This window comes from Gadus morhua, chromosome 8, assembly GCF_902167405.1.
Source record: "Gadus morhua chromosome 8, gadMor3.0, whole genome shotgun sequence".
Lineage (NCBI taxonomy): Eukaryota > Metazoa > Chordata > Actinopteri > Gadiformes > Gadidae > Gadus > Gadus morhua.
In genome coordinates, this window is record NC_044055.1 from 28,016,420 (window position 1) to 28,078,790 (window position 62,371).

General features: G+C 42.9%; 1 protein-coding gene, 3 long non-coding RNA genes and 3 other non-coding genes across 7 annotated transcripts; 2 read left to right on the forward strand and 5 right to left on the reverse strand.

Annotated features, from left to right (window-relative positions):
• Positions 1–6,044: 6,044 nt before the first annotated feature.
• LOC115548641 (uncharacterized) lies at positions 6,045–6,654 on the reverse strand. The gene is made up of 3 exons (XR_003977621.1): positions 6,534–6,654; positions 6,295–6,402; positions 6,045–6,122 (listed from the first exon to the last, which is right to left on the reverse strand). It is a non-coding gene; the product is annotated as an uncharacterized LOC115548641 (long non-coding RNA).
• Positions 6,655–28,772: 22,118 nt separating this feature from the next.
• Positions 28,773–29,453, reverse strand: LOC115549138 (leucine-rich repeat extensin-like protein 6). The gene is made up of 2 exons (XM_030364156.1): positions 29,281–29,453; positions 28,773–29,162 (listed from the first exon to the last, which is right to left on the reverse strand). Exons 1-2 carry the CDS (start codon positions 29,287–29,289, stop codon positions 28,854–28,856), a joined length of 318 nt encoding a protein of 105 aa, XP_030220016.1. The 5' UTR covers positions 29,290–29,453; the 3' UTR covers positions 28,773–28,853.
• Positions 29,454–38,612: 9,159 nt separating this feature from the next.
• On the forward strand, positions 38,613–41,846 carry LOC115549396 (uncharacterized). The gene is made up of 2 exons (XR_003977764.1): positions 38,613–40,158; positions 40,528–41,846. It is a non-coding gene; the product is annotated as an uncharacterized LOC115549396 (long non-coding RNA).
• Positions 41,847–46,883: 5,037 nt separating this feature from the next.
• Positions 46,884–46,956, reverse strand: trnav-aac (transfer RNA valine (anticodon AAC)). The gene has a single exon. It is a non-coding gene; the product is annotated as a tRNA-Val (tRNA).
• An 894-nt stretch (positions 46,957–47,850) lies between these two features.
• On the reverse strand, positions 47,851–47,923 carry trnaa-agc (transfer RNA alanine (anticodon AGC)). Its single transcript has one exon. It is a non-coding gene; the product is annotated as a tRNA-Ala (tRNA).
• Positions 47,924–48,160: 237 nt separating this feature from the next.
• On the reverse strand, positions 48,161–48,233 carry trnav-gac (transfer RNA valine (anticodon GAC)). The gene has a single exon. It is a non-coding gene; the product is annotated as a tRNA-Val (tRNA).
• Positions 48,234–51,024: 2,791 nt separating this feature from the next.
• Positions 51,025–51,480, forward strand: LOC115549648 (uncharacterized). Its single transcript, XR_003977800.1, has 3 exons — positions 51,025–51,074; positions 51,152–51,247; positions 51,371–51,480. It is a non-coding gene; the product is annotated as an uncharacterized LOC115549648 (long non-coding RNA).
• The last annotated feature ends 10,891 nt before the right edge of the window (positions 51,481–62,371 follow it).

Consider the following 62,371-nt stretch of genomic DNA (forward strand, 5'->3'; position numbering starts at 1 on the left):
TGGATGATATTACGCTTTGAATGATATTAAGTATAATAAAAATCCACGTAACACATATTATGTAAATCATTATGACAAATTGAACTACTGTTGTACTCAATTAAGAATGCCATGTTTTATGGCTGTCAAGTAATTTCTTCTCAGAAGCCACAAGATTCTCATAAGTAATACCTTCAGTATATTAAGACAGCCTGGAGATGAAGTTTCTTTAAACCGGGCACGGGTATCCGATTTTTTTACAAACATTTTTACAATGCATGATTCTAGTTAGTTTCTAAAACTCTATGCCCCGTGTGAGGCTCGAACTCACAACCTTCAGATTATGAGACTGACGCGCTACCTACTGCGCCAAAACTGGGGAACAATAGTCTTTTAAGGGGGGGGAAGAAGGAGGAAAAAGGGGAAGAAGGGGGGAAGAAGAAAAGGTAGAAAAAAAGAGAGGAAAAAAGGAGAAAAAGGGGAAAGGGAAGGGAATGAGAGAAATTTAGGCTTCTTTTCAATTTCCCACCTATTCAGTTGTTTTTATTCATTAGAATGAATTTAAAAACCTTAAAAAACCTTTTGCTGACCAGTTTTGAGGAGAGGAGGAGAGGCTCAGAAGGTCACCAGTTCAAGTCCCACCAGTGGCAAACAAAATACTTTCTTTTTGGTGGTTTTATGGATGTATTTAGGATCTCTTGCGTAAATATAATTATCCTTGTGCCATATTTCCTGCGTGTGAAATGTGTCGGCTCAATTTAGTTTCAGCTTTCACCTTAGAAACTTATCTATAAAATATTTTGTATTTTGCATGTTATATTGCATGCATTATCATTAGTTGACTTTTGATCTTTGATATTATGCATTTACATGTCCGAAATAAATCCAAACTAACCTATAGTTGTTTGTTAAACCACTAAAGTTGTATAGAAATAGTTATAGTTGCAGAAAAAAAGACAGAAAAAGACTTTCTTAAAAAGAAATATATGTTTATTTACTCTTCCGCATTCCCTCCAACCACTGCTCCTTTGTCACCTGCTCAATTGAGGGGCAGTAAATGGTCCCCCTGAACTGGCTGTGTCCAGTAAATGCAGTCCGGGGCTCCCCACACTTTCGGCATTTGTTTGCTGCCCCAGTCCTGTTATATGTCTTTTTTTTTCGGGGGGGGGGGGCATATGGAGGCACTGCTGAGGGGACAGCAAACACAAAGGGGGGTGCACTGGGGTGGGATTAAGCTTGGGGGAGGGCAGGAGTGCCAAAGAAGGCAGGGGCTTGGGTCATGAAGAAGGCAGGGGCTTGGGTGAGGCCTGGGTGGGCAAAGCCAACCGGAGCAGGGGCACGGCTGAGGGCAGGGGTGCTGCTGCAGACAGGGGCAGGGGCTCCAAACTGAGGAGGACGGGGATACAGCTGCCTCTCTGTGGCCATCCGGGGCCTTACAGCTGCCTCTCTGTGGCCATCCGGGGCCTTACAGCTGGTACTGCGGTGGCTGTAGCGGTGGCCTTCCTCTTCTTGGTTTTTGCCCGCCCCGCTGTGCTCTCTGGAAGATGGTACTTGTGCTCAACACCAGGCTGTTGAGGAGCAATAGCGGGGCGGACAATAGCCGCTGGTAAGGCCTCGGTGGCCACTGGGATGGGGGCAGGTAGGTCAACCCCCTGGCACAACAATGATACATCCTGCCTGGCCACCCTCTTGTTGTGCCACTGTATGAGGGTGGTCTGGTTGACCTCCACCAGCTGCAGGGAGGTGCTGGTCATCACGGCCCCATTGGCCAGGATCAGCTGCCTTATCCTGCGGTAGTCCTGCAGGATCAGAGTCCATCTCGTCAGGCGCTTGTCCGTCTTCCCCTTTTTGGACGGACACTTGTGGATGTTGCAGAGCCTGACGAAGATGGACTCTAGGACACGGCAGCAGTCTGGCCACTGTGCAGGAGATGCAGTGGATGCTATGGTGCACCTCCTGACACTCTCCACACCAGGCGTGAACTCAGCCTTTTTTTTGGGCGACCTGAATCGCCCAGTGAGCAGCCTGTCCTGGTGCCGTGCAGAAAAGACCACCTTCTGCTGGTCGTAGGGCAGCAGGTCCTCCCACATGCCCACGATGCTGCTGACGTCCTGGTTACTCAGGGCCAGGCTGGTCTAGTTCCTCAGCCCCACCAGATACTCCGCCAGGCGGTCCACCCTGTCCAGGCCCGGGATGTTGTTTACATCCACTGCCTGAAAAAGAACACCGATATAACATTGATTCTGGACAAATAGGAAATAAATATAAATGTTGTTATGTTTTGCTATTTCTAAAATGTACTTACCGCCTGCTCTACAGGAACCTGTGGGGCAGCACCCGGAGCGGTGACAGCAGATGACTGGGCAGGTGGTGGTGGTGGTGGCGGCGGAGAAGGAGGAGGTGGAAGAGAGGACCAGGAACCACTGGTGGAGGGCTGAGCAGGTGGTGGTGGTGGCGGCGGAAGAGAGGACCACCAGGAACCACTGGAGGAGAATTGGGCAGGTGGTGCAGTGGCGATGAAGGCAGACATGACCTCCAGACTCGTCACTGTGGGGTCAATGACGTCCTCCTGGAAGCCCTCATCCTCTGCCTCGTCGCCCAGGGCCAAGTCCTCCAGCAGCTGCTCTGTGCCCTCAAACTCAGGATCCATGTCCTGCATGCTGTTCCCCGTCTGCCTGTAGAGGTAGTCGACACCTATCAACTCTCCTGGGAATGAAAACAATAATGGAATTAGTATAACAAGTATATCGACGATGTGTGGAACCCATATCTTGGGTCTGATTATAGATAGAAAATGTGCACCCCACATTCATGTCATTATTTTATCATAGTACTTTCTTGTTATGACTTATATGAAATATGTTAACATATTTATTATTTGATGACATGATCACCTGCAACAGTATATATATTATATATACTGCAATATTAGAATTTGCAAACATGCAAATACGTGATCTAATCTGTCTTGCCGAATTAAAGACATTTTATTTCCAACGTACACATGCCTTGTGGTCATTTCATGTCCAAGTGTGAAACACAAGAACACAAAATAAAACAACATATGTTGAGTATTGCAAGTAATCCCTATTCAGTGTAACTTACCAGTGTACTTGGCGGGGGGGCGGAAGGAGGGGACATACTTCCGTCCAAACACCTTGGAGCCGTGTGTGTTGACACACTGCACCAGGTCCCCCGAGTAGCTGAGGAGGGCTGATCTACTCTCAGTCACAGCAGCAGCAGCCCGGTCCTGGTTCCACCTGGTGAGCCCATCCAGCAGGTACAGCTGGAAGTTGAGGTCATTGGCCTGGGTCCCTGAAAGTAGATAAGAATGCACTCATGATTGAGAGGTTTATTTTTATTGTGCAAACATCTATATAAACAATAAAGGTAAATGGTCTTCATTGTAATTAAATAATGGTGATGCAATTAAAACTCACCTGGAATAAACCGGTTCAGATGGCAGTGAAAGGACTCCAGGGACGTTGAACCTCGCGCACACCTGTACTTTGTCAGGAGGACGCCCTCCTTGGTGGTGGTGGTGCCGGTCTCTGTGTAGAGAGACACACCTGGCAGGTCCTGGATGCACTTGACGTGCCTCTTCTGAACCCGCCAGATGTGCTCCATCCTCACCCGGTCCAGGAGTGGAACACCAAGCAGGTCCCTGCCTCTGTCCCCCATCAGCTCCTGCAGCAGGCTCTCAACGAGGTGGATGGTGGCCTCCTCTCCGCGGGTCCTCCGCCTGCAGTACTGCGCCAACTGAGCCTTGGTGATTCTGCTGTCCACCACAGAATCGGAGATGACGGGCACACCCTCCTTCCGAAGCTGCTCCCTCTTGGCCTGGCGCAAAAGGGCCACATCTGCAGGGTCCCACTCAAACAGGCAGGCGGAGAGGCTGGCCATGAAGACGGGGTACAGGGAGTGGGCGTCGGTCGTGCATCCAGCCGCGAGCCGCCGAAGAAAGTGCCAGATGTCCAGCCGGACGACGAGGTCCGGCCACCCGCTGAACCTGGCCTTCAGCTTGGTCTCCCCGTCCGTCTCCCTGCAGCAGCCACAGTCCACATAGAGGAGCAGAGGGGGAGCTACGCCCGCCTGGCTGTAGCGCCGGATGAGGTCCGACACCATCCGGTCCAAACCAGGCCCCTCCTGGGCCGTCAGCACGCTGATCAGGACCTGCCCCACCTCATTGCTGACGGAGGACATCCACAGCGCGGTCCCCTTGGCTGCTCCAGCCAGCTTTTTGGTCACCTGGAATTATTCAGAATAAACAAATTCAGAGTGCTTTCAAAATAAAAAAAGCATTCGAGTATGAATAAATAGAAGCAAAATATATACACGAAAATACATTAGGAATAGCCATTTACAAACACAAAAATGCACATCAAATAAACATGAACACATTTGTAACTATAAGTTAAATGGCTCACATGCTGGGATGTGGTGTTATAAGAAAACACATTTCATCAATAATCATAACAACAAAAATTGATGTAAATGTCCTTTTTACCTTCTTTGTGGAATCCATTTTTAAAATGGCGCCAAAGGTAGAGGTGATGCTGGCCTTGATGTGGTCCATACGGCTCATCAAGTCCTTCCCGTACACGGTCAGGAGCCACCTGTTGGTCGGGACAGCCACAGGCTCGGGGGGCTCCTGACAGACCACAGGGAAGAGACTCGGCTGGTCCACAAAGTCGGCACACACCTCCAGGTAGCGGGCCACACGCTGCAGCCACTCCTCGCCGTGGTTCTCCCGCAGCTGTTTGGCTAGGCGGGTAGAGCTGTTGCCGAGGGTCCTCTCCCGTAGCATCCTGATGACGCGGATGTCACACGCATACCTTTGTGGACAAGGGGTATGTTTGTATCAATTTTTTTTTTTTTGTCGTCAAAATGGAAATGTTGTTTTTTATTTTATATATATATATATAGTATATCTCATATAGATATTCTATAGAATATTTTGCAGGAGAGTGTAAAAAGCGAATATTGCTATTTGCTACATTACTGGCAGAATGAATTGCGCTACATAAAAAAGGGTATTTGCTTTCATGTGTTGATTAGAACTCACTTGCGTGTCAGGATGAGGCGGAACTCCCCACGGAGAGGCAGGCTCAGCTGGTCCAGGACGGTCTGGCTCGTGGACAGGTAATGGTGACGCAACCGAGGGCGTTGCACCTGAGGGTCTCCGTCACCATCAGGTAGTACCTGTCCACGTCCAGGACCTGCCGTGCCCTCTTGTGCATGCCGGCCCCGGTGAGCTGCTTCCCACACTTTGGGCAGGACAGCCTCACCTTCCAAAGGTGGTAGGGCATCCACACCAGGAGCCGGTGCGTAAAAAAACGATCTGGTGACGGGACCTGATTGTAGATCAGGCCTGGCACCGGTGGCTCATACCAGAGCTGTAGGTCTGGGCGCAGCCGCTGGTTCCTCCACAGCGTGGATGCAATCCAGCGCTGGTCTTGCTGGGGAATGGTCTTCTTCATTTCTGCTGGTAGCCAGAACTGTTGTGGAGCCGGACCCAGAAATGAAGAAGTACAAGGAGGGGTAGGGACGGGACCAGGGGGAGCAGGGAGGGGACCAGGGGGAGCAGGGACGGGACCAGGCGGAGCAGGGACGGGACCAGGCGGAGCAGGGACGGGACCAGGCGGAGCAGGGACAGGACCAGGGGGAGCAAGACTCCTATCTGATGCAACCTACATAAAGAAAACGAAACCGACAATAAAACATCTATCCGCTACACGCTACAGTATGTAAGACCAGCATGGAGGTTATTACAGTTGCACTAACCAGAGGGAACGAGCCGGTCCTCACAGAGGACATTACAGGGCTGGATGGGGGCAGAGAGAAAGGGGAGACGGGCCTAATGTATCTCGGACTGGAAGGGGGCGTCGCTGGAGGTGGGGTAGCGGAGGGAGTGCTTCTCCCAGCTGGGGTAGTGGCAGGGCTGGGGGGACGCTGTGAGAGAGGGGGAAGCGTACCTGATGAAGTCAGTTTACAAAACAAGGATAGTGTATGGCTTAATGGCTGTATTCTTAGGCATCAGGCACAGCTAAAGGTACATGTATTACCTCGACATGCTTCCTGGTCACGTTGACATTAGGCCTGGCTGCCGCAGACAAAGTCCCGCCGAACCGCGCTTTATCAAACTGAGAATCAAACAACAATAGTCTTAATGAAACGGTGTTAAAAAGAACATAATACACACCAATACCACTCAATGATATGACATGAAAGATATGTAAACACACAGATCACAGATGAGTTGATCATGGTAAACCAGGTGAATGACATGGTAATTAATGTGATGGAAATATTCACCATTGACAGCGTCAATGCAGGCCTCCCAGGGCTCTGTACAGGCGCCGCTGAGGCAGCTGAAGTGGAGGCTGAGGTAGCTGGCCTGGATGCTGCAGGACTACTCACAGACTGAGAAAGATCAACCCATGAAAGAAGCATTAATAGTACTAATCCATATTATTCATTATGGGATTTTGTCCACATAGTAAGTATTGTATATCCTACAAAATGCATTTATTTCACCAGGCTCTCAATATTACCTGCCGAGGGTGAAAGCCACAGGAACATGTCTGCGCTACCCTCAAGATTGAGGTCTGCCCACGCAGCATCATGGGACACTTCTCAATCTGTAATGAATTAAAATGCATGATTTACTTACGGACACAATCGGTTCACTTTGGAGTTTTGGTTGACTGTTGGGGCAAAGGTTACCTTCTGGTAGAGGTTGTGCCACTTGCCCCGTTCAGGAGATGGCCTGTTCCCTGCACCGGAGGGCCAAGTGCCAGAACAGGCAAATGCCTTCAGGCACGCCACCCACTCCTCAGACCCCATGGCTCGATGCTTCTTTGTAGTAGACATCTGAAGACAAGGGGAAGAATGGCTAAGTTACCACACATTGTCATAGACATATGCTATATCAATATCTTTCATAGATACACACTTTTATTTGAGACACACATTTGACATTCAATCAATGAAATCATAAGTTACTATCATCATATTCCCAAATCATTTGTTCTGAATTGATTACCTTACAATAATGTAATAGTCGTTTGTAGATGACAATTAACTATTCCAAATCATACATACGAAACAAATAATCGCTAGTCAATCAATCATATCCGATTAAACAGGCCGTCGGACTTTTGAATGAATTACGCCGGCCATTTGTAAATGTAAATCATGTCTCGAAATGTAAATCAAATAGTTCGACCCATATATCGCATTTTAACTCGGACTTTTGAATGAATTACGCCGGCCGATTTACAATCTCACTCATTTCAACAATATCATTTCATCTGTGAATGTAAATCATGTCTCGAAATGTAAATCAAATAGTTTGACCCCTATATCGCATTTTAACGCCGGCCGATTTACAATCTCACTCATTTCACGGCCGATTTACAATCTCACTCATTTCAACAATATCATTTCATCTGTAAATGTAAATCATGTCTCAAAATGTAAATCAAATAGTTTGACCCCTATATCGCATTTTAACTCAGACTTTTGAATGAATTACGCCGGCCGATTTACAATCTCACTCATTTCACGGCCGATTTACAATCTCACTCATTTCAACAATATCATTTCATCTGTAAATGTAAATCATGTCTCGAAATGTAAATCAAATAGTTACCTTGTCGTGTAGTTCTCCAAAGTATTGCTTCTACAAATACGCTCGTGAACACCGCTACTTGCTTACTTGACCGTTAGGAAAAGGAACGGGACGATGTGATTGGTCGGTCAACATATGGAGAAGAAATGGAAGGGGAAGATTTCATTGGTCAACATATGGACAAGAAATGGAAGGGGGAAGATTTCATTGGTCAACATATGGACAAGAAATGGAAGGGGAAGATTTCATTGGTCAACATATGGACAAGAAATGGAAATTGGAAGATTTCATTGGACAGTTTAAACTCGAGGAAAGCAGACTTTCGAGAGTGAGGTAGCGCCAACGAGGCAACGAGAGAACATCTATTCAGGCTCATTCCAATATTTGCGCTAAGATCGATACAAAGTATATAAAAATCCACGTAACACCTCATCCTCATCCTCATCCTCATCGTCATCCGCTTATCCGGGGTCGGGTCGCGGGGGGAGCAGCTCAAGCAAGGGGCCCCAGACTTCCCTTTCCCGGGCCACATTGACCAGCTCTGACGGGGGGATCCCGAGGCGTTCCCAGGCCAGTGTTGAGATATAATCTCTCCACCTAGTCCTGGGTCTTCCCCGAGGTCTCCTCCCCACTGGACGTGCCTGAAACACCTCCCAAGGAAGGCGCCCAGTGGGCATCCTTACCAGATGCCCGAACCACCTCAGCTGACTCCTTTCTAAGTAAAGAAGCAGCGGCTCTAATCCGAGTTCCTCACGGATGGCTGAGCTTCTCACCCTATCCCTAAGGGAGACGCCAGCCACCCTTCTGAGAAAACTCATCTCGGCCGCTTGTACCCGCGATCTCGTCCTTTCGGTCATCACCCAGCCCTCATGACCATAGGTGAGGATAGGAACGAAGATCGACCGGTAGATCGAGAGCTTTGCCTTGCGGCTCAGCTCTCTTTTCGTTACAACGGTGCGGTAAAGCGAACGCAATACCGCCCCCGCTGCTCCGATTCTCCGGCCAATCTCACGCTCCATAGTACCCTCACTCGCGAACAAGACCCCGAGGTACTTGAACTCCTTCACCTGGGCTAAGGACTCATTTCCTACCCGGAGTAAGCAATCCACCGGTTTCCTGCTAAGAGTCATGGCCTCAGATTTAGCGGTGCTGATCCTCATCCCAGCCACTTCACACTCGGCCGCCAGCCGATCCAGTGAGTGCTGAAGGTCACAGGCCGATGATCCAATGAGGACCACATCATCTGCAAAAAGCAGTGACGAGATCCTCAGACCACCGAACTGCAACCCCTCCCCACCACGACTACGCCTCGATATCCTGTCCATGTATATCACAAACAGGATTGGTGACAAGGCGCAGCCCTGGCGGAGACCAGCACCCACTGAGAACGAAACTGACTGGCTGCCGAGAACACGAACACAGCTCTCGCTTTGGGAGTACAAAGATTGGATGGCCCTGAGGATAGACCCCCTTACCCCATACTCCCGCAGCACCTCCCACAGTTTCTCCCGGGGGACCCGGTCATACGCCTTCTCCAGATCCACAAAACACATGTAGACCGGATGGGCATACTCCCAGGCCCCCTCCAGGATCCTTGCGAGAGTGAAGAGCTGGTCCGTACACATATTATGTTAAATCATTATGACAAACTGAACTACTGTTGTACACAATTAGGAATGCCATGTTTTATGGCTGTCAAGTAATTTCTTCTCAGAAGCCACAAGATTCTCATAAGTAATACCTTCAGTATATTAACTCATTGGCTGCCAATGACGTCTATAGACGTCAATTTAAATACAACCGTTGACTGCCAATGACGTATAGACGTCAATTATGTTTTTCAACAGGGCGGGCTGGGGAGCGATCTGGAGCACCTTGTCACAAAAAATCAGGCTTGTAAACAGAGAATGTACTACTGAACTGAGCCGCCGGGTGGGCGGGGGCGTTGTGCCAAATTGGATCAGAGATGAGGAAACAGTAGCCTAATGGGTTAAGTAAGAGCATGGCGTCCGCGAAATGTAAGCGAAATTTCAGACAGCTAACACTCGAACAGTGTCTCAGTGTCGCGGTTGGTTGCGATAAAGCCTCTGACGAAAAACCCGGGCCAAGTAGAGAGAGTAGGCCTACACGGCGTATTTCAGCAGACACCTCCGAATCATCAGGTAATGAATTCAGCGAACCTGACCCGGATTCGTCAGATGAGTGGTTGCCGTCAACCGGGAACAGCAGAGCCTCATCCCCTGACGCGTCTCCAGGAAGACGGAGTACTCCGAGAGCACCATATAACACTGACCCAGAGAGCAGGCTAGACGGAGGGCTAAGAAGACACAAACTCAGACACCTGATGCCCACCAGCAAGAAGGGGAGACCAGCAAGGAGGTGTAGGGTCTGTGCTCGCAGGGGTCTGCGCAGCGAGACAAAAATGTGGTGTCAGTCCTGTCGTGTCCCCTTGCACGCAGGGGAGTGTTTAATGGCGCGTTTCCACTGCAGGGTGCGGAACGGATAGGATCGCAAAGGTGCGGGTCGGGTCGCGTTTCCACCGCCAAAAGTTGGCGTGAACCGGACTTTGCCGTACCCGTTCCGGCCCCATTCTCGGGACTCCTCCGTTGCGGTACCCAAAACGAGACCAGACGCCTGAAAGGGTCCCGTGAAATTCTAGCTACACCCCCCCTCCGTTGATTGGTCGACAGAATCGTCACTTCCGGGTGACGCAGGGATAAAAACAAACAAACAGTAGCCTCGAGGTATTATTCTTTAGAATTAACATGTCGCGTAAAAAGCTTGCTTGGGCGAACAAGGAGGTGAAGACGTTTGTCTGCATTCTTGGGGAGGAAGACGTTTTTTACGATGTTTACGTAGCTGCCGCGGCGATCGACATCCGGCCTACCACCAAGGGTACTGTCGGCAGTGGAAACGCGACCTCGGAACTGAGCTGGGCTATACCGCCCCCTCCCTACCGCACCTTTGCGATCCGATCCGTTCCGCACCCTGCAGTGGAAACGCGGCATTACAGCTTACCACACTAAGCTGAACTATTTTGTGTAGGGGTGGACACGGACACACACACACACACACACACACTGTGGCAACCCGGCCCAGGCCAATTAAGGATATTGAGAGCACCTGAGGAACAAGTGGAGAAGCAGGGCTTAAATAGCCCGCTTCTCTACTCATTCGGGGCTCTCCCAGCCCTGGAGCTCCAGCACGGAGAGACCGGTCCTCGTGGGTGACGGGATTCCACCCACGAAGGAGGGGACCGTTGATTCCTCCCAGGTCATACGTTTTTGTGTTTGGAGAGACTTTTATGTTTTTAAAATAAACATGCCTTTTTTGGCTTTTCGCAACGAAATGGTGTCCTGTTTGGGAGGAGTTGGGTCGCTCAATGTGGTGGGTTGCCACATATGGTGGAGGATGCGGGCAACTCGACCGAGCTACGGGCCATTTTGGGTGGGAGCGCCCACCTCAAGCCACCCCCAAACCAGACCAGCACGCAGCCGGAGCCAACGCAGCCGGAGCCGACGCAGCAGAGACGACGCCGCCAGAGACGACACGCCGCCCGAGATGAGGCCGCGGGAGACGAGGTCGCGGGAGACGAGGCCGCGAAACGAGCCACGCCGGCAGCAGAAGCAGCCATGCTGCGCGCCGGACCGCCGCCCCTCCGAAAGGCCACCCGAGGCTTCAGCAAAGGGTGGAGGAGTGTGGCAACCCGGCCCAGGCCAATTAAGGATATTGAGAGCACCTGAGGAACAAGTGGAGAAGCAGGGCTTAAATAGCCCGCTTCTCCACTCATTCGGGGCTCTCCCAGCCCTGGAGCTCCAGCACGGAGAGACCGGTCCTCGTGGGTGACGGGATTCCACCCACGAAGGAGGGGACTGTTGATTCCTCCCAGGTCGTACGTTTTTGTGTTTGGAGAGACTTTTATGTTTTTGAAAAAAACATGCCTTTTTTGGCTTTTCGCAACGAAATGGTGTCCTGTTTGGGAGGAGTTGGGTCGCTCAACGTGGCGGGTTGCCACAACACACACACACACACACACACACACACACACACACAGGATTCGATATAGCTGCGACAACATACAGAAATACATACCTGGAAAGAATTGTACAACTGACATTTTGAAGAATTTAATTGTTTTTATATTTATATTATATATTGGTTATATATTTGCAAATAAATTATTATTGTCCTGTCAAAATACCTGTCTCAGTGTTGTTATGGTGTTTCATGGAGGGAAACCACTTTTCAGGTGTTGAAGGGGTCACTAAAGCAAAAAAAGTTTATTTTCACAAGCTTGTTTTCTCCATTTTTGGTCGAAAACAGGTGTTTTTGGTGAAACCAACGTATGTTTTACTGCCGATTACTAAAGAACGGAAAAAGGTAGAAACAAACGGTTTGTTCCTGATGAAAGAAGAGAGTCTACTCTGTCTTTTGGTGGTTTCAGTGTTTTACATAGTCATAGAACTCACTGTTCCGTGGGTCTTTGGAAATCAGTGAAAATGCTGTAAAACGCTTGGCAGTATGGGGCTGAAAATGGCTGGCAGCCAATGAGTTAAGATAGCCTGGAAATCAAGAATCTTTAAACCGGGCACTGGTATCCGATTTCTTTACAAGGGTCATTCTACGAGACGGGTGCCTTTTCCACTTTGTAATTTTCATTTTTTTTTTCCAAGGATAGCACGGAGAGACCGGTCCTCGTGGGTGACGGGATTCCACCCACGAAGGAGGGGACTGTTGATTCCTCCCAGGTCGTACGTTTTTGTGTTTGGAGAGACTTTTATGTTTTTGAAATAAACATGCCTTTTTTGGCTTTTCGCAACGAAATGGTGTCCTGTTTGGGAGGAGTTGGGTCGCTCAACGTGGCGGGTTGCCACAACACACACACACACACACACACACACACACACACACACACACACACACACACACACACACAGGATTCAATATAGCTGCGACAACATACAGAAATACATACCTGGAAAGAATTGTACAACTGACATTTTGAAGAATTTAATTGTTTTTATATTTATATTATATATTGGTTATATATTTGCAAATAAATTATTATTGTCCTGTCAAAATACCTGTCTCAGTGTTGTTTTTGCTGTTTTATGGAGGGAAACCACTTTTCAGGTGTTGAAGGGGTCAATAAAGCAAAAAAAGTTTATTTTCACAAGCTTGTTTTCTCCATTTTTGGTCAAAAACAGGTGTTTTTGGTGAAACCAACGTATGTTTTACTGCCGATTACTAAAGAACGGAAAAAGGTAGAAACAAACGGTTTGTTCCTGATGAAAGAAGAGAGTCTACTCTGTCTTTTGGTGGTTTCAGTGTTTTACATAGTCATAGAACTCACTGTTCTGTGAGTCTTTGGAAATCAGTGAAAATGCTGTAAAACGCTTGGCAGTATGGGGCTGAAAATGGCTGGCAGCCAATGAGTTAAGATAGCCTGGAAATCAAGAATCTTTAAACCAGGCACTGGTATCCGATTTCTTTACAAGGGTCATTCTACGAGACGGGTGCCTTTTCCACTTTGTAATTTTCATTTTTTTTTTTCAAGGAAAAACTGAAAAAGACACGTTTTTTAGACACTCACATTATGAAAGACAAAGTAGACCTTCTAAAAAACATGTTTGCCCATCTCAGGTATTAAATCCCTACAAATTTTATCTATTTATTACATCCCGGCAGTTGTTTCTTTACCACCCCGTAACGGACAAGATACACACCATTTAAAACATAAATCATGAAACAATTTTCAAAAATGTCATATTTTCCTATCAGAATAATGTCCTTTTTTTGATACTGAAAGATAAAGGCTTGTTGTCTTATTGTAGTTTTTCATGATTTAGATTATTTCCCTTGAGATATGAATTTCGCCAATCAATGGCTTACATTTTTGAACAATATATGCTATTTTACTTCCCATAGTCAAATAAAAGTAGCATGTATTAATTGATCCACATAAAGACATCATTATCCCACATTTATTTATAAGGCATTTCATTGCCTTTCAATGTTTTTTTAAATAAAAAGACACCGTTATGGGGTGGTAAGTCATGGTACGGGGTGGTTGACTTTGACTATTCCTATGTAATTTATTGTGTTTTTACCAACAACATTATTAATTTGGAGTATAGATGTGAACATGGGATGACTTAATAATGCAATATCCAAGTTACATATAAAGGTATTTATTAAAAGACATAAAAGTGCAAATATGCTAGTCAACAGGACTGTAGGGATATATTAAAGCATTCAACAATCAATTCGTCAAGACAATCTCATAGTCATTAGTACATCAACAGTTGATGACCAAACTGGAACATTAATTAAAATAATCAAGTGATAAAGTAAACATTTAATAACTCAGAACTCATCTTTTCTCAATAGAAGTCATCAGAAGTAAATTAAAGAGAAACTTACATACAAATTTGGTCCGATCCATCAGTTAATTAGAAAACAGTATTTCTCAATCAATTTAATTACCACAAAATTATCACAAAATGTATTATCAAAAAATGTATCATTGCACGAGAATCTCGTTAAGTGCATTGGATCACTGCAGTGTTGCGGAGAGCCGCTTCCATACCTCCTTCTCGATTCCAACATGACGGGATGTCACAGGCTGTGGTGGTTGAATCAGTTCCTGTACATCATCAAACAAGTACCACAGGATATCATCAATTAAAGGCGAGAAGAATTTGTTATTTCGGTAACACTTTATATTAAGGTACACCTATTCACCATTAATTAGTTGCTTATTAGCATGCAAATTAGTAACATATTGGCTCTTAATTAGTCATTATTAAGTACTTATTAATGCCTTATTCTGCATGGCCTTATTATGCAACCAGTAAGCCATTAACTAAGAGTTTTCCCTCAATAACCTCAGAATTATTGCTTATTAGCAGTAAGTAAGGAAGTTGTTGCATATGAATTATGATCTTGATATGCTTTGCTTAGTAAGGACTTTATAAGGTGGTAGTACCACAAGAATAGTTATTCTCCCTTAATAACACTTAATGAATATGGTTTTCTTACATAAAAAATACACAAAACTACAAGTGTTAATAGTGTCCAATAACTCTAAATTAAGTCTTTGTTACTTAGAATATGTTCCCCATACTAAAGTGACATCTTGATCATTACTAATTCACTAGTAATTGAACACTTATTAACCAACACATGTTCCCTAATCTAAAGTTGCCTCCTTTTTACACTTAGTTAATATATTATAGCACATAACTACTGCAATGAACAAGCGATGGGTTACACCTTTGAAAAAAATGGATCTATCTATAGGTTCCCTCTCATTCAGTGGTAGAATAACAAAGACAGCACAAGTACAAATACCTCATTTATTAAACCACTGGTTCAGGTTTTCCCAAGGCTGACAACAAATACTGCCTGAAAATTCAAACACTGACAAGTATCAATGTTTATAAACATGTCATACAATATGGTATCAAATGTATAAGCAGGTCATACTGTACAGGTACTCTATTGTTGAACATCTGTGTGATCCTTTAACCAAAATCTGCCTGCTTAAAAAAAACACAATATAAAATACTGCACAATATTAAGTACAAAAATACAATAAATTGCACAATCTAAAAAATATAAAACCTGCACAGCTCAACATGAACTTGCTCTTCATCAGCTAATTTACACTTGTCAAAGCTTAGAACAAATGTACTGAACTGTACAAACATTGCACTTTCACAGCCTAAACTTGCTCTATAATTACTGCATCAGGTTGATTTATTTCCCCTGTGCACAAATATTTCACTTTTCCAATACAATATAACAGAATTTTAACTGAACAAAGAAGCTCACTTGCATTTTAATACTTTAACAAGGGAAGGAGTTGGCCTTTGGCCTTCATGTCCATGATAATAGTATTTTTCTCAGAGGTAACAGTACATTTAGTGTGTCGAAACTTTTGACTGGTAGTATAAATATCAACTTGATATCTGCATCTACATTTCAGACAGGTTTCATACTGGATATTTTTTCCTAATGTCATGCAAAAGCATTCCAAGTGTTCCGTTATTGTGATGTTTTCCACGCCAATAAGTCCACTCAATTACATCTAAGTGATCCCTCAACAGTTTTTGTGTGCGGTTCCCTCTTTGTCTCCAGATAGTTGACTTGCAAATACCCCAAAATCTCTCCAGGTTGTGTGTATGTGCACCTGTAACAGGGTCGACAAAAAAATCTTGATGGTTGACAGTCAGGTGATTGTACCCTTCATCCTGAAGACGGCGGTAAGACCTCCACCCATCTGAAATGACAGAGCTTCCACGACGAACATGCTTCTTTATTAGAGGCAAGAGATGCCTGACTGAACGGTGATGCACAATCTTAAGAATGGGTCTCCTCCTGTCATTCTTAATCCCTAGCATTCCGAACACCCAGGAACTCCTGTTGCTTGCCCGTCCTCTGTTGTACTGAAATTCACAAGAGCAAATATTTCAAAATGAGGACAATGGCACTCACAATACAATGATTCTGCAATGATGGTGGGAAATGGGAGAGAATAAATCATAAGTCAAAAATTCAAAAGTTCTCTCTAGCTTTGGAGTAGTGGTGCATGTTTACAAATATTGAACTGTTCTGGGGTGTAGGAATAATGTGGTTTCTTAAAACTGACATTCCCCTCTATTGCATCAATGAACTACAATGCATCTTATTTCATAATGCAGTAGTTACTTCTCGAGATACAGCAGATACACCTCCAAGCACCTCAGGCAAAAACAGGTTTTAAATGTATGTATTGTCTCTACTTTCAGTAGCTGAGTTTAGCTCAGACTTAACCAACATCAAATACATGTTTTTAGACACAAAATCATGTATTTGGCATCAAAGTAATACTCATAAGTGTTTAAGTAACTTTCATACCTTTCTTTTATGGCCAAATTTGCTTTCATCTATCATAACAATCTCTGCTCTTTGTCCAACAGTCAGCTTGCCTCTTCTTCTCATTCTTTTCATTCCTGATTTGCAAACTCTCCGCAGCTTGTCTGCAAGTTTACTCAGAGTTGCAGAACTCCGAGTAATTCCTTCCTGCAGCATGTCCACTTGTCTCAGTCGAAGGCCTTGGGCGAATCTGTAATAGATCAACCAGATAAATATTTCAATGACACAATTTAGAAGTGGGGGGTTAAAACCAATTTCTTAAGTTGTCATAATTATAACCATAATTTCTCATTTGCAGTCCCATTTGCAGACACAGCAGATACTCATAGCCTGAATACAAGAGTGTATTTAACCGGAAACAACAAATCTCAAAAGCAAAGTAGGGTGAAGAACATTCCCTGTATGAGGGGAGGAATGGAATAAAATCCCAAAACAAATTAAAGCTGCTGTATCTTTGAAGAGTTTTAAGAAACAACCGAAAAAATGGATACTGAGTAAATTAGCACAGTGAAGTGTCTGTTTAGAAAAGTTAAGTTATTTTGAACTTGTGTGGGTTTTTTTCTCGCCAATGAATTAAGTTATTTTGAGACAATTTCCGGGAACCACCTAAAACCTAAAAATCCACAAGACCTTTGTACTACATTGGACTCTTCGCAACCCAGTACTTATACAATTACACATACTTGATAAATTCGACCAATGTTCAGAATTCTTCCCATATAATGTATAAACTCATGTCTCGTAAGCATTGGCTCTTATAGGACCCATCCCAACCAACAGTATAGTGAGAACATTCAAAGAAAACATTATGGTCCGAGTTAAGAGTTTGTCTTTGATGGCTTTTGTTATTATACAATGTAAAACCACGCACCTGTAGATGTAATGCATCCACGTATGCAGTCGAATGTGAGAATTCTCAAACATTGAGCCACTTCGGATGGACCTCGACACCGTTTTCCCTTTGTGACAGGAATCTCGGCATGTCCTGATGATTAAATCCAAAGGTTAATGTAACAAAATAAAAACCTATGATACTGTGCTGATTTCACTTAATAAAAATGTAACATAAATGAAGATGGAGAGGGGGACATAGATGTTTATGTATAAGTGTTGAAACAGCTAAGATTGGGATTGAACAAGGTAGTAGTCCTTGTGATTCCCTCCCCCCATGCAATCTCAAAGCACAACAGAACAGTCCCATTTCTAGGCCTACTTGACAAGTAATATCTACAACTGTTACACCTTAAATTGGGTTAGACATTTGAGTAAATTTAGCTGTGTCTACTCTACTCGTCACCACTTGTGCTTCCGTGCCACGCAGCATGAAAAGGGTGATATCAATCAATTAATCCCTGTGCATGTACAAGTTTAAAGTCAAGCTGATTGGTGGCATGTATTGTTAAATAGGTGAACAATATGACCAGGAATGTGATCTAAAATTGGTAAAAAGGCATTTTTCATTTCAGATTTTGTACACATATAGAACTTTGTGGAAACATTAACACCCCTATCTCTACCAAATAAACAGTAGCTTACTTAAAAAATAAAATTTGCAGCTGTGTGTGTGATTTGTATTGTGACTGTCTAGATGTGACTTAGCATATTTTGTGTGTACACCACTCATAACTTCTGTATTAAAAAAATTGTCGTAAAATATAGGATTTGCCACTGAATTCTAGCAGATATAATTGGATGGCTGCATGCTGCACACTCCCCTATGCTTACACACAAAGAAAGAATTAATAAATAAGGCACATGTCTAGTTGTTCTACTCACCATGCTGCCTCCTTTTTGCCGTAGGACCGTTTCAACTTCATAACATGAGAGCAAGAGGGGCATTTCATCCATTTTCGAAGTAGGCCTTCTTTCATTAACCATCTGGTGAACTTGTAGTTTTCCTTGGGGCACCGTCTAAAATGTATTCGACTCAAAAACTCGCAACCCAACAACATATTTGTTAAACCTATACCTATGGAATAATATTAGATTGAAAGCTCATAATATTGCCCCGCGCACCCGTCTTCTTTGATGTCTAAATGTGTAAACAGTCTCGCAGTCCTGCATCAAAGAATGGCGCGATGTGCCATTACAGTAATTGACATAACAATCTACCAATCCGTAGCCGTGTTCCTCCGATATGTTGCTCTCATCCAATCATTGACTGTTACTATGCTGTCATGTGACATCCTCATCCAATCATCCAAAGGGAGCCACCAGTCACGTCAAAGATTCGGAGAAGGTGGGTATTTGCCGTTTCGTTCACAGTTTGGAGAGTGAAGAGGGAAATTCGTGTAACAAAAATGGTAAGTTAAGCGCTAGCCTGTTAATTGAAACTCCCCCTGAGTTTTGTAAGCACATCATAACGCCCGTCCTCGGGCCGTTTACATAGTTATAGACAGGCGCGTCGTTAGACCTGGGCATTCGGGGCTATAGCCCCGGATCTTTTGGGATCAGCCCCGGATCTCTGCCGTAAAAAAAAAAAAGAAAGTGTGTATATATATATATATATATATATATATATATATATAGCTGCTTTCATACACGTAAGTACTGGCTGCTCTTCTGAATATATGCTGCATCGTTGCAGCAACATTGAAGACGATCGCGTTGACTTCTGCGGTCTGTTCTGCCTCCATGCTGTCTGCGTCAAACCAAAACAAACCTGAGTGACAGCGGCCACACTTATCCCGCCTCCTGCAAATGTACGTAATATCCCTCCCCTTGCAATGCCGGCGCTGGCACTGGCCGCGGGAGCAAGATGTTATTCAAACAAAAATGCATCAATCATTGTTTTATTCTTTCATTACACAATTTCTTTCATTCTTATAAATAAAAAAATAATATAAATACATATATAAATCTAGCCAACTTGTCAATCAAAATTAGTCTTGTCTTGTCCCTCTGGTTGTTCATTCTAAAACACTACAATCTTTTGAAAAGCAAATGGTTGCAGCCTCTATAGGCGCTGATGTGAGTACTGTATGCATGCAATACTACTACTCATAGTAATAATCGGAGAGGGTTGAGAAACAGTGGGTTGACAATCCATTCTGGTACCTCATTTTGAAAATCCCCAAAAAAGAAACTTCACGTAGGACTGTCTTTCGATTTTTAATACATTGCTTTGGAGGTTTTCAATCTAACATCCCACTGGTTTGATTTTACCTAAGAGAATTTTTTTTATTTTTTAAAGCATCCACAGCAGCCATAATAATGAGATTATGAGACAATGAGAATGAAGCGGCAACAGTGTGACTGTGCAGAGTGAGAGAGATGGCTTCAATGGATGACCAGGGATTGGTGGTGGCGTTACCCAGGAAGGGCGGCTGTAGTTAACTGCAAGCAACAGAACATGAATAGTGAAGTGGAGGAAGGAGTCGAAATGAGACTTCATTAACAGATTCATGTACAGCTCAGATGTATATGGAGATAAGCTTCTTAAACAACTTGCATACAGCATAAGCAAGTAACAGAAAGTAACATATTATTTTTTCATTATTTAAATCTACATCCTGGTTACACGTCGCGCGATAGCGCATATCATTTCATGCAAGCGAGTGTTTACTTCCTGGTTACAGGTCGCGCGATAGCACATATCATCTCATGCGATCTTAAAGAGAACTTGACGTGAACAGTTTAGGAATGCATATTCCGGGAAAACATTAGAACTCTGAAATTCTGACTAAATATAAAGCATGTTTTTATCTGTAACATTAAACCTACACTGAAAATAAGTAATAACTTAAAAATGAAACATAAAAGCAGACCACTACTTACTTGCCGTTGCCTGGCTGGGGGAGAAAGGTCCGTCGGAGCAGCGATGGCTTCTTGACATCGGGTAGGTGCACGCAGGCTATATAGGCTATTCTAATGTCTTATTTTTGCCCTGGCACTCGGCATAGGCGACCTATGTGTTGGGGGCGCCCTTAATTAATTAATCGATACATTAATTGATTAATTAATTATTTAATTAATTAAGATACTGTAGCACGCAGGAGTCAGGACGGTGCTCCTGACATCCGGGGCTAAAGCCCCGGATGTTTTCAATTGCTAACGACGCGCCTGGTTATAGAGTAGTAAACCCTCCTATTTATCTGCAGTGTGTAGGCTAATTAGCTAATGTAACGTTAAGCTAGCTGAGTGCGTGAGTGTGCACGTGAGCTGGGTGAATAGTAGGAAAGAAACTGTAACATTAACATAAAATGTGAATGTAGGTGCATATGTAATGCTTTAGTATGAACCATATTTTGTAATGAAAAATAAATTATGCACTATGCAGTCATTCGAACAAGAAGAGCTTTTGAATCTTGTGTAGATTATTTAAGTTACATTTTGCCGGTTATAGTGACATGAATTTATTTATATTTTTACAGCCTAAGGCCAAGAAGAAAATGTCCCTAAAAGTCCCTAAAAATGACTCGATGACAGAGGTGACCAAAAATGATTTGGATGGTAAATTTTTCTTTGTCAACTTTCAAGTAACTTTAATGCCTAAATAATTAGCTTGTCCAAATGTGTTTAAACATTGAAAGTCCTCTATTCATATGTTGATTTTGTTGTACCTATGCCATACTGTAGGTCCTGAAGTTGAAGGAAGCTCTGCTCCAAATCGCAGCAGCATAAGCAGCTTTGGATCAGGTAATGATTTCTCATTTTCTAGCAGTGTATCTTAGCAGAGTTTCATTTTTCGCTAGGGATTTTTCCTGCCTGAGATTAAAGTTGTTGGCAGATTTTGTCAGTATACATGTGCTTACAAATCAAGTTGAGGCAGCCGCACACACCATATCTGGTCCACTACCTTTGTTACATGCATGTCATTCTCTCTTTCTCTCTCACTCACTCACTCAATACTGTCAAATCATAATATTTTTTGTATCCTGCTCTCATTTTTGTTTTTAAGGATCAATCTCCAAAGTGGAGTTCCTAGAAGCAAGGATCCAATGGCAAGAAAAAACAATAAAGGATCTTGAGCAAGAGCGCAATTTCTTGCGTGAGCAAATCATGGGAAAGAAGAAATCATGTGAGTGATTTGGGAGCAACTTGTATCTGCAAAATGTAATGTAATTGTAATGAAAGGTGTGATATGTCTTCATAACAATCTGATCTTTGTCTCATCTATCCTACTATTTGATCAAAGCTCAACCAAAAGTATTTACTTTGGAGGACGACGACGAGGATGACGATGGTAACATGGATGAAGATTACGTCATTCCCCCATCTTTTCCAAACATCAGTGAGTCCTCGACAGTGATGTTGTCATCCAAAGACGGAAGAAACGTTGGACACAGCCACCTGCATCTGCAACTGTGGCTGTGCTTGGAAAAGCTCATGTGAGAGGTAAGAATGGCATAACTTGAACCACCTGCCCTGTTAGCAACAAGTGGTCATGAAAAGTAATTATTAATAAAAGCATTGGAAGAGCTGTTAAAAATATATGTTCTGAAGTAATTATGAGGCAAAAATACAGATCTTCAGTTCTAGAGTCTGAATATACTAGGAATTTGATGATAAATAAAAATTAAATGTCTAAAGTAAAAAATGTGGCTTTCATCAAGAATAAAGCTCCATTTTATTTTGCAGCATTCACACTAATTATTATTCAACATCAAATGTATTGCTAGAAAGATTTGTCTCTCAGAAGTAAACATAATTCTGAACCGTAAGACTTACCAACTAAACAGATCTTAGAGTATCATTTTTGTATTGAATTCTGAACCACATATTGTGCATGTAATCATATCAGTAGATGAGCAGATTGTCCCATTCCTAGAATATGCTTCATACTTTTATCAAAAGAGAAGTGACCGGTTTGAGCAATTTCAGCTGACCTTAAGCCGTTGTTTGTGCTCATTTCTCGTGTTCTTTTGTTTTTGTTTTATATATTTTTCAGCAAAAGGACCAGCTGAGGTTATCAGCAGATATAAAAAAGTCTTGAAAAGCTTAAGCAAAGTCCGCACCATGACTGAAGCCTTCAGAATCAATGGCGTGGACCGGGGAACCATCAAGATGACTGCTGCAATTGCAGAGCTCAGCATTGTGGATCCTGAAACCTTCAAGACCCTGAAGTATGATCCTGCAACTGAGACCCTGCAGTCCTTTGCTAAGAGGTGTGCAACCCACATTACCCCTGAGAAGAAGAGCATTATAGAGGATATGAAGGCCAAAGGCCAACTCCTCCCCTTGTTGATGAAATATTAAAGACTTAAGTGATCTGCTTTGTTCAGTTAAAGATCGGTTGTATTGTATTGGAAACGTCAAATATTAACCTGTGCAGATTTAGTTATATCCTTGTTAGTGCACAGGGGAAATAAATCACCTGATGCAGTAATTATAGAGCAAGTTTAGGCTGTGAAAGTGCAATGTTTGTACAGTTCAGTACATTTGTTCTAAGCTTTGACAAGTGTAGTTTAGCTGATGAAGAGCAAGTTCATGTTGAGCTGTGCAGGTTTTATATTTTTTAGATTTTGCAATTTATTGTATTTTTGTACTTAAAATTGTGCAGTATTTTATATTGTTTTTTTTAAGCAGGCAGATTTTGGTTAAAGGATCACATAGATGTTCAACAATAGAGTACCTGTATTATCATACAGTATGACCTGCTTATACATTTGATACCATATTGTATGACATGTTTATAAACATTGATACTTGTCAGTGTTTGAATTTTCAGGCAGTATTTGTTGTCAGCCTTGGGAAAACCTGAACCAGTGGTTTAATAAATGAGGTATTTGTACTTGTGCTGTCTTTGTTATTCTACCACTGAATGAGAGGGAACCTATAGATAGATCCATTTTTTTCAAAGGTGTAACCCATCGCTTGTTCATTGCAGTAGTTATGTGCTATAATATATTAACTAAGTGTAAAAAGGAGGCAACTTTAGATTAGGGAACATGTGTTGGTTAATAAGTGTTCAATTACTAGTGAATTAGTAATGATCAAGATGTCACTTTAGTATGGGGAACATATTCTAAGTAACAAAGACTTAATTTAGAGTTATTTGGACACTATTAACACTTGTAGTTTTGTGTATTTTTTTATGTAAGAACAGACCATATTCATTAAGAGTTATTAAGGGAGAATAACTATTCTTGTGGTACTACCACCTTATAAAGTCCATACTAAGCAAAGCATATTAAGATCATAATTCATATGCAACAACTTCCTTACTTACTGCTAATAAGCAATAATTCTGAAGTTATTGAGGGAAAACTCTTAGTTAATGGCTTACTGGTTGTATAATAAGGCCATGCAGAATAAGGCATTAATAAGTACTTAATAATGACTAATTAAGAGCCAATATGTTACTAATTTGCATGCTAATAAGCAACTAATTAATGGTGAATAGGTGTACCTTAATATAAAGTGTTACCGTTATTTCCTCCTTTGTGCAGGCATTTCACCTGTGCATGCGTCTCATCAGTATTTAAGATGATGCCTGGATACAGGTCACTGTCATACTTGATCACGCACCAGCTCCCAATGACATTTTCACTCTCCCAATCGATGCCTTCTCTCTCCACCTCTCTCTCCACTGGCACAATTGGGGCTTTTGGGGCTTTTGGGGCAGGCTTGTGAAAACTGAAATGCAAGGTGTTAAAGCACTGACAGTTTAGCTGCTTCTTGGTGGAGCACATGCAGCTCACCTCTCGATAGAGGACCTCACCTGGAATATATGTCACAACTTGGTGACACTTCATTATAGATGGCACTGGGGGAATCTGATTTTGCATCTGCTGCACTGCATGATCCACAGCTTCCGCCGGAATAAAGAACAACTTAATGCTTGTGGTTGTGTTTGAGAGGGCCAAGAATAATGTGTGTGCATCAGGGATGTCACTGCCAGTGTTGACCAACTGGTCTGCCGTTCTTTTCAAGGCTCCTCCCACGCCATCAGGAGCCCCCTTCCCATGACTGGCTTCAAAAAAGTTCCACGTACCACCTTTCAGCCCTCTTCTTGCAAGCTCAGTACTGAAAAGGTACAGATTCCTTTTCTGTTTATATTGAGTGCATGGCCCATCACTAAGAAAGTGAAGGACAGACACCAGAGGGTAATTCGTTTGCACATGATCCAGCACTGGAGCCATGTGCTCCCATATAGCCGGAGGACCCTTTTTGTTTCGAGGGTGACACAGAGCAAAAGGGCACGACCTCTTTGTCTCCACCTAGATAGAGCACACCAGTGTGTAGCGTGGTCTGATTTTGTGAGGCGCCAAAGCGAACAGACTGGATCTCTGAGCTGTATTTGCAAGAGTAATTCTCAGAAAAGTCAATATGAATTATTGCCTCTTATTTTGTCAGGTTCTCTTTTAACTTTCTGCAGTAAGAGTACTGCTGAATTATGTTAAAAGTGTGCCTCTTGAATTTGTGTAGAAAGGTATGGAACAAATCCACCAGATTTCCTTGGGAATCTTCCACCAGCTTCTTCAATGTGTACCTAACAGTGGTTCCATCCTTCATGTCCTCTCTTTCTTTCTGAGCTGTGGCCCACTGAGGGAAGGTAACTGTCTTCACAGCATCAAACTGAGGGAGCTGGATAATTTTGTTTTTGGATTCCACACACTCATCGTACATGCAGCACTTGTTAGAGAAATCACATGTAATCATCTTGGTTAAACTCTCAAGATTGGTTGTCTCAATTAGTTTCAAGTGATACATCTTCATGACCACAAATTCAAGATTCTCATAAATCTTGCACAAACAGGTTTCACGATCTGACAGAGTGGGATGTACAACCCAAAATGGACGCAGTCTACAGAAAAGGGAGTAGGAAATGAAGTGCTCCTGTTCTGCAACAAATTTTCTGTGCAGGTTCTTCATTGTATCCATTAGAAACCTCTTGTTTTTTCACCTTGCCTCGGGTGATGGTTTGCTTGCGTCCAGTAGTTATCCGGCTGACATCGTCTCTTCTGTAAAAGGAATGCACCTCTGCTTTCAAGCCAGGACGAAGTCTACTAGTGGGTTTTCTTGTGGTGCTGCTGATGGTTTCACCTTGGAGAAAGCGGCGCTTTTTTGAAAATCCTAGTAGCTTTTCTGCAAATGTTTGGAGTTGGTATCTCTTCACAATCCCTCCAACAGTTACCTTTGCGATAAGCTGTTTTTCGCGTTCTTTTCTTGCTGTCTTGTACTTGTTTTTGATATCTTCTATTAAAGCTTCATGGTAGAGGAGTTTTTTCCTGATTGTTGGTGTTAATCTTCCACTTTTTGTCAATTGTTGCACTTTTGAGCGTGGAGACTCACTTTTATTTGATCGTTTGTATTTTTTTCTGTATTTATCTGAACGCTTCCTCTCCTTCTCCAGCAATTTTGTTAATTTCTCTACTTCTTTCTTGAGGCGATCTTTATTCTTTCTCCACAGCCGCTTCCCTGCTTCATGTTGCCTAAAAAATAGCAAATTCAGTATGTCAGTCAATATACATGGTGGCTTTTTATCTAGGCTACTCTCCACTTATATTCCCTATAACTGAATACTACCTTGAAGGTCCTGCCTGATGCCTGTCTGCAGATCCTGGCTGTACATTCTCTTGGCTTTCAGGAGGGGTATGGAAAGCCCCCAACATTGCCTTTTTCTGCTTTCTCCTTCCATTCTGTTCCCTCCACTTCTTTCTTAGCTGTCTCTGGTCTCTTTCATTTAAGTTTTTAACTAACTTCTTCTGCCCTCCTTCTACATCTCGTCTCCATCTCTGCTGCTCACTCTCTAGGTACATCTGCCTCCTCTCTTGATCTGCGTCCCGGCGGGCACGGAATCGTCTTTGTCTTTCTGCATTACTTAGTGGTGCCATGATAATCTGCAAATTATGGAATGTTATTATTCTTTATAATATATTATTATAATATATAATATGATATAAATGATATAAACAATGAATTTCATATTTAAATGGCAAAAATAACCCCTCTACAACTCCCTTTACCACCCCGTAACAATATACAGTGTTACGGGGTGGTATGTTACGGGGTGGTAAATTTCACCTTAAAATGGCTGCCGCTTACCATGTGGTCAACTAGCTGAGCTAGCAACTACACTAATCAGACTTAAATATCATTTTCTAAACATTACAACTGGATTTAAAAAAAAATTAAAACAGTTTCCCTATCTATTATGCGTTACGGGGCTGTAAGACTAAGCTTGACGGACCCTGTCTAACACACAAAAACAGCAAATAAACAATTTAAAATAATGTGGGAACTTGCCTGCTCTTGAGCTTGACTCCTGCAAGGGTTCGAATGATGTCACTTCCTCTCTCTGATATCATTTAAAGCAACAGTGCATTCTTAATAGGCAGAAACTGTAAGTGTTACGGGGTTGTAAGACAAAATGGGGGAAATGCGCAAATAATGACCTTTTTTGCATATAATAATGTTTTATTTTGAATAAATCTATTGTATAGTGTCAGGGGCATAACTTTAATCCTTAGTATAATAAAGGTTTTGTTTAGAAATAATATTTTTTAGTTAAAAAGGTTAATGCAAATTCCATGTTGGTCATTGCGGACATGGCAAAACCAGCCATATCCTTACTAATAATGTCTAAAAAGTGTTTGTTTTAATTTTGCAATGTTATTTAAACATTAATCATGTAATTAAAAACAATACCATTTACAACCTTGAACTTTTGGAATACATTTTGACAATGTTTTACATCCTTTGAAGATCATGAAATGCTGTGGACTCAAATGGCACCCGTTTCGTAGAATGACCCACAAACATTTTTACAATGCATGATACAATTTAGTTTCTAAAACTCTGTGCCCTGTGTGAGGCTCGAACTCACGACCTTCACATTATGAGAATGAAGTGCTGCCTACTGCACGATCAAGGGAACCATTGAACAGCAAGAGTCAGGCTTACAGCAATATTTGCTCTAAGATTGATATTAAGTATAATAAAAATCCATGTTACACATATTATGTTAAATCAATATGATAAATTAAACTACTGTTGTACTCAATTAAGAATGCCATGTTTTATGGCTGTCAAGTAATTTCTTCTCAGAAGCCACAAGATTCTCACAAGTCATACCTTCAGTACATTAAGACAGCCTGGAAATGAAGTTTCTTTCAACCGGGCACGGGTATCCGATTTTTTTAACAAACATTTTTACAATGCATGATACTATTTAGTTTCTAAAACACTGTGCCCTGTGTGAGGCTCGAACTCACGACCTTGAGATTATGAGAATGACGTGCTGCCAACTGCACCAACGAGGGAACCAGCGAACAATAAGAGTCAAGCTTAGAGCAATTTTTGCGCTTTGAATGATATTAAGTATAATAAAAATCCATGTAACACATATTATGTAAATCTTTATGACAAATTCAACTACGGTTGTACTCAATTAAGAATGCCATGTTTTATGGCTGTCAATTAATTTCTTCTCAGAAGCCACAAGATTCTCATAAGTAATACCTTCAGTATATTAAGACAGCCTGGAGATGAAGTTTCTTTAAACCGGGCACGGGTATCCGATTTTTTTACAAACATTTTTACAATGCATGATTCTAGTTAGTTTCTAAAACTCTATGCCCCGTATGAGGCTCGAACTCACGACCTTCAGATTATGAGACTGACACGCTGCCTACTGCGCCAAAGCTGGGGAACAATAGTCGTTTAAGGGGGGGGAATAAGGAAGGAAAGGGGGGAGAAGGGGGGGAGAAGAAAAGGAAGGGAAAAGAGAGGAAAAAGGGAGAAAAAGGGGAAAGGGAAGGGAATGAGAGAAATTTAGGACATAAATTACAAAAAAACATTTCATTACATAAAAAACAAATAAAAACCTGAGAATGTGGAGTTTTGTTTGCAATTCTTCTGCCTTGGAACAGAAGGTCGGCGGTTCAAGTCCTACCGGTGACAAATTTTTGTTTTGGTTCATTCATGGATGTACTCAAGATCTCTTGCGCAAATATAATTACCCTTGCCCTCCATTGACACACATATGCACTTATTTTAATGGGAATATTCTAATTACTATGTTACTTTCTATTCCACTATTTTTGTAGCCATACAGCTATTCACAGCACACCTGTGCACTCTTTAGCAAGCTACTTGTTTAGTTATTATTTGTATTGTGACCTGTATGCTCAATTTAGCCTCCATCTTCAACCTACAAGTATTTCAACTATAAATCATTTTGTGTGCATATTATATTGCAATAGTAGTATGGTGCTTCCTCTTGTGGAGTGGATCTGGCTAATGATTCGATTAAGATGACCAGCAAATAATTCTTAAAACATTTGTTAATATATAAACATGTTTATTTTAACATATAACATATAGATTCAACACGGGTGATCTTTGTTCCTCCTCTCCGCCAACCACTGCTCCTTGGTCAGGGACTCGGAGGAGGGGCAGGGTGCATAAAAAAGCGGTCTGGTGACGGGACCTGGTTGTAGATGAGGGCAGAAACCGGTGGCTCATACCAGAGCTGGACGTCCGGGCGCAGCCGCTGGTTCCTCCACAGCGTGGACGCAATCCAGCGCTGGTCCTGCTGGGGAATGGTCTTCCTCATTTCCACCGGCAGCCAGAACTGATCTGGAGCAGCATGAGGAGGAGCAGGGAGGGGACCAGGAGGAGCAGGGAGGGGACCAGGAGGAGCAGGGAGGGGACCAGGAGGAGCAGGACTCATATCTGATACAACCTACATAAAGAAAATGAAAAAGATCATAAATCATCTATCCGCTACACGCTACAGTATGTAAGACCTGTATAGAGGTTATTACAGTTGCACTAACCAGAGGAGAAGAGCTGGTCCTCACCGCCGACATGACAGGGCTGGATAGAGGCAGAGAGAAAGGGGAGACAGGCCTGTAGAAGCTGGGACTGGAAGGGGGCGTCACTTGAGGTGGGGTAGCGGATGGAGTGCTTCTCCCAGACGGGACAGTGGCAGGGCTGGAGGGACGCTGGGAAGAGGGGGAAACTGAGCCGATGAAGTACAATTACAAAACAAGGATAGTGTTGGCTGTGCTGAATAGTTCTTCAAGGAAAGGGTTCAAGTCCGGGATAGCTTTTAACTGACTTTATTGTTAAAGTAGGCATGTTTCGGTATGGTAACTGGCTATGGCGAAAGTCTAGGAATCGTGTAGAACACGTGTGAGAGATAATAACTCTGGCTACTTCCAGCCACGGGCAGAGGTCCGTGACTGTCGTGGCCTAGTGGGCGTGGTGGCTTCGGCTTCTTCAGGCGATGCCTTCTGTGGTGGAGCCGCCTTCAATAAGGTCTTGCTCCCCTAGTGGCTATGTATAGTATTTACGGCTTATATGTTTGGTCCTGCTTCATTGGGTCTATGTGTGGGTAGCTTAGATTCTTAAAATACGTAACAATCCCTCCTTGGTCATCTCAGATGACCATACAATAATATTTTAAATCATAAACACCATTTACCACACCGAAAACATAGTCAAAGTAGGATAAATCATCAACACCATCAACCGTGTGGGAGAAACTCTATCGAATAGAGAAAAACCACTACGCGTTCCCGATAATACTGAAACGGTATTCACATTGTGGGTCCCATAGGAAATACAGGTCATTATTTAACAATACAACAATGAACATATATCTTGTTATCATACAATCATATGGTCAAACAGCACACAAACAAAAGTATCCATAGAAATCCTGAGCTAATACTTTTGGCTATGTGCAACAAGGTCATAACATTTTCAACATGTGCAAAAGTAAAGTAAAAAATTAGTTGTCATAACAAAATTTTAAAATTTCAAAATTATTGATAGGCTAGCATGGATTTGGGTGGTTCAGGTGATCTTCGTGTATTGGTGTATTCTGTCGCTGTCGGGCCTGTAATTCATGAACCCAAGACTCGTCCCTCCTTGTCAAGGGCTCAGCTCACAGAGAGGTTACTTTTACATCATGGGAGCCTCCAAACAGGTTCTCCGTCGTCGTCGTGTCAGCAACAGGTGGCCTGTAAACAACCGTCTCAAAGATCAACAGTACCATTATCAATGCAGCGATTCAGAAATAACGGGTTGCACTCGCAACCAAGCAACACTACACAATAACAAACATAGTTTGGTATGGTTGTTTTAAAATCTTTTATTCAAGTAAATCCGGGATATTGATTATCTTATGTAAAGGCGATTCTACTAGAATAGTATAGGTGTTGACTATTCTACATATTACAGCTGGATAGGGTCGGGCCCCTCAGGTGATGTATCGTTCACTTTCATCGGATCATATCTGATCCCCATGTAAGCCTGAATGGCACTTGGCGCTTCTGTAGCGCCCACTGCTGTGGTGATCAGCAGATGCAGTAGCCCTCGTGCACAGGGAATACAACGGCAGCCGGTGACAATTAACACGGTCTCTGCATTTATTCCCGCGACCGGCACTTACTGGATCGTGCCTTTCCACCTCCCAAACATATTCTCCATCTATCCTGTGAAGGGGTCATTAATGCCGGAGTTCTCTGCCAATTCTAACCTGAGGGATTGTAATTATGCCAGCGCCCTGGTCACCAACCCATCCGGAGCTGTGTTATTGGGGATAAAAGTACAACATGTTGTGCCTATCATAGCATTTACCCCTCCTTGCTCTGTCAATAACATATCCAAATCTATATATATTCCTTTTAACTTTTATCTGGTAAACTGAACGAAGTGTTACTGATTATGATACATGTAATTTATCCAAACAATATATATACTTTTTTTTTTTTTTTTTTTTATATGGTGGAAAACCAAAACAGAACCGATTCAAATCCTGCCGTTATTTGATTTCCTCATGTGACTGTTGCTCCTTGCTCGGCGGACGTAGTTTTATAGGCTCCGGGTGTGTCTGCATCTGGTTCTGGAACTTTTGTTTCTATTGTAGAAATACAAACTAATGTACAGCAGTTAGTTGTTCAAAAACATATTTCCTATAATTCTATTTTTAATTGTTCTAATGGAAGTCCATTATGGGACCCTAGAAATGCAAGTGTAAGCATGAATCTAACCGTAAGCATTACGTGCAAAGTTAGCTGTTAGAGTGATACACGGTACTCATCTTGCTTCTGGAAACATTGGACCTGAAAATTGTATGCGTTTCAAATATGTCTGTATTATAATTATATCCCTCCTTGCGCATTGCTACAGCCATGCGCATTAAATTAACCAATCCTAAAAACGGTGTAGTGCAACCAAGTTGAAGTTCCTTTCCTTAATCATTTGTACATAAACCAATCTATTGTGAAGAGAAATGAAGACCAGTACATACAAAACCAAAGGTCAATAGTGGTGGGTCTATGCAGCCGTCTTGAGACCACGCTGTTCTTAAATGCAGTAACCCGTAAATGTTTCATGAGTCAGTATACCTGTGTGCCGTAACTTATCAGAGTAAAAAATTTATATCAGACTATGAGACGCTGACGTTTTAACAAAGCGTTACAGCAGTAGCAGTGGCATTTGAAAGGTTAACCCACTACTTCTGAATCTAAATTGAGCCTATGTTGTCCCTGGCGAGCAGATGTATCGCTAATCCATTTCTTATCTATAAACCCAAAAAGATGAAAAAAGGGAAATAACAATGTTAAAATTTGTATGTTCAATATCACTTCTTTGTAACCGTATCTGGTTCCAACAGTTACCTTGATTATACTTCCCGATTGTCCTACACTAACTATGTATATTGGATGACCTAATCTTCATTTATTCTACGTATTGTTCGCATTTGATGTTGTCCACACTTGATTCACTCCTATGTACATTGCATACCACATCAAACGTGTATACGCCTTATTCTCTGCCTTTTGCATACCACATCAAACGTGCATATGTCTTAGCAAAGTGAAGTAAAGTAAAACGCAGTTTTATCTTTACTTATTTATAGCTATACATGTCCCGGACACGTCCATTACTATTTCCAAAACAGTTTTTTTAGCTAAGCTAACTATACCATTACATGAACAGTATTTATTATTATAATTATCTAGTTTTTTGTTGGTCAACATCAAATCGATACATTAATTTAACCCTTTAATCCTGACCCACTTGAACTCTCCCCGAAGGAGCCCGTGATTGTGAATTCTCCCGGAGCCTCCCATTGAGCTCCACTGTCACCACCTCAGAACACTGCAGGAACGATTAGTCGATCAACGCGTGGCTCGGAGGCTCCCAAGGAGCGCCACAATCCAACGTCTGACACCAAGTCTATGGGGGAATCTTGAGCCAGGTCAATTAAAACTGTCTAAACTAGGTAGAATAAGAGTCATCCGAACTCACAACAATTATGCACATCTGGGTATTAAATATAGGGTGACATGTCTAAAACAAAACAAAAACTGAACCTAAAAGAAAAATTCAGAAGTTATTGGGTGAAGCAAATGTTATTGCAAGTTAATTATAATGAACCATTTTCTAATTATCTTAGTTTTATATATGATATGCTTTCAATATCCCCTCGTGTATGTAACAGTCGAGTAACCTCCATTATTTTGGTGGCTCTGACACACACAAGAGGACATTCACACATGGTATATGAATCCACCATTTGTTTTCATTTTATATTTTTATTTTCATTTTATTTTTTATCTGTATATACACATTCGTAAGAAAAGCACGAACGAAGATGCATCATAACATGCATCAACAGACCTAAAAATAAGCATATTATTCAACAATTTGAGACCTCAGATGGGATTTCTTCCTGCGGAGCATTTTCTAAAGGGTCCGCAGAGAGGTCCGCTGAGTGGCCAGGAGTTCTTACACATTCAGAAGTGTTGCTGAGGACAGCTGCCTCACAACAAACCAAAAGCCTTTGTTAACCATATGGTCATCTAAGTCATCATTCCTTAAGATGTCATAAATATGGGGTTGGCCGTTCCTTATCACTTGCGTCTCTGCGCTTCACTGGGGATCAAGGATAACGGGCCCAAACCAACACAGGACAACAAAGGAACAGAGTGAGAACTGATTTCCACTAACCTCAAAGGATTTTGAACGACCCTGAAGAATAACAGGGTGACAAGACCACATGGGAAAATACAAACATACAAAACTTAAATTTGAACATTATCAAAATATCTTAATATTAAAAATCTGCATTTCAATATTAGGCATCATACTTCTGTTGTTACCGGAACGTTGTCAGTTGGGGACAGTCGGGGTTACGTACGGCTGTGCGTTTTGGTTGACCATTTAACTGGTTGTGATGTATTGTAATAATCGAGTATCCACTGTCTTGGCGTGTAATGAAAAAACGTAACACGTATATTGTTAATCAAAATTAGGATGAATTATGGATTACATTTTATTCTACTTATGTCATTTAATTGTAAATATTGCCAATTATTAACCATAGATTATGTGAAGACTTATTAAAATAGTTATTTTCATAGTTTGTAATGAAATATATATTTTATTCTTTCTTATTTTGGTATTTTGGACCTCGTCAGGTCTGTTGAACTATGCATTTCTACCGCTTGTCCTCAGGATCCTCTATTGGGGGGGACCCCTCTATTGGAGGTTATCTCAGAACTCTTCTAATAAGAATCCCCAGGCCTGGATAATCCCCGGACTTCTGTGGACGAGCGGTATGCATGCTATGGACAACTTTAAAGGCTAATCGTTCATGATGTGGAGTCTAGATAATTATTTCTATTTTAAGATCACTGTGTAACTGGCGTACAGGGATCTGGTTGATGCAAGACCCCTGGGTTGGTGCCCTTTTGTAGGACTTCTTTCGGTTCTGGAATCCGGCTTTCCTAATTGTTGAATACAAGATAATGCATGCATATTGGTGGTACGATATTATATCTATTGCAATCGCTCCAATGGAAGCAATAGTTGACCTTTGAACATTTCACACAGTGTTTATTCGTATATAGTAGCTGATTATAGCAGAATTTAACCCATGTAGATTTAATATTCGCAAAAAACGTATTGTAATTGTGTCTACAGCAGTTGAGCTAACTGCCTCCTTGGGCACCGTTTAAAACCATGTGCACCATTTATTAATTAGACATATTATTCTAGCAGTTGAACCCGGTGACTATTTGAACCAGCCTGGTTCTCTATCTGTCTTGCTACACAAAACGCATGTTGAATAGACAGAAGGGCTTAGCAACCTGAAAAAAAATAATTACTGTCAGTGTTTGGCATTCATTCTTATACTGCCATTTCCTGGAGAGAGAAAGAATTAAGATCAATGCAGAGAAGTAAAAAGATGAGTGTTTGGCAACTATAATGCTTGTGTTGCCACCTCCTAAAGAGAAAAGAGAATTAATATTTTATGCACAGAAGTAAAATGATGATCGTGGGCAACTGATCGTTGTGTTGCCACTCCCTGATTAGAAAAGAGAATATTTGTAGTAATGTTAACGATTAAAATGATGAATGTCGGGCATCCATTACTGCTCGGGTTGCAAAGGCCTGACGAGAAAAGAGAACAAATTTAGTACAAATGCAAGACATTTATAGATCGTTTAAACTGGTGAATGCTGGTGAATCCAAAAACATTGATTACAACTTACACAAATATTTGTGTGTTTTGCCGATATCAACTAGGGACTGGCTCCCTGTATTTCAGCACACAGACCCACAAATATACAATCACATATACCAAATTTACATTCTTGTTCCAACATATTACCAGGTGTTAGGGGTGGGAGGGGGCAAGGGGGAGAAAGAACAATGAGATAAGACTTAAATTTAACTGACAATAGGAAGGGGTTTAGTCTCCTTTTTTAAGAAATGTAAATAAGGCAGTGTGTGGTAGAGAGCGTTTGAAGGTACAGCCTAGGTGTGTTCCTCTTTAAGCTGCAGGGCTGTGTGATCTGCAGGGAAATCAATAGGTAGAGAGAGAGGTGTCATGGGAGGGGTGGGGGTTGGTCTTTACGAGGAGGTTCAGGCGTGAGGAAGAGACGAGGAGGAGATCCATGAGGGGGGATCGGAGGGAGGGGAGAGGGGGGGTTGGATTCACTATCAAGAACTACAAATATGGCGGCTGGGCACACTACAAACGAATCAGCCGACTACAGAAACTTCTCTGAGTTCTACCTGTCCGGCTGAAAACTGTGGTACCTTATAGCATAATGCTACCACTTAACCGCAATTTGTGTTCTCAATACACTCTCTTTCTGCGCTGTGTGTACATTTATATGTACACAGATAGCCCTATGAGATCCTTGGATGGTAAGGGGAACTACAAATAGAAGTTATCGTTGTTAAAAATAGCGACAGAGAGAGCGAGCGAGAGCGAGAGAGAGAGAGAGGTGTCATGGGAGGGGTTGGGGTTTGGATTTACGAGGAGGGTTTAGCGGGAGGAAGATTGGTGGTGGGGGGTTCATTAAGACAGTGGAGGAGGAGAAGCGGAGAGAGACGGGGTTGGAGAGAGAGAGATGGAAGGCCAGTGAGTGGACGGGGTGTTAGACTGGGCCTGGAGGGGGGTGGTGGGGACTTTACGAGTGTAAAGGGTTAGGAGGGACTCGTAGATTAATAATTAGCGTCTTTAATAGCAAAATATCAACAGACTTGAATGTAAAATGTAAGCATGCATATTGGATGGTATTAGCGGATCATCAGATAGGTGGTATTTACTCTGAACGTCCGCTATGGAGCTACTGCTTAGGAACACAGACCGTGCCGGCCTCAGGAAAGTTCAGAAGAATGGGAGAAGTGAAAGATAATAATGATTGGAACTCTCGTTAATGTTCTATTGTGGCTCGATCTTCACAGAGACCGATAGTGGAGGACCTCGCTCCCACCTATAACCATGAACAATCGTTAACGACGAGTACTCAAAACGACGCCAGAGTGGGGCATTAAAGACAAAGCTATTCTGTGGGGGGGGGGGGGTAACGCAGATGGGAAGGAGTCTTCATGAGGGGGTGAGGGAGGGTCTAGCTTTAGACAGGCAGGCAGACAGAGGGAGAAAGAGAGAGAGACTGGGAGAGTTACAAGATTGTACAACTTTAATTACTTTTCAATATTCCATATTGAAACTGTGGAACAACCTTCCTGGTTGCCCAAAAGTAATATGTCTGTACAAACAAAGTGGATTTACAGATATTATCACATGTATACATAAATATTGTTCTCCCATAGATGTTGAATGCTATTAGTTACAAAATTATAGTCAAAATATTATGTGTCCAGAAACTATTGCTTTACCGATGGTTTCAACTTATTGCTATGGATTTATTGATTCGTAGAGGATGAGGGCACTTAATGAGCGTGCGGAAATTGTAGTTATGAACTAGATATTGATATTTAAATCAAAATCAAACTAGATACCTCAAGTATTGGAATGAAATATACAATATAATACTTCCAGCTATTGACTAGTGAAATGTGACAATTATACTCGCACCATTGGCTGAATAAGTAGCTGCCAAAACATTGTTATCATTTGAAACAGATGGATCTTTAAGGGAATATATTTATGGAGAGAGAACATATTTCTACAGACAGACAGACAGACAGACAGACAGACCACAACACAACACAACACAACACAACACACCGGGGGTCCCTTTGTGCAGGCTACCATTGCCTTATCAAACAGCCAGGAGCACCCAGGTCAAAAATGACACTTGTTGCCTTCAATAAGTGTGTGCTTGGAGAGAGATAGAGAGAACATATCTCTAGAAAGAGAGAGAGAGATAGAGAGAGCAAGAGAGAGAGAGAGTGTGAGCTAGAGAGAGAGAGAGAGAGTGTGAGCTAGAGAGAGAGAGAGAAATAAATAATACCTTATGGTGGCCCGGCTTAACTTCGGCACATTCACCATATACCTTATGGTGGTCTCGGCTTAACTTCGAGACATTCACCATTTACCTTATGGTGGTCTCGGCTTAACTTCGAGACATTCACCATTTACCTTAAAAGGAGGGGGGGGGGGTCTGACGACTGGACCTGTGAGGACAAAAGGTTGGGGGGGGGGTTTCACGATAGGATTTTTTAGAGAGAAACAAAAGGATGGGGAGAGGGGGGGGGTCTAACGACCGGACCTGTGAGGACAAAAGGTTGGGGGGGGGTTTCACGATAGGCTCTTCTAGAGAGAAAGAGGGGGGGGGGGGGGGGGAGAGAGGGAGAGAGAGAGAAGGGGTGGGGGGGAGAGGGAAGGGGGGGGGGGGGAGAAGAGAGAGAGAGAGAGAGGGGGGGGGGGGAGGAGAGAGAGAGAGAGAATGTAACACTGTAGTTGGGCTCCCCGCTGCTCTTGGTCTCTGCACAAGGGCGTAACCACGCATTCTTTGGGGGGGTCGTGTCCCCCCCAATGTTGAGAAAATACTAACCTGTCCCCCCCAATATACAGCAGGTTAAAATGTAAAATATATGTTCTCTTTTTATGAACCCTGTCAATGGATCGGTCTCTTGTTATGCAGTGATGTTGCTAGGTACGCGCCCTGCGTCCCTGACGCATTAAAATCTGAAAGGACGCACTAAACTCACTATCCATGCGTCCCGGGGACGCATCTCATTTTCCCCATGAAAAACGATACATTGTGAACATTAAACAACTCGTGTTTAATCACAGTAACTGGCCAAAGAAACCTTCTTGTGAGCAGATCGGACAAGCGCTGTTTCAACCCTCTGCGCATGTACTCGGCGCAGATGTGATCCCCTGTACAAGGTATCGCGACATGCTAATTTAGCCGCTACCAAAACAACTAGCTCGTCACCGCTGATTTCATTTCAACAATTAAAAATACGAACTTCATAGTAAATAAACCCACGTTTCCACTGCTCGATGCTGTGCTCATTCGTGTCGAATGAGCAAATCAAACAGGATTTTTTTGCAATCCTTCTGATTGAATATATGTACATTTATGACAAAATCGTGAGGACTAGGCTTGTGACACACACACACACACACACACACACAAATGTGGCGCTCGCGCGGTAATAGCTCATTGGCGCCACCTAGTGATCATTATGTGCAAATGCACAGCCTCTCATTAAAATGACTTAGGGGTCATTTGACCCCTCTTGCGGCGCTAGGAGTAAGTAAAAATGGCCCGGCGTTTCTAGTGTTAAACATGAACGGTTGAGTACTCCAGCTCTAACCATATCATACCACCATCAAGGAGTTTAACACTATTAATTTAATTTAAGAAATAGAATAATAATAAAAAAGAAACACATTTTTTAAACTGGGGAGTCGGGACCCATTGAATTTCTCAGGGACCCACCCAACTCGCCACCTGTGGGTCCCGGGGACTCACTACATTGAAAACCTATCAACATCACTGGTTATGTCTTATTTATTTTCAATTTATTTCCGTTTGTTGAGTGTGTGAATCCCCCCTCCTAATTGTACACTTGTGCGATTTAGTTTGAAACCGCCTCGCGACTTTCTGCGTTGTCATGGTTACCCCACACTCTTTCTTCAGTGAGAGCCAAGAAAGTAAAGTTGAGTAATGGAGGATTTGAGGTTACCTAAAAAGCAGAAGAAACTGGACCAACAGCCAAGCATACACAGTTTTTTTTCAGACAGTAAGTAACTTGACAGGCATGCTGAAAGCAGTGGCCAGACAGGGACATGCTCTGGACATGCAGGTGATAAGGTGAGAATTTTGAATATGAGACTAGACAGCCTTACAACATTGTTTATAACCTGGGCCTACATGTCAGCAATACATAAAAGTAGCCTACTTCTAATACAAGCAGAATATATAGACCTAAATGATCACGAAGGTCAGCCACTGTTCTTCTGATAACATAATGACATGTGGTCATGGGTATGTGGTATTTTTCCATTGGAAGCTATCCTTTTTGCTACAGTACTACTGGAAGAGCATAATTGTAATTGGTAGGTGTGTTTAAGGTCAGTAAGCAGCTAACCAAAACAAAGTGTGTGTGTGTGTGTGTGGGGGGGGGGCGGGGCAGACATTACATTATTACACTATTCCTTTAGATGTGAATTCAAATGGTCAATGTAGTCCTCGAAACTATGTTCTAAATGTCCACATTTTCATAAATAAATATAGAATTGTAGGCAATGCACTTAACAAATAATAATAAAAAATTGGACCCCCCCAATGTCTAAACCATGGTTACGCCCTTGTCTCTGCAAGACCCAAGATGGCGGACGTCTGGACAAAGGAAACCCACGTCACGAAGACGCGCCGTCTCTTTAACACCACGTGGTTACACTCTACGGCTGCGTTGTATAGACAAGTTTTTGACCCGTTTCCGCTCTACTTCCTTAACTCCTCCCGTGTATGCTTTCCACTTCCGTTCTGGCGGGCTCAGGTTTATGTTGCTAGGTATCTCCGATATCGACGCAGAGACACAGTGTGAAAAAGGATGGACAACGTATCGAGGAAAAGTGGTTCGGGAACTACGTGTGCAGTAGTTGGCTGTACCAACTCAAGGAAACACCTGAACGAGTGGTTAAATAGAGAGTGTTTTGACCACAAACCAGCCACGAAGAGACAATGTTTATGTCCTCCGTTGTTTGAGTTTTTTCGCAAGCCTGATGCCGACTCGGAATCACAAGCCTGGCTGAAGGCATTGAATTTAAAAAATCCACCCTGCACCGTTTGTGTGTTCACATCATTTTGTGGACAAGAGACCAACTAAGAATAATCCCTTTCCAGAGTTGTGGTTGGGATACACACGCTTTACCCAGCCAAAGAGGAGCCGAGTCACCGGGCGGACCACTGCCTGCCCAAAGAAGCGTAGACTTCAATCTGATGGTAAGTTCAGCAACTTTAGCTATGAAACTGACAATACTGTTAACTGTGAAGAAGTTATCATACACCAACATTGCTACCGGTGTTTTGCTAAAACAGCTGGTTGTTTTGAAGATGGGACAAACAATGTTCACCATAGCTAGGCTAATGTTCATAGACAGTAGAGCTAACGTTACATCATTGCTTGTACGTACGTTGGGTTGTGAGATACAGTGCTGTGTGTGTGTGTGTGTGTGTGTGTGTGTGTGTGTGTGAGAGAGAGAGAGTGTAATGTTGTAGTACAATTTATGCGACTGTGATGTTTTTAGTGAGAGGACTCTACTATGCCTGCATTAATTTTGCTCCATCTATGTGTTTTCTTCCCCTTTTTAGATGCTCCCGAAACGTGTCAGCCTGCCTGTGAGGCTGAGCCTGCCACACCAAAATTCCGAGATGCCCAGACCCAGTGGGAGGATCCGTCACTGACTGACCACGCATACTTTTCAACAACACAGTCTGTTAAAGTAGATAAGGCCACACAGGGCGAGGATCCTACTGTGACTAGCACCACAGTCATTGATGATTCTAGGTCTCGGCTGTATACAGGAGTGCGCATGGTTCAATTTTTCACCATGGTGACGGCATTGTTGCCTTTCGCTAAGCCATCAATTACCCTTCCTGTTGTTGACCAAATCCTGATGACCTTGATGAAGCTAAAACTAAATCTTATATTAGGAGATATTTCTCACCGTTTCAATGTGTCTACATCCATAGCGAGCATTGTGATTAGTCACTGGATTGGCGATTATGAACACAATGTTGACATATCTAATGTGGCAGATTTGTAACAGATTTACGCAAGTAATAATGTATAACTTTGATAACTTTGTGCAGTTCTCTCATACAATTATGAACACTTTGTTTTAAAGATAAAAATCAAAATCAAAACACTGAACAGTTCAAAGTCCTGATCCCCTGGCTTCCAAGAGAGACCATTCGTGCCACCATGCCCTTACCGTTTAAGAGGAACTACCCTCGAACCACCTGCATCATTGACTGTGCCGAAAGTGCCATGCAGGGAGCCACAAACCCAGATTCAAGGAGTGACAGTTTCAGTCAGTATAAATCACGCAACGCTGTGAAATATCTTGTCGCTGTGGCCCCTAATGGGCTAATCATGTATATATCTGACGCATATGCTGGCAGAAGCAGCGATAAGTTTATCACCATGGACAGTGGGTTTCTGGACTATCTAAGGGCTGGTGATGAGGTCATGGCGGACCGTGGGTTCACCATTCGAGACCTGCTTAATGAAAGAAAGGTCAGTTTGAACATCCCTGCATTCACCAAAAGGCGCAATCAGTTGACCAATGAGGAGATAACACGAACCAGGCGAGTAGCCAATGTCCGCATACATGTGGAAAGAGCAATCCAGAGACTGAAGGTCTTTAAGATTTTATCCCAGACCGTTCCCATCAGCATGGCACGTAAACTGGACAACATCTTGACCATCTGTGGTGGCCTAGTTAACCTAAGAAGTCCACTGATCAGAATGCCTCGTGAGGTTTAGAATCTTGCCTTGTGTCCCTGTGTGCATACTAGTATTGGTTAATATTGTAAATGATTGTTATAGTGATGTTATTGTGTGGGCTTGTTTTGTATTTCACTTTTTAATACATGTTAGGATTAAATACATGATCTTTCTTGTTGAAGCCATTTGTTTCATTTCCTCAAAACAATTAATTCATCCAGTGTTATTAATGTATGAGTTTACTATGAACGAATTGTGTTTAAAGAAATTGTAACACTCTAAAGAAGATGGGGCACTCATGATCGTAGTTCAGTGCAATAATGAAATGAAAATACATCAACCTTTATTTTCAACTTTGTATTATATTCAACATTAAATTCATCATTATATTACATTATGTAAACAACAGACATCTGCTGGCAACCTTGGGCACCTACATAAGGCAGTTTATTTTGGTTTTAAAATGCTGAGATATTTACTGCAGAACTGTAACCTTCCCTCGACAAAATAATCAACGATTTTTGGGAGCATGTGGGAAAAGTAGAATGTGCGCAGCCTTGTGATTTGCTCCTGAACAAAGCCTTGGTCATAGGGTACTTCTATTTCTAGGTGCTCAGTTTTGTTCCAGATGACCAACTTGGCGTGCTGAAGCCCTGTGCAGTGCATCCCAAGTTGAACCTGCATGTAGTAGCCTTTTTGACCATTGCAGGCAATATGGTAATCTACCCTATCGCCATTTGCCACCGTTGTGATTTCACAGCTCTTTGTTGCCAAAAATTCTTTAATTGACTTGTCTCCCATCACAGGTGTTTTGATTTCTAAAAGAGTGTCTTTGTTTATCACTCCATCGGGTGATGCTGCAAGCCACGGTTCCTTTTTGCACACCACTAACCCTTTGGTTTCGATGCTGTTGCCCAGAGTTTCCAAATAGTCCCTTGCAAGTTCCTCCCCCTCCGCTCCTTGACGAGTTGCGGCATTGCCACGGAAGGATGGATGTAAGTGCTCTGACAAAAACTTTGTTAAGCGAATGGGCACCTTTTTAGCCGTGCTTGCTGTAATTCGCACTCTCCGTGCATCGTGCCAGACCTGTTCTTTGCTCTGTGCTTTTGTAACCTTCTCAATCTCCTCAAGCTGGGGTGTGGACATATCAATGTATTGATTGTAGAAGGTTCTGCATTTTACACAAGCCAGTGGTGTGTGGTGCTCATCATGGGTTAGGAGATGGAGGTGTGGGCATGGTATTGGATCGGTGATGTTGGAGGTATCAGCATTAAGGCAGACTTGTAGGAGGCTATTCCCAGGGCAATTGAAAAGTTCTGCCATTGGTGAGGCAAGTGCGTTCTTCCTCCACTCTCCATGATTTCCAAAGAGTCTCACCTCCTGTGCTGGTTCTGGAGTGGTAGAGGATGGCTGTGCAGTTGATGGCAGCTGGTAGAGGTCCTTCCTATTGTGTCGTTTGAAGCATACATTCTTCATCTTCCTCTGACCAGCATTTATTTTAGATCCAGCATTCCACTGGTTCTGTCCGTCTGTGCAGGGAAGCCCGGTTTTCCCCTGTCTCACAGCATTTTCTAACTAGAACAGGCATGAAAATCACTCACCTTTCGGCGAAATTCGCCGTTTTGAAACCAAAATAGGTGACCTCCATGAATCGTGTAGATTCGATGAAAAAATATTTAGGGGGGGGGGGGGGTAGGTTCAGAGGCCGGCCAGTTTAAAGTCCTCCGTAAAGTGCTGTACTTAGACACGGAGAGCCTGTCAGAGAACCTCTCCGTAGTTTACGTGCGCATCCAATATTTTTTAACTATCAGTCGTCGCAACAGAGACGGTAAGGGCTGTGATTGGTCCTCTAACAAAATCATTTCCGGAAACGCTACTCGGTTTGACTTTGGACCTTATTTACTTTGTACGTTGTTTACTTTGCACAGGACCAATAAAATACCAAATAGGATTTTGGAAGTTTATTTACAAAACTATTTACAAATATTTTGTTGTCAACATATAAGATCGATCGGGCGGAGAATTGCAATGCGCATCCGACATCCCGACGGAGAACTTTGAATGCGGCGCGTCGTTAGACCTGGGCATTCGAGGCTATAGCCCCGGATCTTTTGGGAATAGCCCCGGGTCGCTGTGCCGTAAAAAAAACATAATGCTGAAAATAGCCCCGTAGAGTTTACTTCTTTGTGATTGAATTACCAGCAGCCACAGATGTTGCGAGTGAAAACCGCAAAATCCTGCCGTGTCCATGTATGGGCAGATTCAGAATAATTTGTTGCAAATTCAACGTCGGTATTCTTTCTTCTCTATGCATAGCGCATCTCGTCGATATTGCTGTTTCGTGCTGCCAGCCTTTTAGTGAGATCAGAGAGTGTTGAGAAGGACAGTACCAAAATATCTTTGGTAAGATGGGACGAGCCGATTTTAACTGACCACCAGGCTAAGCATTAGCCCAAACCTGTAACCTTTGTTAAGCGAAAAAATCGACTTTGTTTCCAAGAGTAGAAGCAGTTCATCAAGATAGAACTGCTCTGTCATTTCCCTTCTAACCATGTACTCCCGCTGACTTGAGTACGGACTGTCTGAAAGAAGAGCTATCTGGTTTAAGTGCTTTCTAGGAATTGGAAGTATTTAGGAGATTAGATAGGATCCATTTCACCTTGTCTTACGATCATAACATGGAAATATTTTTCTTCTTGAAATCCATATTTTGCTTCTTTTTTTTTTACCAACACAACATTTAAGGGGGCCACAGGGAGAGGAAAGCTTGTTCTTTAGGGTGGCTCCCCCCATGTTTCCAGAACCCAGGAGATTACATACGCTCAGAGATGAGTTTAAGGGTTGAAAGGAGATTATTCAGGGGGGACTGAGAGGGAGGGGGCCCAAGAATTTCAATCATATGTGATTTATCAGTGGGGAATGAAATACGGCTACTTTCTATCAACATTTGAAGGCATCAATGTCGAGGAGATTTAACGCAGAGGGTTTTTTTGTGTGTCTTTTTTTTTTAATGTTGTCTGGTATTGTCTATTGTAAGCCTGGCTCGCTCAGTCGGTAGAGCATGAGACTCTTAATCTCAGGGTCGTGGGTTCGAGCCCCACGTTGGGAGCTATATACTTTTAACATAGCCCATCTGATGGAACAAAAAAGGAAAATGAGTAGTTCTTGGTTCTTTTCGATCATAGAGCCACACTAAATGTCACACTAAGGCCCAATCTCATTCCTTTGCTACATAGAAAATCTCAGCCCTAGCCCTCGCTGTTGCGCGTTCACGCGCCGTGGAGTCATGTCCCAATACTGTATAAATGTAGCTTAAGGGGTAAGGGGGAGGGCTAACATCCCCTCAAAATTGAGATTTTCGATGGGCACCCTCAAAGCGCTTCAGTTCTGACTTGCTCCCACAATACCTTGCGAGAAAACGGAAAATCAAGAAATATCCTAGACAAGATGGAGGGCGAAAAGATGCGACAGGATTGGAAAAACACAAATGTAAGTGTTTTCTCAGTAATTAACTATTAATTATTTTATTGATTATACTCTGCAGCCCGGCCGCGGTCTTCGAAGCCCGGCCGCGGACTCTCGGAAGATCGCGAAAGTCCGATCACGGGCTCTGCAGCCCGGCCGTCGGACTTTTGCGGGCCGCTCGACCCCGGTTCTCGGCCGGGCTGCAGCCCGTGATCGTGCTCTGCAGCCCGGCCGAGAACCGGGGTCGGGCGGCCCACCCTGCAGCCCGGCCGTCGGACTTTCGCGGGCCGCCCGACCCCGGTTCTCGGCCGGGCTGCAGCCCGTGATCATGCTCTGCAGCCCGGCCGAGAACCGGGGTCGGGCGGCCCGCGAAAGTCCGACGGCCGGGCTGCAAGACCGGGCTGGATATCATGTCGTATGATATCCAGATCTTCCATGTTCTAGTGACTCCAGGTTAAAAATAAGCTTGATACTAATATATTATATTATATTAGTAACATTCTATAAGTAATATTATATATACTAATATATTATATTATATTAGTAATATTACATGGTTAATCAATGTAATTTTTGGCAGTACTATATTGTGTACATAGCTATTATATATTGTACGTAACATATGGCCATATCACCCAGTTCTGGCATATAATTCCTAATTCCTTCTTATTCGTTTTCTTTCAGGACATCGTTGAGTCCACTGCCACCAGCCGCCCCACCTCTCCCTCATGCTCCTCCACCCCAGGCACCTCTTCCACCACCCCAGACACCCCTTCCAAGAGGAGAGTGCCAGGGAGCAGGCGAGGCATGAGGAGAGTGAGGCAAAGTTGGCGGAATGGTGGAGAAGATGTGATTCTCCACCATTCTCTCAAAAGCTGAGAGAGTGTGTGTGTGTGTGTGTGTGTATATTTAGGTGTGCGTGTGTGTGTATTTTTAGATGCTTGTGTGTGTATTTTTAGATGTGTTGTTCAGTATTTCTTATTCAAATAAAGTGTTTCTTCTAAAGTGTTCTTGTTCATAACCGATTATTATCTAAGGGTGCACTCACACTAGGCCAAAATATAAATACCATTTCAGGTTAAACATCTTTACAATGGGTCTTGCTCGTTGCCCGAGACAATGGCAGCCAGTCTGTCTCTTGTAACATTACCAGGGGTCTGGTTATCTGCTAGGGGGCACGGGGAGGCCATGATGACGTCACAGGGTAGGGTTGTCCCATTTGGTAGGGGATCGGTTAGGGGTCGCAATGAGCATGAGCAATGAGGGTTAGGGTTGAGATGTAGGGTTGAGACAGTGAGCAAAGAAACGGGATTGGGCCTTAATCCCGTCATCAACCGTCCAGTCTAGTTCACAACATTTAATGGCACCAGGGTCAGAGTGGTCAGGTGTGAATGTAAGTGGTTATATCATACATATTTGTAACATATTATCCTAAACATCCATTCGCCCATCTGCTACAGCGGGGAACAATGCTAGCATGCTAGGCCAATTGTAAAGTCGTAACGACAGCGGCCAATGCCCGCCACGACATGCTAATGGCCTACGAACCGTCCAATGCATGCTAGACGATCCAGGATGAGACGGTTACCCCAGAAGTCCATGCTGGAGAGGTGCACGTAGAAGACTCAGTAACGCTAGGCAAATCAGGAAAGGTGGTTGACACCCAGACACTTCTAAGAACTCACAACTAGAGTTTGACTTTCATACAGTCTATTCTCTCAACTGCGAGCGCTAAATACAAATAATTTCACCATGTTTCCGCCCGGTCTCGCACCGGGGACCTTTCGCGTGTTAGGCGAACGTGATAACCACTACACTACGGAAACCTGATAGCTTGAGTACAACCCTAGAAAATTTTGTCATCAGATGCTCCCGCATGAACAGGTTTCCAGCGCAGGTTCAAACACTTAATAATATGACGAGGCTATCGGTTGAAGAGGTGGCGTGGTGCCCAGTAGTCACTGCTGAAGGTCCTGTTCCAGACAGACTTTTCCCGAATAGATGCTCGATAGTAAAGCAGGGGAATTTAAACATTACATTTGTATACATCTAAACAGTAATGCTGTTTCCGCCCGGTCTTGAACCGGGGACCTTTCGCGTGTAAGGCGAACGTGATAACCACTGTGATAACCACTACTATACACTACACTAACGCTAGGCAAAACAGGAAAGGAGGTTGACACCCAGACACTTCTAAGAACTTCTCACAACTAGAGTTAGAGTTTAACTTTCTTACAGTCTATGCTCTCAACTGCGAGCGCTAAATACAAATACTTTGACCATGTTTCCGCCCGGTCTCGAACCGGGGACCTTTCGCGTGTAAGGCGAACGTGATAACCACTGTGATAACCACTACTATACACTACACTAACGCTAGGCAAAACAGGAAAGGAGGTTGACACCCAGACACTTCTAAGAACTTCTCACAACTAGAGTTGGAGTTTAACTTTCATATAGTCTATGCTCTCAACAGCGAGCGCTAAATACAAATACTTTGACCATGTTTCCGCCCGGTCTCGAACCGGGGACCTTTCGCGTGTAAGGCGAACGTGATAACCACTGTGATAACCACTACTATACACTACACTAACGCTAGGCAAAACAGGAAAGGAGGTTGACACCCAGACACTTCTAAGAACTTCTCACAACTAGAGTTGGAGTTTAACTTTCATATAGTCTATGCTCTCAACAGCGAGCGCTAAATACAAATACTTTGACCATGTTTCCGCCCGGTCTCGAACCGGGGACCTTTCGCGTGCTAGGCGAACGCGATAACCACTACACTAAGGAAACTTTTCAGTATGAACAAAACCCTAGGAAATTTTGTCATCAGAAGCACCCGCATGGACAGGTTTTCAGCGCTGGTTTAAACACTTAATAATATGACAAAGCTATCGGTTGAAGAGGTGGCGTAGTGCCAGGAAGACGCTGCTGAAGGTTCTGTTCAAGACAGACTTTTCCAGAACAGCTGCTCGATAGTAAAGCAGAAGAATTTAAACATTAACTTTGTATATCTCAAACCAAAGAAACTGCTTCCGCTCGGTTTCGAACCAGGGACCTTTTGCATGTCAGGCGAACGTGATAACCACTATACTACGGAAACCTGTTAGAATGAGCAAAACCCTAGACAATTTTGTCATCAGAAGCTCCCGCATGAACAGGTTTTCAGCACAGGTTTAAACACTTAATAATATGACGAGGCTTTCGGTTGAAGAGGTGGCGTGGTGCCCCGTAGTCACTGCTGAAGGTTCTGTTCAAGATAGACTATTCACAAATAGCTACTTGATAGTAAAGCAGGAGAATTTAAACATTAACTTTGTATACCTCGAAACAGTAATGCTGTTTCCGCCCGGTATCGAACCGTGGACCATTCGCATGTGAGGGAAACGTGATAACCACTACACTACGGAAACACATTCACCGTTAATCTGGCAACCCATCAGAATCCCGTCATCAACCGTCCAGTCTAGTTCACAACATTTAATGAAACCAGGGTCAGAGTGGTCAGGTGTGAATGTAAGTGGTTATATCATACATATTTGAAACATATTATCCTAAACATCCATTCGCCCATCTGCTACAGCGGGGAACAATGCTAGCACGCTAGGCCTCAATTGTAAAGTTGTAACGACAGCGGTCAAAGCCCGCCACGACATGCTAATGGCTACGAACCGTCCACTGCATGCTAGATGATCCAGGATGAGACAGTTACCCCAGAAGTCCTTGCTGGAGAGGTGCACGTAGAAGACTCAGTAACGCTTGGCAAAACAGGAAAGGAGGTTGATACCCAGACACTGCTAAGAACTTCTCACAACTAGAGTTAGAGTTTAACTTTTATACAGTCTATGCTCTCAACTGCGAGCGCTAAATACAAATACTTTGACCATGTTTCCGCCCGGTCTCGAACCGGGGACCGGGAGCCGAGATTAGTCGTCCTTAACTTCCTTAACTTTTCCCATTCATTCTCTATGGTAGTTCTTATCACTACGGATGTAATATTTTTCCGGCCACAAGCGGGATTTTGGTGGCGCCGTTTCCCCCCTCGGCAGAAGTAAGGAGATGATTTATTTTCTGAGTGAAAGACAGCATCGAACGTTCTCGGGCGTTGAACGTTCTGGAAGAGTTGACAATTATTTTCATCCGTGGACAAGTTAACTTTTCGCCAGGAGACACCAAGTTAACAACAAGTTAGCTTTTCAATTGTAAGTTGGACCTATTGTTTTTAACTCGTATATTCACTTTTATACGTAACGTTATATGTTACAACAGCTTCTAAATAATATTACTGTGTAGGCCTACACACTGTAAGAGCCATCTGTCAGGTCAGCGTCACACTGAAATATCTTTATCTATATATTTATAAATACAAATACCCCTCATTAATCGATACTCTCTGACTACTATCTGAAGGGGGATTAGTATTGTCTCAGTTAAGAGTTGGGAAACTGAATTTACGTGGGTTAAACCCACTAGACTCATTACAAATGCTCATTAATGTTGATATGAATAATGCTGTTAATATAACAGTATTATTATTTAGCTTTAATTATTACTACATTACAATATATCTTATACTAGCTACTCTTACTGTATAATCATATACAACTATGTAATATGAATTATTTTTTGCAGTGAAAAGAAATCATGAATCCCATCAGCTTCTTCCCCGGAAAGATGACGGTGACATTTAGGAAGGGACCATCGGGTCATCTGCGGCAGGACCCATCCTCTGAGGCCATGAGGATAAAACATAATCCTGGGCTTCAGGTCAATAGTCCCGCTGAGAAACATGAGCTAGTGAAGACCAGCGCTCGCACTGTGGTCATCCAGCGAGGAGGGGATGTGTCGGACCGACAGGAGGTGATGGGAGAGTACCTGCTGCAGTTCGGCAAGTACCAGGGAAAATCGTTCAAGTGGCTCCTAGAGAACGATGTTGGCTACACCATCTACCTGATGAAAAAGGTAGACGATGAGGAGAGAGCCGGGACCTTCAACCCACAGGGACACAGTAAGGACAGCCTGCTGTCTTTTCTGGACTATGCCAGGAGCTTCCAGGAAATACAGGACCTGAGGAACTACCTGATCTCCAGGACGCCTACTGAACCAGTGGCGTCAGAGGGGGACAATATTGTCGGCTTTGGTCGCAGGGCCAAAACCACCTGGAGGCAGATCTGGGAGAGCAGGGCAGATGGTTATGCTGCCTACATCTCACGCCAAAAGTGCATCAAAAACAGCAAGATGTACAACCTGCAGCAGTACATCCTCAAGCAGGAAAGGGCTGACTCCTGTCCAACACCTGCAGAAGGCTCCACCACATCTCTTGCCTCCACCCCAACATCAGGCACTCTAGGTCAGTTCACAACAATATTCAAATACTGACTTCATGATCTTTTAATGTACCTAAAACACAATGAATGTTTTGTTTAATCTCCTGTCCAACACCTGCAAAAGGCTCCACCACATCTACTGCCTCCACCACATCTACTGCCTCCACCCCAACATCAGGCACTCTAGGTCAGTTCACAACAATATTCAAATACTGACTTCATGATCTTTTAATGTACCTAAAACACAATGAATGTATGGTTTAATGGAGGAGGATGAGGAACTGGAGAGACAGATGTTGAACCTGTCTCAATCTTTATTTGACAACGGACTAAGTAGGTGGATCATAAAAGGTTAAACCGTAACTCTTCCTGTACTTGATCAAATGTCCCCTGTGCTTTCAGGCCCACCAGCAGCAGTCCAGGGAAGAGCAGCTGTGGATCCAACAAAAGGTTTTTCTTCATTAGTGGATGATGGTAAGTGTTTTGTGTTATATGCATGCTTCGTTTAAGCTGTCGTTCAAGGATTTGGCGTGTGAAATACCACAGAGGCTTAGATACAGGTTCACATGCTGCTAGACCTGCAGAACCGGATGACCCCACTGTGACTGCTGCGAAAGGTTATTATATTTGTTTCCTTCCCACTTCATCCTGGATGTCATTCAGATTGCATGACATTTTCCTTTTGATCCCATAGCCACAGCGAAGGCCCTGTTGCCGGTCCCTGCCCAGCTGCTCGCCATTGCCCCAGAGCTCGGGATAAGAGAGCAGGAGCCCGATGTGGTGAAACAAAGTATGACAGTAGTGCTCTTATACCTCCAGTGTATCTCACATAAATATCAGTTTCATTCTGATTAATCACATTTTCATTCATTTATATATAGTGCTCATGTTTTGTTACAACCTTTTTCCAAAGCACACAGAAAGGCAGTCTCCCGCAGTCCTTTGGAGTCTGTGATAAGAGCAGGTCCATCTCTTCCTAAAACAGGGTTTCCCCAGGTTTGATCAACCCAAATTTAAGACTTTTTTTAGACTTTTTTAAGACCACTTCAATGAAAATTAAGACCTACATCGCACCCATTAAGCAGTCGTAAAACGCAGTCGTGCATATGTTATTCATGTTTTTTTGGAACATATGAAACATTCATGTCAATACATTAATGAATGTGCCAAAGGATAAGTGTGCACTCACCAATCAAAGAGCCAAACTGAGGGCCTAACTCAAAGTCTAGAGGCCTGATGTCTATTAAGACCATGTACCCAGATTAAAAAAACAATACACAAAGTGATGGTGTGAAAGTGTAGCTGTATTTTTGGTTTAAATATCAAACTTTCAACACACAATATAAAATATAAACAAACAAACTCTTTTCAAATTGCTGTAATTTCTCAGCATTCAAATTTCCTCAACCATTTCAATGAATCCACCACTTGCCTCGTTGACCTCTTTTACTAACTCCTTCGTAATGTATGGAGCCAGCCCGAACCATAACCCTAATCCGTCCACAGACATGGTGACTAATGTATGATAGTAAGCATTATAGGCCCTTAACACTAATATTCGGAAACAACACTGCCTCAAAAGGATATTGGCCTAAGCAACACCAGTAGAGGCTATACTTTTCCCTGAACTTTTAAACGTTGCAAACGTGCAAAAACATAATTATATATTTATGTGGCATTCAGTCCAATGCTTAAAATATATCTGTGGCATTCAGTCGGCCCATGCTGTGGTAAAGTGTGTAAAGTATGACCAAGTGTTTCTTTCTGTTCAATAGATAGAAGTTCATCAATCCCCTGTAGGAGAAATTTGTTAATGTTTGTCCCTATAAAACAATAATGGCAACAAAAAAGAAAATACAAAACATGACGGTAACTCTAAAGTCAAACAGTCCAATCTGAAGGCTCTACTTAACCACTCCCCCTACTCACTTCCAGCAATGCAAAGCGAACAGAACTGAGGTGGGGAGGGCGTAGCTTAAGTAGTTTGTGACCGACCCAGAGGAACGCAACGCAAATTCAATGTGAACATGTATGAGGCTTTAATAAAATCCCGGACGATTTTGAAATTCCACCCGGACACATTTATTTTGTCTCAAAAAGAGGGCATGTCTGGGCAAAAGAGGACGTCTGGTCACCCTTCTTAAGGGGAACCCATTTGATTCCTACCTGTTCCACTGTTAAATAGTGGCGCAAGTTGGTGGGCGCTATCCTGGTAATTTCTCTGCGTGAGAAATACGAAGTGTGGCGTGTGAGCGTGTGCATGGGTCGAATTGCGTGTCTCACGCCGAATGCGTGAGACTTGAGAGCCCTGCTTCCCCATGATGTGGCGTCTCCTCTCGACTGATTATGTTTGTTGAGATTGCCGGCGCGAAAACCCAAAGTATTGTTCGCGCATACTCCAATAAATGAGACGTTCTCTGACGTTACGCAAAACCCCGATACGCAAAATGCCCCCTATTTTCCCCTTGTGTTACAGTCCGGTTGACTACGAAAACATATCCTAGTAGGAAATTTAAGACCATCTTTAAAAAATGAAGACTTGGGTAACGCAATTTAAGACTTTTTAAGGCCTTAATTTAGGAACATGAAATTTTAGACATTTTTTAGACTTTTAAGACCCCGCGGTTACCCTGTAAAAGTAAATGTTTTATTTTCTTAAATGCTCTGAGAAATAATATCTTAAGCACATGTTGCCAACACTTTCCTGTTTGTATCTCACCATCCTAGAAACATCATCCCTACAGAGTATTGCCCCTGTTGAAGCACAGGGAGACACTGTCCATGATGAAGGTAAGAATTTGTAACACTAGTTTACCATGCCATTGATATAGAGCTCGATTTTATTTCCTTGTACTCTGAATATTCTGTAGTGTTTTATATGTTTGTGTTTTACAGCTCCACCATGTCCTGCGCCTCCTGTCAGGCAGCCAGCAGCCCCAGGCTACAATCAGGATGTTGCACAGTGGAACTGCTCCCATCAGCAGCAGATCTGGATGAAGACTGAGCTTGAGACATTGGGTCTGTGGCCAGGGTCACGTCCAGTACGTCACCCAATGAACATGATTACCCTGTGGCGCTATCCACCTCAGCCTGAGCTCATACACAATATTGCTCCACTGCCTTCGCCCAAATATTTTCAGCTCCACCCATTCTTAATTTGGAAGCCGGAGCATGCAATCATGGAGAGGGTGAGGAACAATTTTGTCCTGCCCTGCCTTCATGGTTGTCCAAACCCTCAGGTAGCTTCTTCTGATGTTGGACGGCCCAGAGTGATCATCGGCACCAGTGGTCAGTACTATTGAGGGGAAAAACGGTCTGTCTAGTTACTGGACCAGATACAATGAGTCGGAGAGGTAATAAAGTCTGTCGGCACGAGGACCTTGGATTTATTAAGTAAAGTGGCAACGGTTATACAGTCATAAAGCGTGAGAAATCGAATATGTCTAAGTCCCTAATCAGCGCTGATGGTTCGTCCAGAGCTTCGCCTCCGTGGAAGGTCTGCTTCAGAAGAAGATGAAGAGTCTCTGTGTGATACAGTCTTATGCTGTATCCTCCCGTCGATGAGGTGTGTGCGTTTGAGGTGTGTGTGGTTCTGTGTGTTTTTGCTTGACCTTGGCTCCAAGACCCTAGTATACGAATGTGTATCTTCTTGTGTTCTTCCTAACGGGGGAGAGCTTCAAAGTGTCTCCTGTGTGATAAATTAATGTGGCTCTCCCGTTCTTGAGGATGACTGGTTCATTGTCTGAGTGTCTACCATTTGCCTGCTTGGGAAATGGGGCCTTGGCTCTGGCCTTGACCTGACTATATTATCATGTTTGTGTTATGTGTTAAAAGTTGACCATATTGTAATGTGACTGCCATGTGATGTGCTCATCAGGCTAGGGTAGGAGTTAGCTATATTTGTAATGTACATGTGATGTACGCAGCAGGTTATTTTTCCCAACAAACCACTCAGCCAACTGCTGGTTCTTAAGGATAAAGGAATGGAGTGTTTTTGATAAAATATCCACGATAACAATATAGACATATCTCAATTAATTTAATTACTTTATTTGCATCATTTAATCTTAAACCCTTAGTGAAAATATAGGCTGTTTGTACTTCATACATGTACATTTATGACAAAATCTTTGAGGACTAGGCTTGTGACTAACGCACACATGTGGCGCATTTTCTGCAGGAAATTCATTTTGTAGTTATGATTATTAGTAGTTTTTTATATTGTTGTTAAAAATTGTGTGCTTTTAAAAGCCTTTCATCTCGACAGCTATTTAGGTTTTGTTTGGTGTACAGTAAATCTCAGGGATGGTAGCAATGATTTAATTGATTTCTGCGTTGCATAATCTGTGTTTGTTCTTTTACCCTCGTAGGACTAGGGAGAGTGTCCCTGCACTCTTTTCTCCCTTCAAGCCCTAGAAGGGGGTGGTGGCTTGGGGAGGGGCTGGAGTCCTGGAGGGCCCTCAACAAAAGCTCAAATGTAAGAGTAAGTCAGTGCCTGAACATGTTGTCCCTGACGTGATGTGATATGAATTTAACGAGCATGATGCTGAGCTCCCAGACGAGGAGGGGACCGGTGACCAGAAGTCAGGGAGAGACGGCGGGGGAACTGGCAGGTTGGACCAGTGCTGTTGTTTTTTTAAACCAGTTTGCTTCATCTCTGGTGATTGCACTGGAATGCACATGGCTTCTTGTGTTATTTATAAATCATCTCTGGCAGGCGGCGGACGGCGTGGGGTTCAGCGCCTGGCCCAGGTCCCTTGATCTGCGTCACTGATGTTTTGTTTTTTATTTTTTTGGGAGGTTGGCGGGTGGCTAGTGTGTGTGTGTTTCCCTTGCCTGTTTGTTATTTTTTTCTTTAATACGTAACTGGTTTTCGTGTGTTGTGTGTCTTTGCATGTTTCTAAATTATCTTTTACCATTTTAATAAATATATTTAAGATATTATTGCGTTTCTGTTTGACCTTTCTGCATGGCTTTGTGTTGGACCTTTTTGCTGTTTAGTATTATCTAGGTCAGTGGTTCCCAAACTGTGTGCCGCGGCACACTGGTGTGCCGTGAGGCAAGTCCAAGTGTGCCGTGGGATTTTGTGACAACCATAGCCTACTGCAATATAGTATACAACTATACAAAAATAATTATTTTAATTTACTATATGCTACTTTGAATGCACTCATTCCATAATACAGAGGCAAACTCTTTATCTAAAAACTATTTAAAAAATCCTCAAAGAGGATCCCACATTTCGCTGTTCGCGCAGGTGGGAATTTAATTTAGACTGTGACACATCAAAGGCAGTAGGTCAACACAACATTAAAACATAAACAAGAAGGAAAATGGAGCGCTTTCTCGTGCGGAGCAAACCACCAACCACCAGTGCAGAGACTGTCGAGTCCGACAACCCAGTCCCACCGAAAGAAAAGAGGGAAAAAACTGTCAGCCGACAGTATCATGAAAGTTACCTGTCTTATGGCTTCAGTTGGACCGGGGATGTCAACATTCCTCAGCCGGAGTGCGTCCTCTGTCGGGAGAAGTTAGCTAATTCTAATATGGTTCCAAGCAAGCTGAAGAGGCACTTGGAAACCAAACATCCCTTCCACGCTGAGAGAAACCTGGCCTATTTCAAAAGAGCGCGGGATCTGAACCAGAGGCAGCAAGACCGTTTGTTGGATTGTGTGAAAGTGTCTGAAAAGGCCATGGAGGCTAGTTACATGCTAGCGGAGCTTATTGCAAAGCAAAAGAAGCCTCACACAATAGCGGAGACACTCATCCTCCCTGCTTGCAAAATAATTGCAGGTGTCATGCTGGGTCCAGATGCCGCAAATGAGCTATCCAAGGTGCCGGCATCTGATAACACAATCAAAAGAAGAATAGATGACATGTCAGAAGACATTGAACAACATTTAACAGAGAAACTGCAGGCGAGCGGCAGATTTTCTCTTCAAATAGATGAATCGACCGACATAAGTGGGGCTGCCCAGCTCCTGGCAAACGTCAGGTATGTTGACGGTGACTCTATTAAAGAGACTTTTTTCTTCTGTAAAGAAATGGCAAGCCATACAACAGGAGAAGAAATATTCAAGGTAACTGATAACTACTTAAAAGAAAACAATCTGTGCTGGAGTATGTGCGTCAGTCTGTGCACGGATGGTGCCGCATGCATGACGGGGAGAGTGAGAGGCTTTATTGCAAAGGTAAAAGCACAAAATCCACAGATAGTGACCAACCACTGCATTTTGCACCGAGAGGCATTAGTTGCCAAAACCATGCCCCCGGAGTTGACTGAGGTGCTGAATCAGGCTGTGCAGATGGTGAATTACATCAAATCAAGGCCCCTGAAATCTCGCCTTTTCTCCCAGCTGTGCGCTGAGATGGGAGCCGACCACCAAAGCCTGATCCTCCACACAGAGGTAGATGGTTGTCTCGGGGGAAAGTCTTATCCCGTTTTTACGAGCTTCGGGAAGAGCTTTTGGAATTTTCACGTGAACACGCTGTCCCACATAAGGACAGGCTCGCGGATGAGAGCTGGTGCGCCAGGCTGGCTTACCTTGCAGACATATTTGGGCATCTCAACGAGTTAAACGCCAAGCTTCAGGGCAGGAATGAAAACATTTTATCATCCACAGACAAGATTTGGGGCTTTATGGGCAAACTGACCCTGTGGCGCGAGGCTTTGGAACAGGGCTCCATGAACATGTTCCCGCTGGCATCAGCTGCGCCACAGGCAGCCAGTGAGCGCGCTATATATGCCGAACACCTTCAGACCTTAAAAGAGAGGTTTGAGCGCTATTTTCCACGTGTGGCGGACATCGAGGACAATGACTGGATCCGAGACCCATTCAACCAGGAGTCCGAGTCCTCAACCGAGAAGCTCACTATGAAGGAGAGAGAGGAAAGCGCAGAGCTCCGTGCGGACCGCACGCTGAAACTGAAATGTAGTGAGCTCACACTCGATCAGTTTTGGTTGGTTTGTGCGTCAGAATATCCAACCATCTCCCACCACGCTATCGACCAACTTCTTCATTTCCCCACCACCTACCTGTGTGAGTTGGCGTTCTCCACTCTTGTGTACATGAAGAACAAGACCAGGTCACGGCTCTCTGTTGAGCATGAGATGCGTTTCCCCTAGTCCCCGCCCCCGTCCGAATTACCCGAAGGGCGAAGGAAGCGCGCGTACACAAAAAGCTCGCCCACGAGCTGCTGTGCTCGTACCACAGAGGCACTTTGGAGAGAGCTAAGGTTCAAAACTGACTTTTTTTAGCGAGTTTTATCTGAAGATGTTGTATTGTAGATTTCTATCAATAAAAAATATTATTTTTGTGAGAGACTTTTCATTTAGAATGTTATGGACTTTTGGAAGGAAGTGTGCTCATTCATAATACTGTCAGATACTGTTCCCCCTCTGTTCCATAGGAAAGGAGGCTCACACATCTTTCAAATTCATACTGCTAACTTCTTTCCCCACAACAGATAAGTCCTGTGATTTTCAGGCTGATATCATTCAATTTGACCATTTAGAACAGGGGGAACGCATCCTGACAGCCTGGAATATTACTGTCGGATACTGTTCCCCCTCTGTTCCATAGGAAAGGAGGCTCACACATCTTTCAAATTCATACTGCTGACCTATTTCCCCACAACAGATAAGTGCTGTGATTTTCAGGCTGACATCATTCAATTTGACCATTTAGAACAGGGGGAACGCATCCTGACAGCTTGGAATATTACTGTCAGATACTGTTCCCCCTCTGTTCCATAGGAAAGGAGGCTCAGACAAGCATTAAAGACTTGAATAACATTAAACAAAAAATAAATAGTGTATACTAACTTTTTAGAACAAACGATTATTATTCAAATGCAATCAACAGAAAATGTAATGGCAACATTTGCAATATTACTGTCAGGTACTTCAAATAATCAAATAGAGAGACAATATTCACTGTTCACTTCACAGAGCATATTTATTGGAATTAGCTGTAAACCAAACACAATTGCATCCATCAACAACTTACTGCCTCAGAAAACTGGCACTTCAAACTCAAAAATTAAATGACAGTGCATTAAATTAACCCTCACATACTGTTCATATTCTGACTCAGAATTAGTCTCTACACAAATCCCTCATTCATACATTCCCGATCAGTTATTAATAAATGTTTAATTAATCTTGCAGGGATTAATCACAAAGTTCTGTAGCCCAGGGGCCTCCATTGATGTTAATGCGCCCCTGAACATAGTGATTTATAAAATTTAACCATAAATTAAACTTTTAAAATTGCAAATTTTCTTATCTTTTTATTTTAAATCTGTGGATACTGAAAATATGAAAATATCATTTCATGATAGCATTTCTTTTTTACAACTGAATGCAAATTCAGTATACTCAAACGCAAGGTAGGCAGTGAGGCTGCGCAGGTGGTAGCGCGAAGCATTGCAGGACAGGTCAAAGAGTTAAAGAAACTTCTGGAAGGAAGTCTGACCGCGTCACATCCCAATTAGGCAGAGGTGGAAAGAGTACAAAAATATTCTACTCAAGTAAAAGTATGATTACTTGGATGAAATTTACATAAGTAAAAGTAAAAGTACTGGTCTAAAAAATCGACTTAAGTAAAAGTAAAAAGTAGCTGATTTAAAATGATCTTAAAGTACAAGTAACTAGTTACTTTTAAACAGCGGGAGGGGGCGGGGATCTCTTCTGTGTAGGGCATTATAGACAAGGGGATATCAATCTCAAACTAGTTTTGTTTAATTAATGCAACACCTTTACAAATTAAAGTGTAAAAATTAAACAAATCATGTCACCACACATGAATGGATGCATACTGTGTCATTATACTTTAGATAAGTTTTTAAAAAACAATTTGGAGCAAAGATTTCACATCACAGCATCGATACAGAAACCTTGGTCGAATGATACATTTTCAAGAGATAAGTAGGCTAGCCTTAAGCTCCCGTTTCAGCAACATGGACGTACTAAACAAAAAGATAATTATTTGTGTCTGAAGAGTTTTATTTCTCTGTAGCAAAAACTTTGCAAATTGCAATGAAAATTCAGGGCTAAACAGTCCTTAACCTTTGTAAACAGGTATAGCTTAATGCACTACATTATCATCCCCCTTCAGCTTTGATGGATGTTTCCTCTGTGAACAAATGTTTTAATCATGTAAATCAACATTGTGTTCATTAAACACAGCGCATTTAAAATACTAACATTCATAGCTTAAATTCAAATCACATTTTGTCTTTTACATTATATAAATTGACAGTACTGAGCGCCGTCCAATATGGTAATACATTGACTCTGCATAGGAAAGCATACCTCATACAACCCCATTTCAAGTGTACTATGACTTTAACATTCACACAGTTGTTAATTTTGATGTAACTATGGATTCATATCCCTATTTACATTAAAACAGGTTGCCATTTGAATGGGACATCATTCTCTTAACAGTGTTGATATGTGATTTATAAAGCCTAAAATATCCTGCCATGAAACAGCCACCACAGGAGGGCGCTCGTAAAAACAAGAGCTGTAATAGCGATAGTAGTAAAATCAAGTGGCTAAACTAAACGTCCTCTGGTTAAACTCGAATGTTATCTCATTAAAAGGTGAGTAAGACCGCTGTTTGATTTAAAAAAGGTCATAATAACTGTGTTTAATGGACGCTGTGGAGACGACGTGGATATGCGAGAACCGCCGTGTCGCATTAGATCAGGGGTCGGCAACCTTTGTGACATGGAGTGCCAGTTTGAAATTTTCTTCTCATCTAGTGTGCCATTATCAACAATAACGCAAAGTTAAATTATGTCAATTTTTTTAAAATTTTTCCAATATACCTGGAATTTTATTCTCAACAATAACAGTATCTGTATTCTTAACAAAATAGCCACATCAATATTTCAAAGACTGAAAAACAGCTACACATTTAAACTAAAACTAGTGTAGGCTGAGGCAACATCAAATTATCAGATGCCTACCAGACAGTCAGTGTGATCCCTGGCCCTGCTTTGCTTGACTGAGCTCTGTGATCTGTGGCTTGTAGTTAGTTAGGCCTACTTTGAGTTGCAAACATGCCTCAGAGTGCTCCGTTGTTAACCTCCTTAATAAATTCGCCATCTGTAAACGGCTTCCCATGCTTTGCAATGCAATGCGCAATGCGATAACTTGCTTCTGTCCCGTGATCTTTAGCAGTGGTAAAAACCTTGAAGGAGCAAGCTTGTTTTTCATATCTGGACACAGCACGTTTGATTGACTCTAATTAGTCTGCTTGGTCTTTGAAAGTCTTCTCGTGCTTCGTCTCAAAATGACGCTTAACACTTGACGTTCTGCACACAACATTCTCACAGCATAAAATGCACACAGCACGGTCCTTCACAAATACAAAACCAAACTCTTGTGTCCAGCAGCACTGGAATGGCCTAGTTTTAGCTGCAGCGGGTGTGGCCATTGTTCACAATATCACGCTCTGTCATTAATTTATGTCAGCACGAAGACAGCGGACAGTGCGCTTGAATTTCAGACAATTTGATCTGAAATTCTCCCGCTGCAACCTGACCAATGGCCACACTCCAACATCAAATCCAGTGGTGTCCTCCGGGTCCTAGTGCCGGCAGACAAAAGCCGGCTTCTTTTTTTTTTTTTTTTTTAAACGGGACAGATAAAGTGAGTATCGTAATAACACTGAGGTGCCGTGCCAGTGTTTATTCTGCGGCGTGCCAACCGTGGAACGCGTGCCATAGGATGCCGACCCCTGCATTAGATTAACACTTACCTAGCTTTCTAGTGCACTGGCAACCAACGTTAGCAATGCCATGCATTTTTATATGATGCTATTTCACTTCTTTCGGCAAACACATCTTACATTGCATAATGATGCTTTTTCCTTTTTGGCTCTTGTAACCAAAGTGGTCTTTTATGTAAGGCCAGGGGTTCACTTCGGTTGTACTATTTTCCATATCGTCTCTGCGGTCGTCTGTTTCCATGTTCGCCGTCGTTGTCATTTGATTTTGGCGCAAGTTAGTTCTTCTCTCCTCCCTTCCACTGCAGTAGTTTCCCGTGTTGTCCCGTAAATATAAAAGCTGTCCGCGATTTTTATTTTATTTTCTTTCCTTTTTTATTTTTACTCAGTAACGCGGGTGATATAAAATGTAGCGAATTACAATACTTCAAAATAAACATGCTCAAAGTAAAAGTAAGAGTATAGATTTGAAAAAAACACTTAAAGGTCCCATGACATGCTATTTTATGTATTCTTTAATATAGGTATTAGTGGGCAACTAACACAGTATTCAAAGACGTTCCCGAAATTCAGCCGTGGTGCAGAGTTACAGCCACTCCGAGCCAGTCGCACATTGAGCTTCCCCCAAATGCACTGTTTTGGTGTCTGTAGCTATAATGCAAATGAGGAGGAGCGAGACGGGTCAAGGAGGAGGGTGGGGGTGTGGCCCTGAGCAGCTTGCAGCCACGGTACCATGCGCTCTATTTACAGTGGATGTAATGGCGATGCGCACACAGCCTTTAGCCGTGTTCTGTAAATATTCTAGAACACACGGGAGTCCTGGAGCTCTATATCTAAATATTATCATATAGCCTACATAGATATCTATATCATATAATATATATTATAACGGCCAAAAGCTGTGTGAGCCGATATTATGAATCTCAAACGACCGCGTTGGGTTCTCCGACGTTCCTGGTTCTTCAACGTCCTCATCAATGTGAAGTAGACTGAACCGCGACAAGGAGGAGAAAGGGATCGTTGCCGGGCAGCGCTTAGGCACCTCCGCCTCTGGCGGAGGTGAAACGATCTAACTACTAGCCTACATTAAGTTTCCGGTGGTCATTTAATACATATTATCACGGCCAAAAGCTGTGTGCGCCTCCAGACGATATTATGAATCACAAACGACTTTG